Consider the following 72,089-nt stretch of genomic DNA (forward strand, 5'->3'; position numbering starts at 1 on the left):
CGCTGTTGGTGGGAATGAAAATTGGTGAAACCACTTTGGAAACTTTATGGAAGTTCCTTTAAATAATAAAAATAGACCAATCATATGACACAGCAATCCCACACCTGGGCATATAAAACATAAATCCTGAAAGCAAAGAATCCTAGAGTTAAATATAAGAAGTACACTCTGACATTGGACTTAATATGATTCTACATATGTCTCCATGGCAAGGGAAGCAGAAGCTAATCTAATAAAGTATGATTGTATCACTCTAAACAAATTTGCACTGCAGAAGAAATGATCAATAAAATGAAAAGTCAACAAACAGAATGGGAGAATATATTTTCATGTGATATTTTCCAATCTAGTGTTAATATCCAAAATATATGGCAAACACTGACCCCACAACAATAACAAAAAAGACCCAACAATGCAACTAAAAAAAAGTCCATAGGAACTGAATAGATAGATCTGAATCAATTTTCTGTAGAAAACATATTTGGCTAAATGACACATGAAAATATGTTCAGAGTTATAAATTAAATTATAAATATGTTCAGAGTCATAAACCAAAAATGGGGCAAGACCTCACACTTGTCAGAAGGCTCTCATCAGAAAGAAAAGAAATAGATGTGGGTGAGATTGTGGAGAGAAAGTACACCATGGACACTGTTGATAGGAATGCATAGTATTGATTCCATTGCATATATACATGAAATTTTCTTCATCCATTATTCGGTCAAGGCATGCTGTGTTTGTAGGCTCCTGTCTTAAGGCTCTAGAGAATAAGCCCATGGGCTGAACTGATAAACAGTCTGTGAGGAATGTCACATATCCAGGCTGGGTAATATATGGCCTACTCTATGTATCAATTATGGCTGGATAGAATATGCTGGGTAAGATCCTCAATGGAGGACAACCTAAGAAAGGCACAGCCGGCTGGAGAAGAGATGGCCTACTTAATGAAGTTCCATGATGAACTTTTGAACAATCCTTGATCATTTAACATCCTGTGTTTACTGCAGGAGCATGGGTACATATACAGCTTAAGATTATTAACATTGTTATAACTTAGATGATATGTGAGGTATTGTGCATGTCCTATATAAACCCTTCTTCTAAGAATCAATAAACAGAGAACTACTTCGCTTCTGTCCACACAGTGTTTGGGTGTATATGATATCGTGTCAGTGACAGGGTAAATTTAATTTGTTGGGAGTATCTTTAAAGTATGTTGCATTATATCCTCACTTATTGAGATGATTATGTGAGTTTCATTTCTCATTCTATTAGTTTGGCATGTCACCTTTATTGATTTGAATATTTTGAAGAATCTTTAAACCCAGGGATAAATCCCTTTAGTCATGTATGTTTATGATACATTAAATGCGTTGTTGAATTCATTTTGCTTGTGATTTTTGAGAATTTTGGCACATATGTTCATCAGGGATAATATTCTATATTTTGCATATAATGTCCTTTCTACCATTGTTATGCAAATAAATCTGGCATCATAAAACATGTTTGTAATCTTTCACCCCCTTCAAATTCTCGGAAGATTTGGGGAAGAAATGGTGAAAAATTGTCTTGAAATATATGACGGAATTCACCAGTAAAATCGTGTTGTAAGTTTTTCTGGTTTGGGAAGTTTGGATTATTGATTTACTCATACACACTTTTGCTCTATATAAGTTTCTTATTGCTTCTTGATTCAGTATTGGAAGACATATGTTACTGGATATTTGTCTTTTGTTCTAAGTCATTGAAATCGTTGGCTTGTGGTAACTTCTAATGAAGCTTTGCATCTCTACAACATCAGTGTTAAAATATTCTCTTTTATTTATAATTTTATTTGAGTCTTTATTTCCTTAGCCAACCTAAAATTTGTCCACTTTATGTTTAAAAGAAACAGACTTAGGTTTTCTTTTTATCTTTTCAAATGTTTCTCTTGTTAATTTCCTTACTCACATTCATTCAATTTTCTTCTTTATTCTTTCTGTTTTCTCCTAGATTCTTCAAGTGAAAATTTAAGTAGTGTGAATCTTTGTATTTCATTTGCTACTAAATAGTTTTATTTAGATATTATTTATTTAGTTAGCTAGTTAGTTAATTAGTTAGTTATTAATATATTTACATATTTATTCATTTATTTATCATTGAAGTACTGCCATTTACAATGTGTCAATCTGTGATATATAGCACTGTGTTCCTGTACATGCATACATTTGTGGGCCTAATAAATGATTCTTCAAGATATTTAACTTACTGCCCTGTGTCATACAAAAGAAATTTTGAAAAAAAGTCTATTTTTATATATAGTGGATATCATTTATAAATCTACAGCTCCCAAATATATTCTCTCAAAGCCCCTTTCCACAGTAATCATAAAATTGTTTAGTAGATCTGCGAGTGTGCTTCAGTTTTGTAGATGAAATCATTGTGTTCTCATCCAATTTTTTTTAAGGATCCACATGTTTCATGTCATGTATTATTTTTCTTTCTCTTTCTAGCTTACTTCAATTAGAATGACACTTATTGGGGACATACATTTTGCTGCAAATGTCATTGTTTTATCATTTTTTATTGCAGAATATTTTTCCATTGTGTAAATACGGCATAACTTCTGAATACTGTCATCTGTTGTTGGACAATTAGGTTGCTTCCATGTCGTGGCTGTTGTATATAGCACTGCTAAAACATTGGGGTACAGGTGTCTTTTTGAATTAGAGTTCTCTTTGATACACACCCAGAAGTGGGATTGTTGGATTGTAAGTTAAGTCTATTTTTACTCTTTTGAGGAAGCCCCATCCTGGTTTCCACAATGACTGCACCAAACTGCATTCCTTCCATCAGTGTAGGAGGGTTCCCTTTCTCCACAGCTTCCCCAGCATTTATTGCTTGTGGATTTTTGAATGCTGGCCATTGTGACTATTGTGAGGTGATTCTTCATTATAGTTTTAAATTGCCCTTCTGTGATAATGATAGTGAGCAATTTTTTTTCATATATCTGTATGGCATTTGTATATCTCTATTGGAGAATAGCTTGTTTAGGGCTTCTGCCCATTTTAAGATTGGGTTTCTTGTTTTTTTTTATTATTATTAGGTTGTATGAAGTCTTATATTTTGGAAATTAAGTCTTTGTCAGTTGCATCATTTCTAAAATTATTCTTTAATCCTGTAGGTTTTCATTTTGCTTTGTTTATGGTTCCCTTTGCTGTGCAAAAGCTTATAAGTTTAATTAGGTCCCATTAATTAATTTTACAATTACATCCATTACCTGGGTAGGCTGTTCTAGGACATCATTGCTGAGATTTATCTCAGAGTATTTTACCTATGTTTTCTTCTAGGAGATTTTCTGTGTCTTGCCTTACATTTAAGTCTTCAAGCCATTTTGAGTTTATCCTTGTGTATGGAGTGAAGGAGTGTTCTAACTCCATTGCTCTGATGCTGCTATCCAGTTTTCCCAACACCAGTTGGTGAAGAGATTGTCTTTTCTCTGTCATATTCTTGGCTACTCTGTCAAAGATTACTTGAACATAGGCCTTTAGGTTTATTCCTAGGCCTTCTATTCTGTTCCATTGGTCCAAATACCTGTTTCTGTACCAATATCTTGTCACTTTGATTACTGTAGCTCTGCAAGAGTGTAAGGAGACCTGGTGGTTTATTCCTCCATCCTCTTTCTTTTTCTTTAATAGTGCTTTGAAAATTATGGATCTTTTATGAGTCTGTGTTAATCTTAGGATCATTTGTTTCAGTCCTTAAAAAATTTTTTTGCATAATTTCATTGGAAATCACATTAAGTCTGTAGATTTCCTTGGGCAATATGGCCATTTTAACAATATTGTTTCTTCCATTTCATGTCCATTGGGTATCTTTTCAATTCTTGAAATCTTTTGTGATTTCCTCTATGTTTTCTAGTTGTCCATATATAAGTTATTCACCTCCTTGGTCAGATTTATTCTTAAGCATTTAATAGTTTTGGATGCAGATATAAAAGTGGTTCTTTCTATACTTTGTTTTCCTGTTGATTCAATGGTAGTGTAAAGAAATGCAATTTGTTTTTGTACATTACTCTGGGTACGTTGCCCAGTTCCTTTTTTCCCCTAAGTAATTTTTGTGAAACTTTTACAGTTTTCTCTATATAGTGTCATGTCTGCATATCGTGGCAATTTTACCTCTTCTTTTCCAGTCTGAATACTTTAATTTCTTTTTCTTGCCTGATCATTGTGGCTAGGACTTCCAAGACTATATTGAATTGAAATTGTGAGAATTGGTAACCTTGTTGTCTAAGGTATTTGTGGGAAGCATTTTAGTTTTTCACCATTGAGTATTTTGCTGGCTATATATTTGTCATAAACAGCTTTCATTATGTTGAGATATGGTCCCACTATGCCCACTGTGATAAGAACTTTTATTGCAAATTGATGTTAAATTTTATCAAATGATTTTTCTGCATCTACTGAGATGTTCATATCGTTTTTGTCGTCTCTTTTGTTGATATGGTGTATCACAATTGATTGATTGATTTGCATATGTTAAACCATCCTTGTGTTCCTGGTATGCACCTAACTTTACCATGGTATATAATCTTTTTTACATACTGTTGGATTCGGTTTGTTAATAATATCTTAAAGACTTTTACATCTATGTTTATCAAGGATATTGGCCTATAGGTTTCTTTTCTGGGTAGTGTCTTTGTGTAGTTTTGGTATCAGGTTTATGTTGGCCTTATGGTATGAGATTGGGAGTACTCTCTCCATATCAAACTTTGGAAAAGCCTGAGGAGGAGTGGTATGGATTTTTCTTTGTATGTTTTCTCAAATTCCCCAGTGAAGGTATTTGGGTCTGAATTTTGTTTGCAGAGATTTTTTATTTTATTGATAATTCTATTCCATTTTGGGTGATCTGTCTGTTCAAATGGTTAATTTCTTCTTAATGCAAAAATTGTTGGCTGAATGTTTCCAGAAACTTCTGCATTTCTTCCTGGTTATACAGTTTGTTTCCATACTGTTGCTCATGGTATTTCCTTATGATACTTTGCAAATTTGTTGTACTCTTTGAAGTTTCTGCATTGGCATTTCTTATGTTATTTGTGTTCTCTCTCTATTCTTGTCGATGATTCTGTCCAGAGCTTTGTCAATTTTGTTTACTATTTCAAAAAAGAGTTTGATTTTTTCTATTTTTAAACTCTATTTCAATTATTTTTTCTTTGATCTTCATTATTTCCCGCTTTCTGCTGACATTTGGTTGTTTTTGCTCCTCTTTTCATGATTAGTGTACATAGAACGTTAGAATATTTACTTGAAATTTCTCTTCTACTTTGAGGAGGGCCTTCTCACTATGAACTTCCCTCTTAAGCCTGCTTTATCTGTATTCCATAATCTTTGCATTGTGTTTTTAGTATCTTGATTCCCTTACTAATTTTCTGTCTGAAAGACCAGTCTAGTGATGGTAATGGGGAATAATACTCTCCTACTGTGATTGTGTTCCCACCGATTTCTTCCTTTTTATCTATTAGTATTTGCTTTACGTATTTAGGTGCTCCTATTTTGAGTGCATATATCTTAATGAGTATAATACCCTCATTTTATATTTTTCCTTTAATCATTATATCATGTCCTTGTTTATCTTTCTCTTTGGCCTTTGTTCTAATGTCTCTTTAGTGTGACATCAGTACTGCTAGTCCTGCTTTCTTGTAATGTCCATTTGTATGGAAAATATTTTTCCATCTTCTGACTTTCAATTGATATGTGTTCTTCTTACTAAAGTGGGTCTCTTGTATGCTTCATAATGTATGGTCTTGTTATATTATCCCATCTGACAATATATATCTTTTGATTGCAGCTGTTAGTCTATTAACAATTGTGATGATTATTGATAGACTGGTGTCTATTTCCATTTTGAGCTTCATCTCCCAGTTTATTTTATATTCTCTTTTTGTTCATTTCATTTTCTTTTTGTGGCTTGATAAGTTTTCTTTTATTATCTTGGTTTCTTTTTGGCTTTGTGACTTCATTGTAAGCTTTTGATGTATGGTTACACTGTTTTGTATGTATATTTAACCGTTACTATATCTGTTTATTTTCACTGATAAGAATACAAATTCTAACCCCTCCTACAGAGAACAGAAACAAGAAGGAAATAATCTGTATTGTCCTGTTTCACTCTCTGACCCTTAAAAATTTTGATGTACTGTTTTACAATATCATGTATATTCTATTGTATGTCATTGCAGCTATTGCATTTCTAATTATGCCTTTCTCCTTTCTATAGCATCCTGCTTCTTTTCTTTAGAGTAGATCTTTCATTATTTCTTTATCACTTGTTAAATTCTTTTAGTATTTGCTTTTATGGAAGTTACTTACCTCTCCTTCTATTCTAAAGGATAGCCTTGCTTGATAAATTATCTTAGATTACAGTTTCTTTCATTCAGGATTTTGAATATGTCTTGCCACTGCCTTCTGCCTGTTGTATTTGTGTAGGAAATGTGTTTACAAATATAATGTAAATAATTATATATATATATGTATAGAATACCTAGAAATCAAGTTGACAAATAAGAAGAAAAGTTATACGTGAAAAAATAGAAAACATAGATGAAGGAAATTAAATCTGACCCAAAGAAATTAAGAGATCTCTTATGTTAATGATGTGAAACTATGTGGTTGAGACAAACATACTACCCAAAGCAATCTACATTTAGTGTGATTCATGTCAAAATACCCATGAGATTTTTCCATTAAATAGAACAAATAATTTCAAAATTTGTATGGAACAACAAAGATCATGAGTTGCTAACATAATCTTGAAAAAGAGAATTAATTCTGATAATGTAAAGTACTCTGATGTTAAACAGTCCTACAAAATTTTAGTAATTAAAAAACATGATACTGGCTCAAAACAAGACACCAATCAATAGAAGAGAATAGAGTAACCAGATATAATCCCTCACACCTATAATCAATTAACCCATGAAAAAGGAAACAAGAGTATAAAATTAAGAAAAGACATTCTCCTCAAATAGTAATGCTGGGGAGATTGAACATGTGAAAGATGGAATATAGTATTTCCTCACATTGCATACAATCTATGAGCACAGAATGTCTTTTATTTATTTTGTTTACTTATATTTCTTGCACCTTAAATTTATAGATTTATGTTTAGATATTTTATTTCACTTATCAAATTTATTCCTATTTTAATATTTTTGGTATAAATCTACACACAATTGTTTTCCTAATTTCTATTTTTGATAATGTGTTGTTAGTATATAAAAATGCAAGAGATATTTGTATATTGATTTTGTTTTCTGCAAGTTTACTAATTTTGTTGACTATTTCTTGCAGTCACTGGAGTAGAATATGGAGTTTTCCATCTATGTATAATTATGTCATCTGTAAAAATTTTAGTGCTTGTTTACAAGTTGGATGCCTTTTATATTTTTTACTGACTAGTTGTTATGGCTAGGACTTCTAGTAGTGTAATTTAGGACTTGTGAAAATGAGCTAATTTTTCATATTACTGGACCAGAGGAAAACCTTCCTGTATTTTAACATTGAACTTGATGTTAGTCATGGGTTTTTCATATATGGCTTTTATTATCTTTAGATATATTCTTTCTAGGGCGAATTTATTAACAATTTTTTGTATACAAAAGTTAAGATCAGTTCTGTCAATACTTTTCCTACATTTTGGAGATTGTTACTTTTGCATTCTCTGTTTTTCAAGCGATGGTATCACATTTATTGATTTGCATATGTTATATAATATTTATGAATCAGGAATTAATCATACTTAACTATATTTTATAATACATATAATACGCTATGAATTCAGGTTGCTAATATTTATTTAGAATGGAATATACACATACTGAAGGAAAAATTTACATTGTAGCTTGAGTGTACATTTATTTATTTAAAAATTTTATCAATCATTTTGAAATTGGCTTATGTTTAATGGAATTTATTTCTAAATAAAGAATATAAATTTTGGTAGAAATGGATTTACTACAGTTTACTGATACAGAACATAGCTGTTATTTACAATAGGTGCACAAAGCACTTGCATTAAAATGCCATAATATACTAACAATGCCAACTGTTTCAGTACTGGGAAACATATTGCTTCCTAAAATGATTACCTGGTCTTTTCCACCCCAACCCACATATAATTATATTATTTGCTTTTTGTTTGTTTGTTTATTTCATCCTTAATGAAGTCACTGCTTATTGAATCCAGGATTTTGTGTATAAGTGTATTTATCAACATCATTTTGGAACACTTAACAGAAACCATAAGAGTATGGATTATATAGATGACAAGAAAATTTATTCCTTCTTGGGACTGAAAAACCTCTGAATGAAAGAATGGCAAAAATAAACATTTGTAAGTGTACAATAAAATTTTCTCTTTTGTAATTTTAAAGTAGTATATTAAATTACATTTGTTTTACTTATAGCACTGAATTACAATTTAAAACAAAATTTCCCTCCTTTGGAATTTCTTAAATTTGATTGATAATTTTAATCTAATTTTAATTCATAAATATTTACCATTTATTTATAAACATACCAAATAAACATATTTATTCTTCTCATATTTTGAATATAGAGCTACTTAATGTAAAGTACACAGATAAATAACTACTTCCGTTTCCAAATCAAATTATGTTTCAATTTAATTGCAAATGATCAAGAAATTGTTTTACGTTTTCTGTAATGTTTTACACGAATTTCACTTTATTTCCAAAACTCTAACTTTTTTTTTATTTTGTGCATTATTTATACTCTGTTCACAAATCTGGTATAAATTTTTGTACAAAAGGAAGTAGATTGGTTTCATTTCAAAACCCCAAAATTATATTATTTAAAAAGATTTTGAGGGGAAAATATTTGCATATCACACTATAAAAATATTCATCCTATATGTTTCATTTTAACTGGATGTATGAGAAGGAAACACTGGCTGAATTTTACACTTGGTTTGCTAGGAGACCAGTCGTTTTGTGATGTCACAGCTACTCAGGTTAAGAACCATTTTAATGGCCTAGCAGTTAAACTGTTCATGCCTGCCTAAGCAGCATTGGAAGCTGCAGTGCTCAAAATCATGATAACTTGAAAAGTAGCTGTAGAAAAAGTTATTTGAGATGGCACATATTTCTTCAGAAATTCAAGATTTGTCTCCTTCAGATGGATGAAATGGTTCAGGAAACTCCAGTAGATCTCTATTGTGTGATCAAACATTCTCTGGGGACTTGGACTTAAGGTGTATGATTGAAGAAAATGATTTTCAGACTTAGTCTGAAGAATCCTTGATAAAAAAAACACGTTACACACATTGTGTCTAGGAACCAGATGAAGATAATTATTTTCGTTCTCTGACATTTCCAAGAAAACTGTGGAAAATGGCTGGGAGTGGACAATTTAAATCCCTCTGGTGTGATGATAATGGAACTTCCATAGTGATTGATGAAGATGTCTTTAATAAGAAAGTTTTGTAAAGAAAGGCCCCTTTCACAATATTTGAAGCTGGGAGTATGAAAAGTTTAGTTAGACAGCTTAACCTTTATGGGTTTAGTAAAGTGCGGCAGAATTTTCAGTGATCTGATTGTCTAGCTGACTTTCTGGCAGAAGAAAAAGAAGTCTATGTTTTAAGCAAGGAATTCAAAAATTTTAGTTATGACTTGGTAACTTATATATAAAATTTTATTTTCTACATGAATATATGGTAATATAAATGTAAAGCTAGATTTTGAAAATTGTATAAATCTACTAAGGCTAAAATTCTTTATTTTTTCTAAAAATGAGGACAGTGCCTTAAGTATTCAAGATTATGAGAAACTTTGCTAGCAAATATAAATCTTATCTGAAACCTAAATAAAGGTATTAAAGCTGCTTTTCAAAAGTGGCACTCACCGTTACTGCATATGCTAACTTCTTAAATTTGATGACTATACTATTTAAATGTGTATTTTCCAAATAAGGAACTTCAAAATATCATCAGCTATGTTCATATTTTGATGATATTATCTTTGCATAGTAAACGTGAAATCTGAGGTTTTATAGGTTAGGCTTATTTTAGTCTTGTATTTTGATTTAAATATTACTAAAATCTTTATCATTTTGTTGTAGCTGCCGATCTACCATAATCCAAATTTTAAACGAGGCTTTCCCCTGCTTTTAGAGAGAATAAATAGAAGAGTTGGGATTAAAAATGCCTCTTTGGTATCTTTATTGGCTAAAGAATTTAACAAGAAGCAATTTAAAGGAGGGGGAAATGTGGTTAAAAATAATTGTGATTTTGTGCTGACACTAGTGGAGAAAGTGCATTTTTACCTTCTGCAAATTTAAACATGCCTCTAATAAGAAAGCCCTCTACTAGCCACAATATTTGTGATACAAATACCACGATCAGTGGTGATTTTTTTCCTCTATCATCAGTGTCAGTTAGACCACCAGAAAACCTGCAGTGGATCAACGTGCTGTTTTAAATCAGTGGACCACTTTTCACGAGCAATCTGAAAGCAGCTACACTGAAGCAAATGGCTGTGTTGTGAACTTCATTTCAACTACAACTTCTACTTCTCAGTACAGCATCTTGTCTCCCATACAGAGGAATTAATTTGGACTGATGGTTGAGCCTTCTACTTTTCCAAATAGATATCACAAAATATCTGCCAATGATGGTCGTTTTTCTAAACTTCAACCATGGAGCCACCCACGGTTCCCAGTGCCAGTGATAGCTGATACATCAGCTACCTCTCTTTCAAGGCCAACTCATAAGCCATCTTCAGTTTATGAACGTCAGCCTAATTACAAATTATCTACCAGAGGACTACCAGATTATGCAGGATAACAAAGATTGAAATTGATGTTGGCAAATGTTGACAAATATCTGCAATTTTCTTATTTGAACAATAAACATAAATGTGTACCTGCATTTTCCTTATATTTTTTTAAAACACAGTAAAGTGTTAAATGGGAGACTAAGCTACCATTCAAAGAAGAAAAGAGATATTTGATTGATATGATCATTTGATGGAACAATATGGGTGAAAATTTAAATAATTTCTCTAAGGAATAGGACAAAATGGAAGAATTTGGAAAAAGACTAAAACATGGAGAGAGGGAAAATTACTAAGTGTTTTCTGGTTCAACCTGGAAAGTATTAAATGTGTAAGTTACGATAGGTTGGAACGGGAAATAAATATGGAACAGGCCCAAGGATCATGGTCTCTAATTTGTCATACCTGGTATGATAAAGGTCACATGATGTAGTCTCAGATGGCACATTCAGCATGTGGTAGAATTTAAGAAGTAATTTTATCTATGGTCTTCTTTGTGCTGTTTTCAAAGCATTCCAACTGGAGCTTTCTTTTCCTCCCCTCAAGACTCTACACTATATTTTCAAGTGAATATTTTATGTTACATTTATGTTCCAGCCAAAGACAAGCTTAATTCCTCAGGGTGGCACTTAATGCCTTTCCAAATCTAAGCCCACAAATTCAACATAGTTTAGTAATTTCTTTATAGATCTGGCATCTGACAACCTTGGCATATCTTTATGTTTCTATGCTTCTGGAGATACATCCAGGCAAATGTTTGTTAACCGTATTAAATCCAACCTCACTTTTTTTGCTCCAGCTCAGCCTTGGACTTAGGATATCCTCCTTTTACCTATTTAGACATTCCCAGTCTCAGCACAGAAATCACCTCCTCCAGATAGTTTCTGTCTATCCCCCTTTCTTTGTCTTACTTGGATACCATCACAGTAAGCACATCACATGCCACAGAATGCATTTTAGTATTTAGTGAATGAAAAATACATGTTGACTTTAAGCAAAATCTACTTTCCTGAAACAACAAAACTCTCATGGTTTTCAAACTATTTCATTATTGTCTTTACTCTTCACCACAAACTAGCTCTTTTCATAGCCCAAGTCCTTGTCAATCAAGACAGTAATTGGAGGTAGGTACTGGAGACAAAGTATTATTTTCTTCTTAATTCGTGCCTCCAGAGCCCTAAAGCTTTCCATTATCATTTGCTGGATTTTTTCCTGTCTCTTTATCACCCACCCACCCCAAAATAGCTGATTCTCTTCCCCATGCCAATAACTATACTGCCTTCTAATTAATTAACTTCTTAGAATCAGAGGTTTATCCAGAAGAGAGAGTGATGTTGCAATCATTTTATGTAGGTTTATGTACCCCACAAAACTAGTGCCCCTTCTAACCTTCACACAGTAAGTATCAAAGAGGTACTAACCCCTTGGTTGCGGTGGTCATATTCAGTAACCAAATTGCAATCCAAACTGTGTGGACTACAAAGTGGTGAGGGTGGTAGAATTAAAAATTTGTCCAACTGCAAGAATACCAAATTTCTGCAGATATTAAGAAATATAAAATATTCATGGAAGACTTTGACTATTTCCCATTAATTTAAAATATATGGTGAAGCATTTTCAGAATGTGATATGCCCTGAAATGCTGGAAAAATTGTAGGCTAGGTCAGGGAGCCTAAGGCTTCTGCTCACAATCATGCAGCCAGTGTCAGCCGATAAGACTGGAATGGAAACATTGAGTCCTGAAAATGTGTCACCAGTTGTGATGAAAGCTTTTGATAATCTGGAGAATGGGCAAATGGGCCAGGGTAAACTCTAGCACCATCATATCAATATGACTTTACCAAGAGAAGAAAAGAGCCCACTTGCAGCAGGAGATCTGTGTCTGTACATCAGTGGTTGTTCCTACAACAGAAACATCAAGCTTTAAATTTGTCAGCTTAACTCTGATGATGGCTATGTTGTTGCTTACATTAGCAGTCTGGGGTTCAGATGGGCTGGTTCAGCAGCTAGTTTCCAGCTCTCTTATCAGACAGTGGGTCTTACCGTGATTATCATAACATGGTTCTACACTGATAAGTCAAAAGCTACAGTTTACTTTCAAAATTAGAAATCCTAAAGAAGAATATTGTTTGTCCATGTGTAGACTTCTACCTGGGAAAACTAGACTATTGGCAAAAGTACAAAAGTTGGCTGTTGCTTTGAACACTAGTCTCTGATTTCTGCCCACTGAATTCTTCCCACTAAATACTACAAGTCGGTCTACCACTGTGTGTGTGTGAAGATGATTTGTTAAGCAGTAACTAAGTTTGTCTTATTTGAGTCATCAGTGAATTAGTCCTCTGCATCTGGCAGAATCTCTGTGAATTAAGAGTTTCAATGAGCCACCAGATTTTATTACGATCATGGGGAGGTAGATTATATTTCTCCCTGTGTACTAATTGTTGCCTGTTCATTGAATCCCGAGCTGATGCTAGGGTCATTACACTGAAACCTTGAATTGGACTGCGGCATATACATACTCCTGTCACCAGGGCCCAGCACAGGACTATGTCTCCTTTTTAATTTAAGCTTATGTGCAAGTATTTTCTTGTTTTAATTCTCATTGTTGACACAACTTATTTTGGCTTTGAACACCCATTGACTAATTTATAGAGACTGAACCATGATGTATTCCCGTTCAACTACACATTGCAATAACCTTTCTTTCGTTGGACTACCTGGATTAGAGTGACCAAAGTCATCATTTTGAAAGCAGTCCTCAGTCCTAATAATGCAGAATATTTACATTACTTTGCCAGCACTAGAGCGAGAATGTTTCTTGTGGATCTCAGGGATTATCCTCACATCCCCTAATGCAACCATGAGAAAAAACTATATTGTTATCCAAAATCAAGTCTTTGTCAGTATTGCATTCCCATTGCAAAACAGTTAAGAATTGAAGGAGTTCTGAGATTTTACCATGCTGAGATTTTTAGCAACCTAGCATGTTCCTTTCTTACTGTTTCTATTGGGGAAATGAGAACTTTGGTCAGAGACAGTGAACTTTATCACTCACAGCATAAGCAGCCATTGTTGCTTTTGTAACCATTCCCTAATCTCAGATGAATACACAGAGTAAAATTTTGATGCCTATAGATTTAGTGGGCTGTTATCATGAAGAAAGTTTAAGACATGGTAAAACACTAATTATATTAATATCTTTATGCATTATTTATTAGAATCATTTATTTATTAGTATCTTTACCTAGGATAAGTCTATCATGACTCAAGATTACTTGCTGCAAAAACAATCATGAGAAATGGCATGGGAAACCATGATCATTGTCTTTCCATTTTTCCTTCTGCTTTTATTGAGATGTAATTGACATAAAACATTGTGTAAGTTTAGGTGCACAGGGTAGATATTTTAGTTACATGTATCATGAAATAAATATTATAGCAACTTTAGGGAGAATTCATTTTCTCTTTCAGATAAAATATTAAGGAAATCCAATTTTTCTTTTGGTTGTGATGAGAAATCTTATGGTCTACTCCCTTAACAGCATCCATATATAACATAAAGCTGTATTAATTTTATTTATCATGTTAATGGGTACCATCCCTTGGACACGTTTATTTAACAGCTGGAAGTTGTATCTTTCTAGTACATTAATCTAAATTTCCTTTTCCATCTCCTTCCTCTGTTAACTACAAATCTGTTTTTTTTCCTATAAGTATGTTTGTTTGTTTTTGAAGTGTAATTTAATGTATAACACTGTGTTAGTTTCTCTTACATAACATACTGTTTGCAAATTTTAATACATTTCAAACTGATCACAAGAATAAATCTTGTTATGATATGTTGCTATTTAAATATATTTCATAGTTATTGACTATTCCCCATACAGTACATTTCTTGTCCCTGACTCATTTAATTTGCAACTTGGAAATTTTCTCTCTTAGTTTTCTTCAACTATTCCTTTTTCTTCACCACATTTCCCTAATTCTTGTGAGCAACCTGTTTCTTTCTTTATCTATAACTACTTTTCTGTTTTGTTATATTCATTTGTTTTAAATTCCAAATATGAATTAAATCATTTAGCATTTGTCATTGTCTGAATTATTCACTTTGAAAATTACCCTCTTTGTCTACCCATTTGTTGTAACTGACAAGTACTTATAATTTTTAGAGCTGAGTAAAAACCCATTGAAATTTTATGTGTGTGTGTGCATATATATATATAGTGTGCATATATATTTATTAGTGTGTGTATATATATATATATACAAATATAGATAAATCTGTAGTTAATAGATGAGTAGATATATATACTATAAACACACATTTTCTTTATTCATCATTTATTTATGAGCAATAAATTTGCTTCTATATCCTGGCTATTTTAAGTAATGCCACAGTGAATATAGGGTTGAATTTATCTTTTCTGATTAGTGTTTTTATTATCTTGGAATAAGAATCCAGTTATAGAAATGTTGGATCATATTTCATTTTTAATTTTTAGATAAAACTCCAGAGTGTTTTCCACAGTGGCAGTACAAATTTACATTCACTCAAGCATTGCATCAGGATTCTTTTACTTACATCCTCACCAATATTTATATTTGTTATCTTTTTGATCATAGTCATTCTGACAGGAGTGACATAAAATCTCGTGTTATTGACTTGCATTTTTCTGAAGGTTAGTCATCTTGACCATTTTCATGTGCCTGTTTATTATCTATCTCCAACTGTATATTCATTTTTTGGTAATGGGCTAAATGACCATAACTGTCTGATTTCATTTTTAGGCATTCTTTGTGTTCCATTATTCTGTTTGTTCCGTGCCACTACCATATTCATTACTGCAGCCTTGTAATATAGTTTAAAATCAGGGACAGTGATACTTTCTCTTTGTTCTTTGTCAAAGAAATTGTGTTTTTAGTTTGTTTGTTTTCTTTTCTTTTCTTTTTTAGTGATTTCAACACTTTTGTGTTTACATGTAAATTTAAGAACTATTTTTTGTGTCTGAAAATGCCTTTTGTATTTTGATAGGCCCTGAATTTAATTTGTGTATTTTCTTGGCTAGTACTGTCATTTAAACAATATTCAATTCCTAATATATGAACAGATTATTTCCTTTCATCTGTTTGCATTATCTTCAATTTCTGTTTAAAATATTTAATAGTTTTCTGAGTACAGGTCTTTTACCTCCTTGGTTGGATAGATTTCTTGATTTTTTTTTTGGAATGCAACTCTAAATGAGACAGTTCACTCTCTTTCTCTATCTGTTAGCTTGCTGTTAGTGTGTAGAAATGCAAGATTTCTGTATGTTAATTTTACATTCTGAAATTTTACCAAATGCATTGATAAGCCCTAGTAGTTTTGTGGCGTCTTCTTTGGGATTTCTGATTAATGTATTTCATCTGCAAACAGATTCTTTTACTCCCTTTCTGAAACAGCTATATTTTATTTACTTTTATTTTGGAAATCTATGGCTTGAATTTCCAATACTACACTGAATAACAGTGGTAAGAGTGAGCATTCTTGTCTTCTTCCTGCTCTTACAGTAGATGAGTTCTGCTTTTAATCATTGAGTGTCATGTTAGCTGAGTTTTTGTCATTTATGAACTTAACTGTGTTGAGGTATGTTTCCTCATGCCTACTTTGAGTAGAAATGTAATCATAAATAGATACTGAATTAGTCAAAACATTTTATGACCCTTTTGAGGTGACCATATAATTTTTATTTTTCAATTTGCTAGTTTGGTGTATCATATTGATTAATTTGTGGGTAATGAATCAGTTTTGCATACCTGGAATAAAATGGACTTAATCATATTGTATAATCCTTTTAATGTTTTGTTGACTTTGCTAACAATTTAGTGATGATTTTTGCATCTATGCTTATCAGTAGTATTTAACCTGTAATTTTATGGTTATTTGTTCCTGTTTTAGTAGTAGTGTGATACAGAAATGTGGGCTAGGAAGCCTTCTTCCCTCTGCTAATATTTGGAATTCTCTGAAAAGTATAGGTAATAGCTCTTCTCTAAATGTTTGGCAGAAGTCACCTGTGAAGCTGTCTAGGCCTGGAATTATGTTTCTTGGGAGATTTTGTTTAATTACTTATTCTATTTGATTAGTGAAAATCTGTTAAAATTATCTATTTCTCATTCCATCCTGGAGATTAGTCTTTCTAAGAAATTGTCCATTTCTTCTAGGGATTCCATTTTAATTGGCATATAATTTTTTGTATTATTTATGAGGCTTTCTGTTACTTTGATATAAGCTGTAACTTCTCATTTATTTTGGAGATTTTTAATCTGTTCTCTCTTTTTTGCTCATGAGTCTCATTAAAGTTGATCAGTTATATTTACCTTTCAAAAGGCATTATTTAGTTTGTTTAGATGTTTCTATTTTTAATCTTTATTTTATTAATTCATGTTGTGACCTTTCAGCTGTCTTTCATTCTACTAACAAGTTTGTTTATTATTTTTCTACATCTTTTGTTTGTAAGATTATGTTTTAAGAGAGAGATGTTTCTAATTTGTATAAGTGGGATTATTTTCCTATAAGCATCCCTATTAATACTGCTTTTGCTATACCCCATGGACTTTGTTTTTGTTGTCATATTTCTTTATATATTTTTCTTTGATTTATGCAGCAATCCATTGGTTGCTTAATGTTAAATGATTTATCCTCCACACTTTAAAACTTTTCTCAGGTTTTTCCTTTTAGTAAATTTCTATTCTCACAGAATCCATATGTTTTTTCACAAAACAAGGAGAAAAATAATAAAATTTATACAAAATTGTGAAAGACCCAAATTTTCTAAAATTATCTTCGAAAAATGAACAAAGCTGTGGGTATTATCCTCCCTGAGTTTAGAACATACTACAAAGCTGCAGTAATCAAAACATCAAAATATATCACTAAAAGTGTCACATAGATCAATGGAACAAAATAAATAGTTGTAAAATAAACCCACATTCATATGGTCAGTTAGTCTACAATGAAGGAGACAAGAGTATACAATGGAAAAAGGGCATTCTCTTCAACAAGTTGTTCTGGGAAAACTGAACAGTACATGTAAAAGAAATATGTAAGAGCACTTCCTACCATAGTATACAAAATAAGATAAAAATGGATTAATTTCCTAAATGTAAAACTTGAAACTATACAATTACTGACCAAGAACAGGAGCAGAACTGCCTTTGTGATAAATCATAGCAATATTTATTTCTGATCTATCTCCTAATTAAAAAAAAGGAAAATCAACAATAACAGACTTTAATTATACTAGGAAAAAATAGATGAACTTTGTGATACATGGATTCCACTTCTTGAATACGTGTGAAGTGCAAAACCTTATGCAGAGCAAAGGACACCTTCAGCAAGACTTATGACAACACACAGAATAAAAGGGAGAATTTCAGACAATTAAATCAACATTTTGTTAATATCCATAATATATATATATAGTATATTAGAATCAATATTTAAAAAAAAGACCCCAACTTAAAATCAGTTGAAATATGTTTATTCAAACTTTTCAAAAACAGACATGTGGATGATTTTCATGCACATAAAAAGAAACATAACTTTGCTATTCATTAGGAATTCATAAATCAAAACCAGAATGAAATATAATCTCACAGAAACCAAAATGGCTAATAACAAAAGTCTTCAAATGACAAACATTAATAAGAATGTCAATAAAAGGGAACCCAGGTACACTGTTGGTGGAAATATAAATTAATGCATCCACTATTATAAAATTGTGGACAGTGCTCAGAAAACTAGAAATAGAAGCATTATATGTTGCAGCAATTCCAGTTTTTGGTATAAATCTCAGAAAAAATGAAAACATTAACTTAAAGGATATATTACCACCAATATTCTTAACATCATCATTTATATTATCCAAGGATAGATGCACAAATCAACTGCCCATCAACAGATGATTCACTGAAGTAGATGTGAGATATAGATAACATAATAAATATTTAGTCATTGCCATATTAAAAAATAATATTCTGCCATTTGGAACAATGTGAATGGACTCAGAGAGTGTTGCACATAGGAAAATAAGTCATAAGTCATGCAGAGAAAAACACTCTATGTTGTCACTTAAATGAGGAAAATAAAGATATTAGAGAAATAATCATAAAAAACAGGAACAGAATCACATATATATGTGTAGTGTACTAAGTAGTGGTTTCCTGTGTGGACAGGGTAGTAGGATGGAGAAGACAGAAATGTGCAAGCTACTAGTAATACATTAGAGAACCAACAGGGCTATATTTACAGCACAGAGAAATATTTTAATAATTTAATTGATTTTAAAGAGATTATAGGGATATATTACAGTAAAATGTGCATGTAGGTGGGAAAAACTTTGACGAAAAGAACCCAGGAAATCAAAGTATTTTGTAGTACTATGGTATTAGGGGAGGTGATTTGTTCACTTTCTTCAGCTTTCTTATAATGTCCTTAGTAGAATTTAAACTTTTAATTGAAAAAGGATTTACTTTTATATGTAACATAAGTTTAAACAATTTTTGTCTCTCCCCTTACATCTACAGTCAGTAAAAGTTCAGATCTCAACAAAAGTAACTACAACATAAAGCAATACTCCAGAACACATGTGAACAGGTGAAGTTTGGTGGACTAAAACAGACAAAGGTTGCTAAAGTGAGGTAAGAGCAGATTTGGTGTCTGCAACCAAGGCCCCCTGACTAGGATATCTGAGTACACAAGTTCAGAGAACCCAGCAGAAACAGGATCTCAGTGGTTCATACAGCTTCAACCCCCAACTGCAACAGTACTCATGGTCATATGTATCTTGAGGGAGCCACAATGGAGACAGAAATTCCATCCTTCAGACACTCAGACATTCATGAAACTGTCCCTACTCCCCATTCACAGTGGTGGAGACAAGTTACCTTGCAACACTGGACATAGCAAAGGCACTTGCCTAATTCCAAATACCCATCTGTCTTTACAAATTTTCTCAACGTGTGCACTCTCAGGGGATATCAGATAAAATGTAGGGTTCAACGTCCCAGTGACAACAGTGGCATTAACTAACAGAGAAGTCTAAGAAATGACAATGAAAGGACATATTTTATCCAGACTGTATTTACTGGAAAGTGCCATTTTGAAATATTATCAGAGGTAGCTCAGGTAAGTAAAACCAAAAATTGCACAATATTGCAAACTACCAGAAAATAAAAGCAATGACTCCAACTCCCAATCTGTTATTTAGTGTCATCAGAGCAATAATTTATCAAAACCATGACCAATCACAGTAAAATTATAGGGCACGTACACACAAAGATACACAGACAAAAATACCTACACAGACAAAGACACACATGCACACACACCTGAACACACACACACAATGTCAACCCTGCAGCTAACAAATTTAAAGTCATGGTATATTACCATATAACAAATAAAGAATCCAAATATGTGTCATACAGAAACACAATACAAAAAACATTACTAAGAAAGCAGGTTAGTGAGCCCAGGAATAAATGAAAAGATGATAAGGTATACATTACCAAAGAGACTGAAACTATAATAAAACCAAACATTGTTGGAGGACCAGGAGAACTTAATAAATGAGATGAAGAATGCAACAGGAAGCATGGAAGTAGACTGTCTTTGTGGAAGAGAGATTAGCAAACTCAGCAATACAAAACTAAAAATGATAGGAGAAGGCAGAGATACAAGATATTAAAAAGTGGGGAAATTAAACATTAGCCATCAGACTTCCACAGGAAGTGCACATTAGAGTGGAATCCTGGAGGGAGAAGAAAGTTAGAAGGCAGCTGATGGTTTTTTAAAGAATTAATAGTTGATAACTTCCTGAACCTGTGTAAGGAACAGATATACAAGTCTGTGAGCCAACAAAACACCAATAAATTTAAGAATGGGACCTCCTTCAAGATTCGTCATATGCAAATTGGCAAGTCAATGACAGAGAAAATATTTTAAAGGCAGCCAAAAAAAGTTATGATAATCTCCAAAGGAACCCCCATTAGGCCATCAGCACATGTCTGAGCAGAAAATATAGGCCAAGGGTAAATAAAATTACATTTTTAAACTACTGTAATAAGAAATATCTCACCCAATAATACTTACACTGTTATCACTTAGATATAAAGTGAAAGTAAAGACTTTACCAGACAAAAAACCCCTGAGAATGAAAAAAACAAAACCGAGATATCTTATAAGAGGTGTAGAAAACAAATCTTCTAAGAAATATAAAATGGCAAAAATATGCAAAACATTGACCAAAATCCTAAGGAGAAACCACGAGAAATTTGCAACTGTTTCTTTGGTTATGTTTTTAAATGCTACTATACTCTATGGATTAAAGATTGAAAAATAGGGAACCAGGGGCAATAAATATACATACTTCACACTGGTAACATGTTAACAACAGTAAAAGAAATAATTTCAGTCAGTAATCATAAAAGGTTAAGAGTAAAAATAAAACAATATTAAAGGAAGCTTCTATCAGCGGAAAAATGACTAAATTATACATGAGACATTTTATTTTTAATTGAAGTACACTAGATGTACTATATTGTGTAGTTTCAGATGTACAGCATAGTTATTCTTACCACTTTGTAGATAATATTGCATTATGAATTATTACAATGATTGTAACATGCAATTGTTTTAAGCTAATATGTATAATTCCATGATCTATACAGATTATCCATGTTGCTTCCGTCCTTTATGTATACTAATTTTTATCTTTCAATTTTTTACCATTAAATTCTCTTTCCCTTCCCCTTTGGTAAACATAAACTTTTTCCCATATCTTTGAGTCTGCTTAAGTCTGGTCTATCTAATCTCTTTACCTCTCCATCATGTCTCAATCTATATACCTATCTATTTATCATGTATATATCTATCTATCTGTCTATCTATTTCTCTATCTATCATGTATTATACTTCTATCTATTTATCTGTCATCTATCAATAGATAGCTATAGATAGATGTACACAGATATTTGTTATTCTTTATATACCACATATAAACTATATTATAAACTTTGTCTTTGTCTAAGTTACTTCACCTAGCACAATATTTAGTAGGTCCATTCATGATGCTGAAAGAGCAATTTGTTATACTTTTTCATGACTGAGTAATATTCCACTGCAATTTATAGAAACATCATATCTTCTTAAGTCCATAGTCTACTGAGGACACTTGGATTGCTTCCCTGTCTTGCATATTATAAACAGTGCTGTTGTGAACATTGGTTCTTCTGAACTTAGGGTGTTTTCCCCAGATTTTTCCTAGCAAAGTTATTACTGGGTCTTATGGTAGTTAAATTTTAGTTTTTAAACAAATCTGAATAATGTTTCCTTAGAAGTTGTACCAATTTACATTCCTATCAAGAGTATATAAGACATTTCTTACCTCCACATCGTCTCCAACACTTAGTATTTATAGGTTTTTTGATAATAGCCGTTAGACAAGTGTGAAGTGACACCTCATTGTGGATTTGATTTGCAATTATGTAATAATTAGTAATGTTGAGCAATTTTATCACTTGCCTGTTACTCATCTGTATGTTTTCTTTGGAAAAATATTAACTCAGGTACTCTGCTCTTGTTTTTGATTGGGTTTTTGTTTATCACCTTGAGTTGCGTAACCTAAATCCATGTTACATCTATTAACTTACATCTATTAACCCCTGGTCACTTGCATTGTTTGCAAATATGTTTTCCAATTACACAGGCAGTATTTTCATTTCACTGATAGTGTCCTTAGCTGTGTAGAAATTTTCAAGTTTGTTTAGGTCCCACTTGTTTATTTTTGCTTTTATTTCTTTTGCCTTAGGAGACTGATATAAGAAAATATTCCTATGATATATAACAAATAGGGTATCATCTATATTACTTTCTTGCAGTTTAATAGAATCAGGTCTTACATTAAGGTCCTTAATACACTTGGAGTTTATTTTTGTATATGATGTCAGGGAATGCTCTCATTTCATTCTTTTACATGTAGATGTCCAGCTATCCAAACACCATCCATTGACGAGACTGTCTTTTCTCCATTGTGTACTTTTGCATCTTTTATCACAGATTCATTGCTCATAGGTGTGTGGAATTATTTCTAGGCTCTCTATCTGTTTTTATTGTTTATATCTCTGTGCCAATGCCATGCTGTTTTTATTACTGTAGGTTTGCAGTATAGTAAGGTATCTGGGAGGGTTATACCTCCAGATTTGTTGTTTTTTCCCAATATAATTTTGGCAATTTGTAATGGTTTCATGTAAAACTTAGAGTTATTTATTTTCTGGTTCTGTGGAAAATACTACATCTTCGTAACAGGAATTTCACTAAGTCTGTAGGTTTCTTTTTGTAGTACGGCCATGTTGACAATGTTAACTCTTTCAATCCAAGAGAACAAGGGATCTTTCCATTTCTTTGAATCATTTTTAAATTTCTTTGTCAATGTTTTATAATTTACAGTGTTTAGATCTTTCACATAAGTGGTTACATTTATTCCAAGATATTCGGGGGGATGGGGTTTTAAATACTTTTGCTTTCAACGTCCATTTTATGGTATCTCATGATTAATGTGTAGAAATGCAAGAGACTTCTTTACATTAATCTTGTACCCTGTTCCCTTGATGAAATTATTTATTGTTCATAATAGTGTGGAGCCCTTAGTACGCTCTATGTAGAATGTTATGCCAGCCGTACTGGTGACAGTTTTGCCTCTTTCTTTCCATTTTGCATTTTTTTTACTTCTTTTTCTTTCCTTTTCCTTTCTTCTATTAATATTGAACACAAGTGTTGAGAGTAGGAATCCTTGTGTTGTTCCCGAATTTACCCAGAAGGCTTTCAGGCTTTCCCATGTGTATTATAAATTGTAATAAATGGCCTTTAGTATGTTGAGGGGTGTTCCCATTGTTCTCAATTTTATGAGAGTTTTGATGATGAATGTATGTTGAATTTTGTCAAATGCTTTTTCTTTGTGTGTTGACATGGTCTTGTGAATTTTGTCCTTCCTTTATTAGATATGTGTTATGCTGATTGACTTGTGTATGTTGAACCATCCTTGTGACTCTGGAAGGAATCCAACTGATCATCATGTATAATCCTTTCTATATATTGGTGGATTCATTTGATGATGTTTTTCGAGGATTGTTGAATGTATATTCATCAAGGATATTGGATTTTCATTTTCATTTTTTTTTAAGTAGTGTCTTTGACTAGTATTTTTATCAGGGTAAATGTGGCCTCATAGAATAAATTTGGGAATTGTCCTTCCTCCTTCATTTTTTAAAATGGTTTTGGGGAAAGAGGTTTTAGTGAAGGCAACCAGGCATTATGTTCAAGGGGTGTTTTTAAAATTATAGATTTTATCTAACTTATACTGATTGCTCTTTTCAAGTTCTCAGTTTTCTTTTTATTCAGGGTTGGCAGTCTGTATATTTCTAGAAATGTGGCTTTTTCTTTTAGGTCGTCCATTTGGTTGTCATGTAACAGCTCATAATGCTTTCATAATCTTTTTGTATTTCTGTAATATCAGATGTTATTTCTACCGTTTCATTTCTTATATTGTTTGGGTCCAGGCTCTGTATTTCTTAATAAGCCTGGCTAAATGCTTACCTGTTCGTTAATATTTTTAAGAAAATTTAAAGCTGTTGATTTTTCGATTTGTAATTTATTTTTCAACTTTTAATTTATTTATTTTCAACATAATCATTAAAGATTTCTCATTCTACTCTCTTTGGGTTTTGCTCTTATTTCTTGTTGTTTTGTGTGGTATGCTAGGTCCTTTCTATGAGGTTTTTCTTGTTCCTTCTAGAAGTCCTGATTTGTTCTCATCTTCCCTCTTAGATTTGTCTTTGCTGCATTTCATACGTTTTATGAAGCTGTGTTTTCATAGTAATGTATCTCCAGGTATGATTTTATTACCTCTTTGATTTCATCTCGTCTTTGATTTTATCATTGACCTTGTTTTATTTTATTTTATTAAAGGATGTTATTTGACTTCATGTTTGTGCATTTCCTATTCTTCTTTCTAGAGTTGATGCATAGCATCCTACTTTTGTATATGGAAAAATACTTGCTGTAATCTATATTTGCTTAAAGTCAATAAGGCTCATTTCATGACATAATATGTGGTTAATTCCTTAGATAACATCCTGTGCACACTTGAAAAGTTTGTGTTTTCTGCTTTTCTGATGCAGTGTCTAATAGCTCAGTTAGGTTCAAATGATCTAATATGCTATTAAGACCTCTGTTTCCTTACAGATATTCTTTCTGGATGATCTGGCTATCAGAAAAGTGAGGTGCAAAACTCATCTACTATTATTGTTTTATAATGAATTAATTCTTTCATGTCTACTAAAATTTCTTTTTACACTTATGATCTATGGTGTTGGGTCCATATATTATTTAATGAGTGTAATACCCTATTTTTTTATTGATTTCTTTTTCTTTATATAATCTCATATTTTTTTCATTTCGGTCTTATTTTAAAACGTATTTTGTATGAGTTGAGCATTGCAATCTGCACTTATTTGTCATTTCCATGGAATATCTTTTACATTTTTTCCATACTATAATCCACTTCCATAAAGTGAGACTTTCTGGGGGGGTGGCAAAGATGGTGGAGTAGAAAGATGCTCGTAGCTCACACTTACCATAAAAGCACCAAGACTCACATCCACAGACCCACTCAGCAAACCAGAGAACCTACAGAAGTCTGACAGAACATTGTCCTCTTCAATAGATAAAGATGTGAAAAATATGGTAGGAGAAAAGGAAGAAAGAAAGAAGAAAAGGCAAAACAGAGTGGGACAGGTCCCATGGGGAGGGAGCTGTGAAGAAGGACTGGTGCTCATTCATTGCATCTCCTCTCTCCAACTGAGTGTTATGCAGGACGGAGGGGGAGCCTACAAGGGTTGGACTTGTACATAGTACAAGTTGACTGACAGAACTAAGTTAAACAGGTAAAGAGGATCCCTGTGACACCCAGCCGAAGATGCAGCCATGAAGCTGGGTGCAGGACCATGCTGCCCGAGCTCGGTGGTAGATGGGGATGGCTAAACTGTGGCAGCCCAGGGAAGTGGAGTAGGCTTTGTGCCATGGCTGTGGGTGCACAGGGCAGGACAACCTGGGCCCTCCATTAAACAAGAGGGCAGATGTGCCCTGTGGGGGAAGGGTGCAATCCCCATCTCTGAAAATCCACAAAGGTTTCTAGGTGAAGAGAGCTGGGGCTCAGACACAGCCACCATAGCCTCTGGAGCTTTGCACCCAAGTGGCAGTGGGGGCAAAACCTGCATCTACACCTAAGGACTTAGCAGCCTCAAGGTCCAGTCAGAGATTTGTCTACAGCCTGAGGCAAATAGTATCCTACTGTCCTGGTTCCTCAGAGAACTTGTCTGCCAAGACACACAAGGAGCTGGGTTTTAGCCCAGACCAGGGACACAGCTGTTCCTCATTCTTCCATAAGCCCACTTCTGGTGGGCAAATCTGAGGCAGAGCATACAGTGGCACAGAGGAGCAGAGTGATCGGCAACCTGAGGGGGCGGGTGGCCCCTCAAATTTTGAGCTGTTAATGCAGTCCCTGACCATGGTGCTGGGAGAGGGCATGATGCACACTCCTGCCTGGTCAGTCTGCAACATCTCACTGCAACATCGGGCAGGGCAGTGACAAACAGCCCACAAAAAGAGAGCTGCTCCAGGTGCAGTGATGTGTGCAGGAGTGATCTGCTTGCAGATAGGCACTGGGAGCATCACAAATGAAGGCTCCAATGGAGGGCCTCTGAAAACAGAAAGATGAGCTTCCAAAACAGAATGAATACAGAAAAACTTCACATTAAATGTGCACAGTGTCTAGGAGGACACAGACGACCCCTTGTTTTAATCTGTTTTTACCTGTTCCATTTTCTATTACCCTCTTAAATTTTACTTCTTATTCAATTATAAATAACCCCATTTTAATCCCTTTGAAATTTTGATAAATATTTTTATTATTATTATTATTTTTCAAATCTCTGCTTCAACTTGCTGTCTAATATTCATTATACAATGTCTTCAAAGCTTTATTTCTCCCTTTTTTAAAATTCTTTATCTCTCTCTCTCTTTTTTCTCTTTCCCAAGTTGTATTACTACATAGGCATTAGGTAGATATGCTACTTTAGGACAAGAGTAGATAACTGATACTCCATAAACTACAGTCCCAGAGAGACAGCAGAAAGATGAAGAAGTAGAGAAACCATTCCCAATTAAAAGAACAAGAGAAATCCCCTGAAAGAATAAGTGAAATAGACATTGATATCCAACTAGATCAAGGTTTCAAAAATGGAGTGATCAAAATACTGAATGAAATAAAACAGATAAAGTTTAGAGATACAAAATATGTCAAAAATGAAATGGAATCTATAAATAAAAGCCAAATAGAACAGGTAAACTCATTGACTGAGATGAGGAAAGATTTAAAGGGGTAGCAAAGCTGAATATATAACACAGAATAAAGAATTAGTGACTTAGAATACAGGACAATACAAAGCACCCAATCAGAAGAGCTACAAGAGAAACAACAAGAAACAAATGAAAAAAGCATAAGGGACCCATGGGTAATAGAAAGCATGCCAAACTTGGCATGCTAGAAGTCCCAGAAGGGGAAGAAAGATCAAAGGGGATTGCAAAGTTTTTTGTAGAAATCATGACTGAGAACGTCCCAAACTTAAAGAAGAAATCAGATATCCAATACAGGAAGCTCAGTGTGTCTGAAAAAGGAAGAACACATATACACCCATACCAAGACATATAATTAAGATGGCCAGAGTCAAGGAGAAAGAAATGATTCTAAAGACAGCAAGAGAATAGCAAAGAGTGAGTTACAAGGGAATCCCCCTAAGGCTCCCAGCAGATTTCACTATAGAAATACTACAGGCCAGAAGGGAGTGCAAGATATATTCAAAATCCTGAATGAAAAAAAAAAAAAAGATAAACCCTAGGATACTTTAACCAGCAACGCTATTCTTTTTGGTAGAAGGAGACATAAAGAATTTCGCAGACAAGAAAAATCTTCAAGAGATCAGTAACACTAGACCCATGCTAAAAGTATTAATGAAATTTCTTCTCTAAAAAGAAAAGTAGCAGGATGCTACAGAAATGTGAAACTCAAAGCTTTAAAGGTGATAACTCATGAATTACAAATAAAATAAACTCAAAATTTTAAAACAAGACATACAAATCATTGAGAATGGGAGAGGGAGACAGGAAATAAGAATTTTTTTTTGGTCTTTAATTTTAAATTTTTTCTTCTCGGTAGGATGGCTTTGAGATCATGTTACTATCCATTTAATAAAAGCAGTTATAGTAATGGTCTAATGGGCTTATAAAAAAGGGAAACAAGAAGACAAATACTTATCAGGGAGTCACTAAAAATTAATAAAATTCATGATAATACAAAATAAACTTACCAAAACTTAAAAGGAAGATGAAAGGAACAAAGAGGAAATAGCAAATCATCTGCAAATATAATGTCAAATTGGCAATAAACCAAAGCGTATCATCAATTATTGTAAATGTTAATGGCCTAAATTCTCCAGTTGAAAGTCATAGAGTGGCAGGCTGGATAAAAAAGCAAGATCCTTCAATATGTTGCATACAAGAGACCCACTTCAGTGAGAAGGACACACATAGATTGAGAGTGAAAGGACAGAAAAGGTTATTACATACAATTTGAAAAGCCAAAAAGCAGGTGTTGCAGAACAGATTTCAGACAAAGTAGCCTTTAAAACAAAGGCCATAAAGAAAGATAAAGAAGGACATTTTATTATGATTGAAGGAGTGATACATTATGAGGATAGCACACTCATTAATACATATGCAACAAATAGATGAGCACCTAAGTACATAAAATAATTACTAACAGATATAAAGGGGGATTCATATTTGGAGATTTCAACACTGCATTTACATCACTGCACAGATCATTGAGACAGAAAATAAAATAGGCAACAGAGAAGTTAAATAATAGAATATGTGTAATAGTAATATTACACTTGGTGGATATTTTCAGAGCTTTGCACCCCCCACAAAATAGGATATACATTCTTTTCCAGTGCACGTGGAACATTTTCCAGGATTCATGATGTACTTGGGCACAAAAGAAACCTCAGCAATTTTAAGAAGATAGAAATTACCCCAAGCATCTTTACTGATCACAATGCCATGAAGCTAGAAATCAACAACAGAGAAATAAAGGAGAATAAAAGGTAAACATGGAGATTAAACAATATGTTATTCAAAAACCAGTAGGTCAATGAAGAAATCAAAGCTGAAATGATAATGTACCTTGAGACAAATGAAAATGCAAGCAAAACCAAATTTATGGGACACAGTAAATCAGTGCTGAGAGAGGGGTTTATAGTGATAAAGGCAATCCTCATAAAAGAAGAACAACCCCCCAAAAAAACTTAAACCAGCAGCAGAATGAACTAGAAAAAGAAGAAGAAAAACCCCAAAGGCAGCGGAAGGAAGACAAACATAAATATTGGGGAGGAAATAAATAAAATAGAGATTAAAAAATCCATACTAAAAAATGAACCAATCCCAAAGCTGGTTTTTCCAAAAGGTAAGTATAATCGGAAAACCTCTGGCCAAACAAAAAGAAGTAAAGAGAGTTAGCACAAATTACCAAAATAAGAAAAGAGAATGGAGAATTTACAACAAATAAAATAGAAATATAGAATATCATATGAGATTATTATGAAAAGAATATGGAGCCAAACTGTATAACCTAGAAGAGATGGACAAGTTTCTGGAAACATAATGTCCACCTAGACTAAATCAAGAAGAAACTGACCCCTTGAACAAGAAGAGCACTAGAAATGAAATCAAAATAGCAATATAAAACCTCCCTACAAATAACAGTCCAGGACCAGAAGGATTCACAGAAGAATTCTACCAAACATAGAAGAAGAACTCATACCAGTCCTTCTCAAAATCTTCCAGATGATTGAAAAGAAGAAATACCCCCAAAGTGATTCTATGAAGCCAAAATCACCCTGATACCACAACCAGGCAAATACACTACCATAAAAGAGGATTATAGGTCAATATCACTGATGAAAAGAGACGCCAAAATCCTCACCAAAATAGTTGCAAAAAGAATCCAACAACACAGAAAAAAGGTAATACATCATGACCAAGTGGGGATCATGCCAGGGACACAGGGGTGGTGCAACATATGCAAATCAATCACTGTAATACAGCACATCAACAAGAGAAAGGACCAAAACCACATGATAATCTCAATAGATGCTGGAAAAGCATTTCATAAAATTCAACACCCACGTATGATAAAAATTTTCACCAAAGAGGGCATAGATGGAATATATCTCAACATCATGAATGCTATAGATAACAAACCTACAGCAAACATACTACTCAATGGTGAGTAAGTCAAATACTTTCCACTAAAATCTGGGACAGTAAAAGAATTCACACTATCACTACTCCCACTCAAGATAGACTTGGAAGTCCTAGCCACAGCAATCAAACAAGAGAGAGAAGTAAAAGGGATGCAAATTGGAAAGGAAGAGGTAAAAGTCTCACTATATGCAGATCATATGTTATTATATATAGAAAACCCTACATGATCCAGACAAAATTTACTACACATGATCAAAGAATTCATCATGTAGAAGGTTACAAGATTAAGGTTCAAAAATCAGTGGCATTTATTTACGCTAATGATTCAGATAATACTATGGAGCTATAGTCAATATGACAGCACTGTATTGGCAGAAAAACATACATATAGGTCAATGGAACAGAACAGAGAGCTCAGAAATGGACCCACAAATGTTTGGTCAATTAATCTTAGACAAAGAGGCAAGAAATTACAATGGAATAGAGATAGTCTCTTCAGCAACTGGTGTTGGGAAAACTGGACAGCAGCATGTAATTCAATGAAGCTAGAACACTCCCAATGGAGCTAGAACACCATACACAAAAATAAACTCAAAATAGATAAAACACTTAAACATAAGACTAGATACAATAAACCTCCAAGAAGAAAATATAGGCAAAACAGTATCTGACATATTTGTCGAAAATTTTCTCATAGAAGAAATAAAAGCAAGAATAAACAAATAAGACCTAATGAAACTTACAATCTTCTGCAAGGTAAAGAAACCAGAAATAAAACAAAAAGATAAACTACAGAATGGGAAAAAATTTACATATGAAACCGTCAAAGGCTTGATCACAAGAGTATATAATCAGCTCATCCAACTGAATAAGAAAAAATAAACAACCCAATCCAAAATTGGGCAAAAGACCTAAACAAGCAATTCTCCAAGGAAGACATACAGATGATCAAAAGGCACATCAGAAAATGCTCAATATCACTGATTATCAGAGAAATGCAAATCAAAACTGCAATGAAGTATCACCTCACACCAGTCAGAATGGCCATCATTCAAAAATCCACAAATGACAAATGCTGGAGAGGCTGTAGAATTAAGGGAAATGTCCTTCACTGCTGGTTGCAATGCAGTTTGGTGCAACCAGTGTGGAAAACAAGATGGAGATTCCTCAAAACCCTAGGAATAGACATACCATATATCCCAGAAATCCCGCTCTAGGGAATAAATCCTTAAGGAACCCTACTTCAGGATGACACCTGCAACCCAATGTTTATATCCAACATTATTTACAATAGCCAAGACATTGAAACAGCCTAAATGTCCATCGACAGTTGACTGGATAAAGAGAGGTGGTATATTTATACAATGGAATAGTAGTCAGTCTTATAAATTGACAACATAATGCAATTTTCAGCAACATGGACGGTCCTCAAGAAAATCAGTCTAAGTGAACTAAGCCAGAAAGAGAAAGGAAAGTACCAAATGAGAAGGCTCATGTGTGGAATCTAAAAACAAAACCAATCCAAACAAAGAACACATAAATAAAGAAAAGAAATAGACTCGCAGGCAGAGAATAGAAAGTTTAGGTTGCCAAGGGGTGGGGTGTGGGAAGAGATAGGCTGGGAGGTCAAAACTGTAGAATAGATAAACAGGATTGTACTATATAGCACAGGGAAATATATAAAATATATTAATATTTTAATAATTTTAATTAATAAAATATATAAAATATATAAAAGTTCTTACGGCAGCTCAAAGGGGATAAAATGGGACAACAAATGTATATATGTTCATTGTACCTAAAAAGTTGTGCTCTACAATGGAATTTGAGATGCCATTGTAAAATGATTAAAAAATATTTAAAAAAAGAAAAAAATATGATCCTAAATATTACAGGTGTAAATATAAATTAGAGAGAAAAATGCAAAGAGTAGTAAAACCAAAGATTTTGTTTTTGTTTCCTTTTAATATAAGCAAAATCAAAAAACCTCTACCCAGGTGCATCATGAAGAAAAGAGAGATGCTCCAAAGAAATAAAGTAAGAAATAAAAAAATAGAAATAACAATTGTTACATCAGATATACGAAAAAGTGATCATTTTGTCAACACTTACATGCCAATAAACTGGACAACTTAGAAGAAATAGACAAATATCTACAAATAGGGACAAGGAGAAACAATTAATTTGAACAAACTGTTTACTAGAAGAAAGTTAGAATCTGCATTCAACAAAAGTTTAAAAATAGTGCAGATTTAAACAGCTTCTGTGGAGAACTGTACAAAAATAAAAAGCAGAACTTATACTCTTTAACCTATTCAAAAATAGTGAAGATGTGGGAATCTCCCAAATTAATTCTATGAAGCTTTCATCACCCTGATAGCAAAGCAAAGAAACACAGTACAAGCAAAGGGAATTTCAAGCCAATATCTTTGTTATAGATGCAAAAATTTAAAAAAAATTATTAGAAAACTAAATCCAGTAGTACCTAAAATGAATCATACAACATGATCAACTTTAATTCATTGCAGGGTCATAAGAGAGGTTGAAATTACAAGAAATCAATCAGTTTGATACACCACATTAACCCAAGGATAAGGGAAAATGATGTGGTCATCCCAATAAATCGATAAAAAGCATTTCATAAACTTTAAATTTTATTCATTAAAAAGCTGCAACAACAATAACAACAACAAGAAAAACAGAATCAATAAAACAGAAAACTCTTACCAAAGGAGGATTCAGGAAATATATCTCAACATAACTAAAGTGTTTAATTACAGACACACAGACAACATAATATGCAAAAATGAATAAATGAAAGCCAAATTAAGGAATAAATCAAGGATGCCCACTCTAACCATTTCTATTAAACACAGTATGGGAAGTCCTAGCAACAGCAATCGGACAAGATAAACGTTATTCAAGTTGGATTGAAAGAAGTAAATGTGTTATTAATTTAGATGACATGATAATCTATATAAAGAACCCTAAAGATTCTCCATACCAAAACAACTAAAACTAATAAAGATATTTAGCAAAGTGGCATGATTGATGATTAATATACAAGAACTGTCACATTAATTTACACTAACAATGAAATACTCCATTATTTTAAAAAATCCATATGAAATCAGATCAAAAAATTAATAACCTATGAAAAAACCAAGATAAAAAATCAATACGACACTGATGAAGAAATTTGAAGATGATGCAAATAAATGGAAAGAAATCTCATGGTCTTAGTTTAGAGGAATTAATATTGTTAAAATATACATACTACAAATGATGTCTACAGATATAAAATGATTCAGATCGAACTACATGATATTTTCCACAGAACTAAAAACAGTCATATGATTTGTACAGAACTGCAAATGAACCAGAACTGCAAAAGAAACAATAAGGATAAAGAACAAAGTTGGAGGAAAAACCCACATCCCTCCCAGATCTCAGACAATATGACAAAAACAGTAATCAAAACAGCATAATGCTGGAAAACAAACAACTATATCACTGGAACAGAACACAGAGGCAGAAATAAAACATCACACCTATGGTCATCTAAACTATGACAAAGGAAACAAAAATATACAATGCCTAAAGACAGTCTTCAGCAAGTTATGTTGAGAAAGCTAGACAGCTACATGTAAATTAATGAAATTAGAACACTCCCTCACACTGTACAAAAATAAACTCAAAATGCTTTAAATATCTGAATCTAACACATGACACAATAAAAATCCTGGAAAGTAACATAGGCAAAAGAAGACATAAATTGTAGCCAAATTTTCTTATGTCACTCTCCCAAGCTGAAAACAATAAAAGCAAAATAATCAAATAGGTTCTAATAAAACTTAAAGATTCTATACAGCAAAATAAACAGAATGAAAAGATGAATTTCCAATTGGGAGAAAACATTAGGAAACAATGGAATCAACAAGAGGCTAATTTCTAAAATACACAAATCGTTCATACAACTCCATTTCAAAAATCTACAAACAACTCAGACGGAAAATGAGCAGAAGACAATTCTCTAAAGAAGACACACAGACGACAAACAGGAAAATAAAAATGTGCTCACATTCCTAATCATTACACAAATGCATGACAAAAATAAAATAATGCTTTACCTCACACTACTGAGAAGGGCTGTCATTCAAATGTCTACAAATAACAAAGACTGGGGAGGTTGTGGAGAAAAAGGGACTCTCCAATGCTGTTGGTGGGAATGAAAATTGGTGCAACCACTTTGGAAACTGTATCGAAGTTCCTTTAAATATTAAAAATAGATCTATCACATGACAGAGCATTCCCACTCCTGGGCATATAAAACATAAAACCTGAAAACAAAGAATCCTATGGTAAAACATAAGAAGTACACTCTGATATTGGACTTAATTTGATTCTACATATGTCTCCTCTGGCAAGGGAAGTAGAAGCAAAACTAACAAAATATGATTGTATCACTCTAAAGAGATTTACGCTGCAGAAGAAATGAACAATAAAATGAAAAGTCAACCAACACAATGGGAGAATATATTTGCAAGTGATATTTTCCAATCAAGTGTTAATATGCAACTACATGGCAAACATATACACCACCACAACAACAAAAAAGACCAAACAATCCAATTAAATAAAGTGTCCGTACAAACTGAATAGTTAGATCTGAATCAATTTTCTGTAGAAAACATAGAGTTGGCTCTATGACACATGAAAATATGTTCAGAGTTATAAATTATTAGGAAAGTCATAAACCAAAAATGAGACAAGACCTCACAATTTTCAGAAGGCTCCCATCAAAAAGAAAAGAAATATATGTTGGTTAGATTGTGGAGAAAAAGGAACACTGTGGACACTTTTGATAGAAATGAAAAGTACTGATTCCATTGCATATATACATCAAATTTTCTTCATCCATTTTTCAGTCAAGGGATGTTGGGTTTGTAGGCCCCTGTCTGAAGGCTCTAGAGAGTAAGCCCATGGGGTGAACTGATAATCAAGCTGTGAGGAATGTCACATATCCAGGCTGGAGAAGAAATGGCCTACTCTATGAAACCACTATGGATGCCTGGATAGTATATGATGGGTAAGATCCTCAGAGGAGGACAACCTAAGACAAGCATGGCCAGCTGGATAAAGATGACCTACTTAATGAATTTCTGTGATGAACTTTAAAAGAATCCTTTATCATATAACATCCTGTGCTTACTGCAAGAGCAACGGGACATAAATAGTTAAAGTTTATTAACATTGTTATAACTTAGATGATATGTGAGGCATTGTGCATGTCTAGATAAACCCTTCTTCTAAGAATAAATAAACAGTGAACTGCTGCGCTTCTCTCCACAAAGTGTTTGTGTGTATATGATATCGTGCAAGTGACAGGGTTAATTTAAATTTTTGGGAGTATCTTAAAAGGATGTTGCATTATATATAATGCTCTCTTAGCACCTATTGAGATGATTATGTGAGTTTTATTTCTCATTCTATTAGTGTGGCATGTCACCTTTATTGATTTGAATATTTTGAAGTATCCTTAAACCCAGGGATAAATCCCTTTACTCATGTATGTGTATGATACGTTAAATGTGTTGTTGAATTCATTTTGCTAGGGTTTTATTGAGAATTTTGGCACATATGTTCATCAGGGATAATATTCCATAGTTTGCATCTAATGCCCTTTTTAGCTTTGTTATGCAAATAAAGCTGGCATCATAAAACAAGTTTGGAATCTTTCACCCCCTTCAAATTCTTGAAAGATTTGTGGAAGAATTGGTGAAAAATTGTCTTCAAATGCATGACAGAATTCACCAGTAAAGTCATCTTGTAAATTTTTTCTGTTTGGGAGGTTTGGATTACTGATTTACTCATACAAACTTTTGCACTATTTAACTTTCTAATTTCTTCTTTATTCATTATTGGAAGACAGATCTTTCTGGGAATTTGTCTTTTATTCTAGGTCTTGCAAATCGTTGCCTAGTCATTTCTTATGATGCTATGCACCTCTACAACATCAGTGGTAAGATCAGCTCTTTTATTTATAATTTTATTTGAGTTTTTATTTTCTTAGACAACCTAAACGTTTGTCCACTTATGTTCAAAAGAAACAGACTTAGGTATTTTTTTTTTATCTTTTCAATTGTTTCTCTTGTTATTTGCCTTACTCTCATTGAATCAATATTCTTCATTTTCTTTCTGTTTTCTCCTACATTATTGATGTTTAACGTTAAGCAGTGTGAATCTTTGTATTTCTTTTATTATTAAGTATTATTTATTTATTTATTTATTTACATATTTATTAATTTATTTATCATTGAATTACAGTCATTTACAATGTGTCAATCTGTGGTGTATAGCACAGTGTCCCTGTACATGCATATATTTATGTGCCTATTAATGGTTACTTCACGATATTTAACTTACTGTCCTGTGTCATACAAAAGAAATTTTGAAAACATCTATTTTTATATATAGTGGATAACATTTATAAATCTACAGCTCCAAAATATGTCCCCTACCAGTCCCTTTCTGCAGTAACCATAAGATTATTAACTAGATCTGAAAGTGTGTTTCAGTTTTGTAGATGAAATCATAGTGTTCTCATACAAATTATTTTTTTAAGTTTCTATATGTCATGTCATGTTTTATTTTTCTTTCTCTTTTGTCATACTTCAATTAGAATGACATACTTTTGGGACATCAATTTTGCTGCAAATGTCATTGTGTTATCACTTTTTATTGCAGAATATTATTCCATTGTTTAAATACAGCATAAGTTCTGTATACTGTCATCTGTTGTTGGACAATTAGGTTGCTTCCATGTCGTGGCTGTTGTATATAGCACTGCTAAGAACATTGGGATGCAGGTGTCTTTTCGAATTAGGGTTCCCTTTGATATATACCCAGAAGTGGGATTGCTGGATCATATGTTAATTCTACTTTTATACTTTAGAGGAATCCCCATCCTGATTTCCACAATGACTGCACCAAACTACATTCCTACCAACAGTGTAGGAGGGTTCCCTTTCTCCACAGCTTCGCCAGCATTTATTGTTTGTGGACTTTTGAATGATGGCCATTGTGAATATTGTGAAGTGATACTTCATTATAGTTTTGAATTGCCCTTCTCTGATTATGTCAGTGAGTAATTTTTTTTTCATATATATGCGTGGCATTTGTATGTCTCTATTGGAGAATTGCTTGTTTAGGGCTTCTGACTATTTTCAGATTGGGTTTTTTTTTTTTTTTAGTATTATTAGCTGGTATGAAGTCTTTATATTTTTGAAATTTAGCCTTTGTCAGTTGCATCATTACTAAATATTTTCTTTAAACCTGTAGGTTGTCATTTTTCTTTGTTTATGGTTGCCTTAGATGTGTAAAAGCTTATAAGTTTAATTAGGTCCCATGTAGTAATTTTGCTCTTACATCCATTACCTAGATAGGCTGTTCTAGGAGATCATTGCTGAGATTTATCTCAGAGTGTGTTGCCTATGTTTTCTTCTGGGAGATTTATTATGTCTTGACTTACATTTAAGTCTTTAAGTCATTTTGTGTTTATTCTTGTGTATGGAGTGAAGGATTTTTCTAACTCCATTGCTCTGATGCTGCTATCCAGTTTTCCCAACACCAGTTGGTGAAGAGATGGTCTTTTCAGTGTCATATTCTTGGCTGCTCTGTAAAATATTAATTGAACATACGACTGTAGATTTATTCCCAAGCTCTCTATACTGTTCCATTGTTCCATATGCCTGTTTCTGTACCAATATCATGTCGTTTTGATTATTGTATCTCTGCAATACTGTATGGAGACCAGGCGGGTTATTGCTCCAGCCTCTTTCTTTGTCTTCAATATAATTTTGGAAGTTATGGATCTTTTTTGATTCTATATTAATCTTATGATCTTTTGTTTCAGTCATAAAAGGAAATGTTTTGCATAATTTGATTAGAACTCAGATTAAGTCTGTGGATATCCTTGGGCAGTATGGCCATTTTAACAATATTCTTTCTTCCATTACTAGACCATTGGGTATCTTTTCAATTCTTCAAATCTTTCTTGATTTCCTCAATCAATGTTTTCTTGTTCTCAATGTATAAGTAATTGAACACCTTGGTCAGAGTTATTTTTATGAATTTTATAGTTTTGGGTGCAGTTATAAAAGGGGTTGTTTCTATACTTTGTTTTCCTGTTGCTTCAATGGTAGTGTAAAGAAATGTAATTGGTTTTTGTACATTACTCTTGCTACCTTGCCCAGTTCCTTTATACATTAAGTATTTTTTGTGAAGCTTTTACAGTTTTCTATATATACTGTCATGTCTACATATCATGGTAATTTTACCTCTTCTTTTACAGTCTGAATCCTTTTATTTCTTTTTCTTGCCTGATCGTTGTGGCTAGGACTTCCAAATTGTAAGAATGGGCATCCTTGTCTTGTCTCCGGTTTTTGTGGGAAGGATTTCAGTTTTTCACCATTGATTATTTTGCTGGCTATATGGTTGTCATAAAAAGCTTTAGTTATGTTGAGATATATTCCCTCTATGCCCATTGTGATAAGAACTTTTATTGCAAATAGATGTTAAATTTTATCAAATGATTTTTCTGCATCTACTGAGATGATCATATCGTTTTTGTCGTCTCTTTTGTTGATATGGTGTATCACAATTGATTGATTGATTTGCATATGTTAAACCATCCTTGTGTTCCTGGGATGAACCTAACATGACCATGGTGCGTGTTCTTTTTTTTAAATGATGTTGAATTCTGTCTGTTAATAATTTCCTAAGGACTTTTACATCTATGTTTATCAATGATATTGGCCTATAGTTTTCTTTTTGGGGTAGTTGCTTTGTCTGGTTTTGGTATCAGTTTGATATTGGCCTTATGGTTTGAGTTTGGGAGTACTCTCTCCATATCAAAATTTGGAAGAGTTTGAGGAGGACTGTTATGGATTTTTCTTTCTATGTTTGTTCAAATTCCCCAGTGAAGGTATTAGGGTCTGAATTTTGATTACAGAGATTTTTTATTTTATTGATAATTCTATTCTATTTCTGGTGATCTGTCTGTTCAAACGGTTAATTTCTTCTTGATGCAATATTGGTGGTCTGAATGTTTCCATAAACTTCTCCATTTCTTCCTGGTTTTCCAATTTGTTTCCATAGTGTTGCTCATGGTGTTATCTTATGATATTTTGTAAATATGTTGAAATCTTTCTAGTTTCTCCATTTTCATTTCTTATATTATTTGTGTTCTCTCTCTTTTCTTGTTGGTGATCCTGTCCAGAGATTTGTCAATTTTGTTTAAAATTTCAAAAAATGTTTGATAATTTTTTTCTATTTTTTAATCTCTATTTTAATTCTTCCCTCCTTGATCTTTATTTTTCCCCCTTTCTGCTTACTTTTGGTTTTGTGTGCTCTTCTTTTCATGATTAGTTTACAGAGAACGTTAGATTATTTATTTGAAATTGCACTTCTAATTTGAGGAGTGCTTTGTCACTATGAACTTCCCTCTTAAGCCTGCTTTAACTGTATTCCATAGAATTTGTGTAGTGTTTTGTCATATTTTTCAAGATATTTCTTAATTAGTTATTTTACTTCATCAATTCCCCCCTTGTTATAGTACCATATTTTGTAATCTGAATGCTGTCATTTTTTCCCCTGTTTTTCTTGGATTGATTTTGAGTTTCATGATATTATACTCAGAAAAAATGCTTGAAATAACTTTTGTCTTCTTAAATTTGTTAAGGCTTCTTCTGTGCCTGATTACATGATCTTTCGTTCAAAATGTTCCATGTGCACTGGAAAAGAAGGTATATTCTGTTTTTGGGAGAAGTACTGTTTTGAAAGTATCAACCATCTCCAAATATTTTATCATGTCTTTTAGTAACTTTGTTCCCTTATTAATTTCCTGTGTGAAAGGCCAGTCCAGTGATGGTAATGAGGTGTTATAATCTCCTACTTTGATTGTTTTTCCAGTGATTAATCTCTTTTTATCTATTAGTATTTGCTTTATGAATTTAGGTGCTCCTATATTGAGTGCACATATCTTAATGGGTATAAAACCCTTATTTTGTATTGCTCCTTTTATCATTATAACATGTCCTTGTTTATCTTCCTCTATGGCCTTTCTTATAAAGTCTATTTTGTGTAAAGTCAATACTGCTAGTCCTTCTTTCTTGTCATGTGCATTTACATGGAATATAATCTTACATCTTCTGAGTTTGAATTGATGTGTTCTCCTGTTACTAAAGTGGGTCTCTTGTATGCTTCATAATGTAGGGTCTTGTTATATTATCCCATCTGACAATATATATCTTTTGATTGAACCACAATGTCTGTTAACATTTCTGATAATTATTGATAGGCCAGTGTTTATTTCCATTTTAAACTTCATTTTCCAGTTGATTTGGTATTTCTTTTTTGTTCATTTCTTTTTCTTTTTGTGGCTTGATAAGTTTTCTTTTATTATCTTGGTTTCTTTTTGTCTTTGTGACTTCATTGTAAGCTTTTGAATTATGGTTACCTTGTTTTGTATTTATATTGACCAGTACTGTATCTGTTAATTTTACCGATTAGAATACAAACTCAAATCCATCCTACAGAGAAGACAAACAAGAAGAAAACACTCTGTATTGTCCTGTTTCACTTTCTGACACCTAAAAATTTTTATGTCCTGTTTTACAACATCATATTAATTCTGTTGTAAGTCATTGTAGCTATTGCCTTTCTAATTATGCCTTTCTCGTTTCTATAGCATCCTACTTCTTTTTTATTTAGAGAAGAACTTTCATTATTCCTATTTCTCTGGCTAAATTCTTTTAGTATTTGCTTGTGTGAAAGTTATTTATCTCTCCTTGTATTCTAAAGGATAGACTTGCTTGATAATTTATCTTAGATTATGGCTTTCTTTAATTCAGGGCTTTGAATAGATCTTGCCACTGCCTTCTGACTGCTGTATTTGTGTAGGAGTTTACAAATATTATGTATATAATTATATATATGTAAAGAACACCTGGAAATGAAGTTAACAAATAAGTTGTAAACCTATACATTAAAAACAGAAAATATTGGTGAAGGAAATTAAAACTGATCCAAAGAAATGAAAAGACCTCTTATGTTAATGATGTGAAACTATGTGGTCGAAACAACCATTCTACTAAAGGGAATCTACATTTAGTGTGATTAATATCAAAATACCTATGAGATTTTTCCTTCAAATAGAACAAATTATTTCAAAATTTATATATAACCACAAAGATCATGAGTTACCAAAATTATCTTGAAAAAGGATATTAAATCTAATGGTGTAAAGTTCTGTGATGTTAAATAGTCCTAGAACTCTTTAGTAATTAAAACAACATGATACTGGCTCAGAAACAGACACAATTCAATATAAGAGAATAGAGCAGCCAGATATATTCCCTCACACCTATGATCAATTAACCCATGAAAAAGAAAACAAGAGTATAAAATGAAGAAAAGACATTCTGCTCAATAATTAGTGCTGGGGAGACTGAACATTGAAAAGATACATTAGAATATTTCCTCACATTTTATACAATCCATGAGCACAGAATATCTTTCTATTTAAATTTTTTACTTATATATCTTACATCTGTAATTTATAAATCTATGTTTAGTTCTTTTATTTCACTCACCAAATGTATTCCTATTTTATACTTTTTGGTATAAATTTACACACAATTGTTTTCCTAATTTATATTTATGATAATTTGTTGTTACTATACAAAAATGCAACGGATATTTGTATATTGATTTTCTATTCTGCAAATGTATTGTTTGTTCATTATTTCTAACAGTCACTGGAGGAGTCTATGGAGTTTTCTATCTATGTATAATTATGTCATCTGTAAATACTTTACTGCTTTTTTACAAGTTGTATACCTTTATATTTTTTCTTGAATAGTTGTTCTGGCTAGGAATTCTAGGACTTGTGAATATGAGCTACTTTTTCTTATTACTATACCAGAGGAAAACGTTCCTGTATGTTAACATTGAACTTGAAGTTACTCATGGTTTTTTCATATATGGCTTTTATTATGTTTTGTTACATTCTATGTAGAGCGAATTTGTTAAGAATACATTTATATAAAAGTTAAGATCACATCTCTCAATAATTTTCCTACATTTTTTGAGATTTTTTTTAAAATCTTTGTATTTTAAGGGATGTCATCACATATATTAATTTGCATATTTTAAATAATATTTATGAATCAGGTCTAAATCCTACTTAAATATAGTTTATAATACTTATAATATCCCATGAATTCAGGTTGCTAAAATTTATTTAGAATGAAATTTACAGATAGTGAAGGAAAAATTTACATTGTAGCTTGATTTTACATTTTTTATTTAAAAATTTTATCTCTCATTTTGAATTTTGCTTATGTTTACTGGAATTTATGTCTAAATAAAGAATATAATTTTGGTTGAACTGGACTTACTACAGTTTACTGATACAGAACATAGTTATCATTTACAAATAGTGAACAAATCACTTGCCTTAAAATGCCATATTGTTCTAACAATGGCAACTGTTTCAAGACTGAGAAACATATTGCTTCCTAAAATGCATTACCTGGTCTTTTCAACCCCAACACATATATACTGTTGTTTCTTTGTTTTCTGATTACTTGTTTGTTTGCACCTTAATGGAGGCACTGCTTATTGAACACAGGATATTGTGCATATGTGTATTTATCAACCTCATTTTGGAACACTTAGCAGAAGCCACAAGAGTATAGATTATAAAGATGACAAGAAAATTTATTACTTCTAGGGACGGAAAAACCTCTGAGTGAAAGAATGGCAAAAATAAACATTTGTAAATATACAATAAGATTGTCTCTTTTGTAATTTTAATGTAGAATATTTTCTTACATTAGTTTTACTTATAGAACTGAATTACAATTTTAATCAAAAATTCCCAACTTTGGGATTTCTAAAAGTTGATTATTTTAATATCATTTTATTTCATAAATATTTACCATTTATTTATAAACATACCAGATAAACTGATATTTATTCTGCTCATGTTATGAATATAGAGCTACTTATTTTAAGGTACACAGATAAATACCTACTTCCATTTCCAAATCAAATTATGTTTCACATTAATTACAAATCATCATGAAATAGTTATACTATTTATGTACAGGTTTTACACAAATTTCACTTTAAATTACAAAACTTTGAATTTATTTTATATATATTGTGCATTATTTATACTCTGTTCACAAATCTGGTATAAATTTGTGTTCAAAAGCATGGAGATTGGTTTTATTTCTTAGACCCCAAAATTAAATTATTTAAAAAGATTTTGTGGGGATAATATTTGCAGAGCATACTATAAATATCAGCTTCCTATATGTTTCAATTTAACTGGATGAATGAGAAGTAAACTCTGGCTGAATGTTAGACTGGAGTTGCTAGGAGAAGAGTTTTTTGTGATGTCATAGCTACTCAGGTTGAGAAACATTGTGATGGCCTAGCAGTTTATCTGTGCAGGCCTGCCAGAGCAGCATTTGAAGTTACAGTGCACAAAATCATGCAGATTAGAAAAGTAGCCATAGAAAAAGTTATTTGAGATGGCACAAGTTTCTTCAGAAATTCAACTTGTGTCTCGTAAAGATGGACCAACAGGTTCAGGAAACTCTGGTAGATGTCTATTGTGTGATCAAATAATTTGTGGGGACTTGGACTTGAAGTCTATGACTGAAGAAAATGCTTTTCAGACTATGTCTGAAGAATCCTTGATAAAAAAAAACCATGTTACACACATTGTGTCTATGAACCAGATGAACATACTGATTTTTGTTCTCTGACATATCCAAGAAAACTCCAGAAAATGGCTGGGAATGACGAATATAATTCAATCTGTTGGGATGATAGTGGAACTTTCATAGTGATTGATGAAGATGTCTTTAAGAAGGAAAATGTGGAAAGAAAGGCCCATTTCAGAATATTTGAACCTGGAAGTCTGAAAAGTTTAGTTAGACAGCTTAACCTTTATGAGTTTAGTAAAGTGCGGTAGAATTTTCAAAGATCTGATTGTCTAGCTGACTTTCTGGCAGAAGAAACAGAAGTCTCCACTTTAACCAAGGTATTCAGAAATTTTAGTTTCCACTTGGTAACTTATATATAAAGTTTTATTTTGTACATCAATCTATGGTAATATATATGTAAAGCTAGATTTTGAAATTTGTATAAAATTACTAAGGCTAAATTTCTTCATTTTTCCAAAAATGAGGACAGTAACTTTAGTATTCAAGATAATGAGAAACTTTGCTTGCAATCATCAATCTTATCAGAAATCTAAATAAATGTATTAAAGCTGCTTTTGAAAAGTGACATTCACCATTAATGCAAATACTAAATTTTAAATTTGATGACTATACTATTTAAATGTGTATTTTCCAAATAAGGAATTTCAAAATATAGTCAGCAATGTTCATCTTTTGATGATATTATCTTTCCATTGTAAACGTGAAATCTGAGGTTTTATAGGTTAGGCTTATTGTAGTCTTGTATTTCGGTTTAAAATATTACTAAAATATTTCTCCTTTGGTTGTAGCTGCAGTTCTACCATAATTCAAATTTTAAATGATGCTTTCCCCAGCTTTTAATGAGAATAAAAAGAAGAGTTGTGATTAAAAATGTCTGTCTGGTATCTCCATTGACTGAAGATTTCAATAAGAAGCACATTAAAGCAGGAGTTAATGTGGATAATCATAATTCTGGTTTTGTGTCTGACGCTAGTAGAGAAAGAGCATTTTTACCTTTTGCAAATTTAAACATGCTTCTAATAAGAAAGCCCTCTCTAGCCACATAATTGGTGATACAACTACCCCAATCAGTGATGATTTTTCTCCTCCATCATCAGTGTCAGTTAGACCACCAGAACAAATTGCAGTGGATCAACGTGCTATTTTAAATCAGTTGAATATTGTCCACAGGCACTCTCAAAGCAGCTACACTGAATCAAATGGCCGTGTGTGAACTTCATTACAAATACAACTTCTGCTTCTCAGTACAGCATCTTGTCTCATATACAGAGCAAATACTTTGGACTGATGGTGGAGCCTTCTACTTTTCCAAATAGATATCACAACATATCTGCCAATGAAGGCCGACTTTCTAAACTTCAACCAGGGAGCAACGCACTGTTTCCAGTGCCAGTGACAGCTGATACATCAGCTACCTCTCTTTCAAGGTCAACTCATCAGCAATCTTCAGTTTATGAACGTCAACCTAATTACAACTGATCTACCAGAGGACTACCAGATTATGCAGGATAACAAAGATTAAAATTGATGTTGGCATATGTCCACAAATATCTGCAAATTACTTACTTGAACAATAATCATTGATGTGTACCTGTATTTTCCTTATACTTTTTAAATAGGGTTAAGAGTTAAATGGGAGACTAAGTTACCATTTAAAGAAAAAAAGAGATATTTGATTGATATGATCATTTGATGGAACAATATGGGAGTAAATTTAAATAATTTCTTGTATGGAGGAAGAGTAAATGGAAGAATTTGGAAAAAGGCTAAAATATGTAGGGAGGGAAAATTACTAAGTGGTTTCTGTTTCATTCTGGAAAGTATGAAACGTGTTAAGTTAGGATAGGTTGGAACAGGAGATAAATGCAGGAACCAGCCCAGGGATCATGGTCTCTCTTATGTCATCCCTGGAATCATAAAGGTCACAAGATGTAGTCTCAGATTGCACATTCAGCATGTGGTAGAATTAATGAACTAATTTTATCTATGGTCTTTTTTGTGCTGTTCTGAATGCATTCCAATTGGTGCTTTCAATTCCTGCCCTCAAGTGTCTACACTATATTTTCTAGTCAATACTTCATGTTGCTTTTATGTTCCAGACAAAAACAAGCTTACATCATCAGGGTGGCACTTAATGCCTTTCCAAATCTAAGCCCACAAACTTAACTTAGTTTATTCATTTTCTTCTAAATCTGGCATCTACTACCTTGGCATATCTTTATGTTTCACTGTATCTGGAGATACATCCAGGCAAATGCTTGTCATCTATGTTAGCTGCAACCTCACCACTTTTACTCCAGCTCATCCTTGGACTTTGGGTGTCCTCCTTTTACCTACTTAGATTTTCCCAGTCTCAGAACAGAAACCACCTCCTCCAGATGTTTTCTGTCTATCCACCTTTCCTTGTCTAACTTGCATACCAGCACAGTAAGCACAGCACATGCCAAAGGATGCATTTTACTATTTATTGAATGAAAAATATATGTTGACTTTAAGCAAAATATACTTTCCTGAAACAACAAAACTCTCATGGTTTTCAAACTATTTCGTTATGGTCTTTACTCTTCACCACAAACTAGCTCTTTTCATAGCCCAATGTCTAGTCACACAAGACAGTAAGGGGAGGTATGTACAGGAGACAAAATATTATTTTCTTCTTAATTCATGCTTCCAGTGGCCTAAAGCATTCCATTCTCATTTGCTGGATTTTTTCCTGTCTATTCAACACCCACCAACCCCAAAATAGATGATTCTCTTCCCCATACCAATAACTATACTGCCTTCTAATTAATTTACTTCTTAGAATCAGAGCTTTGTCCAGAAGAGTCAGTGCCATTGCAAATATTTAATGTATGTTTATACACCCCACATAATTTGTGACCCTTCTAAACTTCACAAAGTAAGTACCTAATTGAAACTAGACCCTTTGTAGTGGTGGTCATATTCAGGAACCAAATTGCAATCTAAATTGTGTGGACTAGAAGGAGGTGAGGGTGGTGAAATTAAAAATTTGTCCAACTGTAGGAATACCAAATTTCTGCAGATATTAGGAAATATAAAATATTCATGGAAGACTTTGACTATTTCCCTTTAATTTAAAATAAAAGTGAAGCATTTTCAGAATGTGAAATGCCCTGATATGCTGGAAAAATTGTAGGCAATGTCAGGTAGCCTAAGGCTTCTGCTCACAATAGTGCAGCCATTGTCAGCTGAAAAGAGTGGAATGGCAACACTGAGTCCTGAAAATTTGTCACCAGTTGTGAAGAAAACCTTTGATTATCTGGAAGATGGGCAAATGGGCCAGGGTAAGCTCTAGCAACATCCCACCAGTATGGCCCTTACCAAGAGAAGAAAAGAACCCGCTTGCAGCAGGAGATCTGTGTCTGGACAGCAGTGGTTGTTCCTACAACAGAAACATCAATCTTTTAATTTTATCAGCTCAACACTGATAGTGGCTATGTTGTTGCCTACATTAGCAGTCTGGGGTTCATATGGGCTGGTTCAGCAGCTAGTTTTCAGCTCTCTTATCAGACAGTGGGTCTTAACATGATCATCTTAACAAGGTTCTATACTGATAAGTCAAAAGCTACAGTATAATTTCAAAATTAGAAATTCTAAGGAAGAATATTATTTGTCCATGTGTAATTTTCTAACTGGGAAAACTAGACCATTGGCAAAAGTACAAATGTTGGCCTGTGCTTTGAAAACTTTTGTCCGAGCTATGCCCACTGAATTCTTCCTACTAAATATTACAAATCTGTCTACCAGTGTGTGTGTGAGTGAAGGTGGATTGTTAAGCTGTAACTAAGTTTGTCTTAGTTGAGTCATCAGTCAATTATTCCTCTGCATCTGGCAGAATCTCTGTGAATTAAGAGTTTTATTGAGCCACCAGATTTTCTTCCGACCAGGTAGAGGTAGTTTATATTTCTCCCAGTATACTAATTGTTAACTCTTCATTGAATCCCGAGCTGATGCTAGGGCCAACAAATGAACCCTTGAATTGGACTGAAGCATATACATTCTCCAGTCCCCAGAACGCAGCACTGGACTGTGTCTCCTTTTTAATTTAAGCTTATGTCTATGTTTTCATTTTTTTAAATTCTCATTGTTGACACAACTCATTTTGGCTTTGAACACCCTTTGAATAATTTATAGAGACTGAACAACTGACTTATTTCTGTTCACCTAGTAATTGCAATAAACTTTTTTCCTTGGACTACCTGGAATAGAGTGGGCGTGGTCATCATTTTGAATGCGGTCCTCAGTCCTAATAATGGGGAACCTTTACACTTCTTTGCCCAGCACTTGAGCAAGTATGTTTGTTCTGGATATCAGGGTTTGTCCTCACATCTCCTAATGCAACCATGAGTAAAAAACACATTGTTATCCAAAATCAAGTCTTTGTCAGTATTGCATTCCCATTGAAAAAGTTAAAAATTGTAGGAGTTCTGAGATTTTACCAAACTGAGATTTTTAGCAACCTAGCATGTTCCTTTCTAACAGATGCTGTCGGGAGATGAGACCATCGGTCAGAGACATTGAACATTATCAATCACAGCAAGAACAGCCAGTTTTAAATTTGTATTCCATTCTCTAAACTCAGATGAATTCACAGAATGAAATTTTGATGCCTACAGAAGCAGTGGGCTTTTAACATGAAGAAAGTTTAAGGCATGGTAAAACACTAATTTTATTAGTATCTTTATGTATAATTTATTAGAATCACTTATTTATTTGTATCTTTACCTAGGATAAGTATATCATGAATGAAGTTTAATTGTTGCAAAAACAATCATGAAAAATTACATGGAAAAAATAATCATTGAATTTCCATTTTTCCTTCTGCTTTTATTGAGATATAATTGGCATAAAACATTGTGTAAGTTTAGGTGCACAGAATAGTGATTTGTTTTATAAGTATCATGAAATAAATATCATAGCAAGTTTAGGGAGAATTCGTTATCTCATGTAGATACAATTTTAAAGAAATACAATTTGTGTTTTGGTTGTGATGAGAAAACTTATGGTCAACTCTCTTAACAACATTCATATAGAACATAAAGCAGTATTAATTTTAATTTTCATGTTACTATGGGGCATCCCTAGAAGACGTTTATTTTACGGCTGTTGGTTTGTAACTTTTGAGTGCATTAATCAAATTCTCCTTTCACAAACCCTGCCTGTGTTAACTACAAATCTAATTTTTTTTTCTATAAGTGTGTGTGTTTGTTTTTGAAGCATACTTTAGTCTATAACTCTGTGGCATTTTCTCTTACATAACATACTATTTGCCATTTTTGATACATTTCAAACTGATCACAAGAATAGATATATTTATGATATGTTGCTATTTAAGCATATTTCACAGTTATTGACTATTCCCCATACAGTACATTTCTTGTCCCTGACTCATTTAATTTTGCAACTGGAAAATTTTGTCTCTTAAATTTCCTCAAATATTTCTTTTTCTTCACCACAATTCCTTCCTTCTTGTGAGCAACCTGTTTCTTGCTATATCTATAACTCCTCTGTTTTGTTGTATCCATTAGTTTTAAATTCCAAATATGAGTAAAACCATTCTGCCTTTGTCATTCCCTGTCTGACTTATTTCACTTAGCATATTATCCTCTTGGTCTTCCCATTTGTTGCAAATGACACGAACTTATTCTTTTTAGAGCTGAGCAAAAACCCATTGTATTTTTATGTGTGTGTGTGCATATATATAAATATACATATATATATATATATTTATTTTATTTGTATATATAAATAAATATAGATAAGTCTGTAGTTAATAGATGGGTTGATATATATGCTATAAACACACATCTTCATTATCCATCATCTATTGATGAGCAATTAATTTGCTTCTATTGCCTGGGTATTGTAAATAATGCCACAGTGAATACAGGATAGAATTTATCTTTTCTGATTATGTTTTTACATTCCTGGAATAAGTATCCAGATATGGAAATGTTGAATCATATTTCATTTTTAATTTTTAGATAAATCTCCATACTGTTTTCCACAGTGGCATCACAAATTTACATTCACTCAAGCAGTGCATCAGGGTGCTTTTTCTTACATCCTCTCCAATAATTATATTTGTTATCTTTTTGATCATCGTGATTCTGACAGGAGTGACATAATATCTCATTGGGTTTTGGACTTGCTTTATTCTGATCGTTAGTTCTGTTGACCATTTTCATGTGCCTGTTGATTACCTTTCCCCCACTGTATATTCATTATTTGGTAATGGGCTAAATGACTATAACTTTCTGATTTCATTTTTAGGCATTCTGTTTTGTTCCATTATTCTGTTTGTTCTGTGCCACTACCATATGCACTACTGTAGCTTTGTATTATAATTTAAAATCAAGGACAGTGTTACATCCTCTTTGTTCTTTGTCAAAGTTGTTTGTGCTTTAAGTTTGTTTTCTTTTCTTTTTTTTTAAGTGATTTCAACTCTTTTGTGTTTACATGCAAATTTAATAATTATTTTTTGTAAGTGTCTGAAAATGCCATTTGTATTTTGAAAGGCACTGAATTTAATTTGTGTATTTTCTTGGCTAGTTCTGTCATTTAAAAGATATTTTTTTCCTAATCTATGAACACAGTATATCCTTTCATCTGTTTGCATTATCTTCAATTTCTATTATAAATATTTTATAGGTTTCTGAGTATAGGTCTTTTACCTCCTTGGTTGGATACATTTCTTGATTTTTTTTTATAATGCAACTGTAAATGAAACAGTTCCCTCACTTTCTCTATCTGTTAGCTTGTTGTTAGTGTGTAAAAATGCAAGATTTCTGTATGTTAATTTTATATTCTGAAATTTTACCAATGTATTGATAATCCCTCGTAGTATTGTGGCATCTTCTTATGATTTCTGTTTAAAGTATTTCATCTGCTTACAGATTCTTTTACTCCTTTTCTGAAATAGCTATATTGTATTTACTTTTATTTTGGAAATCTATGGCTAGAATTTCCAATAAAATACTGAATAATAGTGGTAAACGTGAACATTCTTGGTCTTCTTCCTGCTCTTACAGGGGATGCTTTCAGCTTTTAATCAGTGAGTGTCATGTTAGCTGAGTACTTGTCTTATATGACCTTAACAGTAATGAGGTACGTTTCCTCATACCCATTTTGAGGAGAAATTTAATCATAAATAGATACTGAATTTGTCAAAAGATTTTAAGACACTTTTGAGGTGACCATACAATTTTTATTTTTTAATTTGTTAGTTTCGTGTATCATATTGATTAATTTGTGGGTAATGAATCAATTTTACATCACTGGGATAAAAGGGAGTTAATCATACTATATCATCCTTTTAATGTTTTGTTTGCTTTGCTAATATTTATTGATGATTTTTGCATGTATGCTTATCAGTAGTATTTAAACTGAAATTTTATGAGGTATTTGTTCCTGTTTTAGTGCTAGTGTGATACAGAAATGCGGGGTAGGAAGCCTTCCTTCCTCCGCAAATTTTTGGAATTCTCTGAGAAGTATTTGTGATAGCTCTTCTCTAAATGATTGGCAGAAGTCACCTGTGAAGCTGTCTAGGCCTGGAATTTTGTTTCTTGGGAGATTTTGTTTAATTACTAATTCAATTTCATTAAGGATAATCTGTTAATATTTTCTACTTCTCATTCCATTCTGAGATTTGGTCTTTCTAAGAAATTTTCCGTTTCTTCTAGGGATTCCATTTCAGTTGGCATATAATTTGTTGTATCATCTTATGGTGCTTTGTGTTACTTTGATATAAGCTGTAACTTCTCATTTATTTTGGAGCTTATTAAACTGTACTCTATTTTTTCTCATGAGTCTCATTAATGTTTATCAGTTATATTTATCTTTCAAAGGCCATTATGTAGTTTGTTTTGATGTTCCTTTTTTTAATCGTTATTTTATTTATTTATATTCTGACCTTTCAGCTGTCTTTCTTTCTACTAACAAGTTTGTTTATTATTTTGCAACATCTTTTGTTTGTAAGATTATGTTATAAGTGGGAGATGTTTCTTACTTGTATAAATGGGATTGTTTTGCTATAAGCTTCACTATTAATACTGATTTTGCTATATCACATGGACTTTGTTTTTGTTGTCATATTTCTTCATGTATTTTTTCTTTGAATTATGCAGGAATACATTGGTTGCTTAATATTGTATGATTTATCATCCACACTTTACAATTTTTCTCAGGTTTTCTTCTTTTAGTAAATTACTATTCTCACATAATCCATATGTTTCTTTACAAAACAAGGAGAAAAATAATAAAATTTATACAAAATTGTGAAAGACCCAAATTTTCTAAAATTACTTTTGAAAAATGAACAAAGCTGTAGGTATTATCCTCCCTGAATTTAGAACATACTGCAAAGCTACAGTAAACAAAACATCAAACTATATCAGTAAAAGAGTCACATAGATCAATGGAACAAAATAAAGAGTCCTAAAATAAACACACACATATATTGTCAATTAGTCTACAATGAAGGAGGCAAGCGTATACAATGGAAAAAAGACAGTTTCTTCAACAAGTAGTTCTGAGAAAACTGGACAGTACATGTAAAAGGTAGATGTAAGAGCACTTTCATCCATACTATACAAAATAAAACTGAAATGGATTAATTTCCTAAATGTAAAACCTGAAACTATACAATTTCTGACCAAGAAAAGGAGCAGAATTGCCTTTGTGATAAATCATAGGAATATTTATTTTTGATCTATCTCCTAAGTAAAAAAAAAGAAAATTAACAATAACAGTTTTTAATTATACTGAGGAAAATATAGATGTACTATGTGATACAGTGATTCCACTTCTTGTATAAGTGTGAAATGAAAACCTTTTGCAGAGCAAAGGAAACCTTCAGCAAGACTTATGACAACACACAGAATAGAAGGAAGAGTTTCAGACTATGAAACCAATGAGATGTTAATATCCATAATGTATATATAGCATATTAGACTCAATATTTAAAAAACAAATACACCAACTTATAAACAATTGAAGGATCTTCATGGAAACTTTTCAAAAACAGACATGTGGATGATTTTCATGCACAAAGAAACATAACGTTGCTATTCATTAGGAAATCATAAATCAAAACCAGAATGAAATATAATCTCACAGCAGCCAAAATGACTATTAAAAAAATTCTTCAAATGACAAACATTAATAAGAATGTCGATAAAATGGAACCCAAGTAGACTGTTGTTAGAAATATAAATTGATGCATCCACTATTATAAAAGTGGGGACAGTGCTAAGAAAGCTAGAAATAGAAGTTACAGCAATTCCAGTTTTTGATATAAATCTGAAAAAAATGAAAACATTAACTTTAAAGGATATATTACCCACAATGTTCTTAACAACATCATTTATAATAGCCAAGGATAGAAGCACGACTCAACTGCCCATCAACAGATGATTGGCTGAGTTGATGTGAGATATAGATAACATAATAAATACGTAGTCATTCTCATATCAAAAAATAAAATTCTACCATTTGAAACAATGTGACTGGACCCAGAGAGTGTTGCACATAGGAAAATAAGACATACAGTGAAAAACACTCTATGTTACCAGTTACATGAGGAAACTAAATATATAAGAGAAAGAATCATAAAAAGAAGAAACAGAATCACATATATATGTGTAGTGTACCAAGTAGTGGTTTACACTGGGGACAGGGAAGAAGGATGGGGAAGACAGAATTATGCAAGATTCTAGTTAAAAAATAGAGAAGCAACAGGGCTATATTTACAGCACAGAGAAATATTTTAATAATTTAAATGATTTTAAAGAGATTATAGGCATATATTATACTAAAATGTGCATGCATGTGGGAAAAACATTGAAGAAATAAACCCAGGAAAAACAAAATATTTTGTAGCACTCTGTTATTAAGGGAGGTGATTTGTTCACTTTCTTTACTGTTCTTATAATGTCCTTATTAGAATTTAAGCTTTTAAATGAAAAATTATAGACTTTGAATAAAGTGACATAAGTTTAAACTATTTCTGTCTTTACCCTTAAATCTACAGTCAGTGAAACAATCACATCTCAACAAAAATAACTACAACACAAAACAATACTAGAGAACACATGTGTACAGCTAAAGTTTGGTGGGCTAAAACACATAAAGTTGGCTTAAATGAGGGAAAAGCAGTGTTGGTGCCTGCAACCAAGGCCCACTTACTAGGGTATCTGAGCCCACAGTTTCAGAGTACCCAGTAGAAACAGGGTCTCAGTGGTTCACAAATCTTCAGCCTCCAACTGCATCAGTACTCACGGTCACAGGTAACTAGGAGGGAGCCACAATGCAGACAGAATTTCCATCCTTTTGACACTCACACATTCATGACACTCTCCCTACTCCACATTCATAGTGGTAGAGACATTGTACCTTGCAACATTGGACATGGCAAAGGCACTTGCCTGATTCCAATGACCCACCTGTCTTTACACTATTCCTCAGTGTGTGCACAGAGTCTTTAGGGATATCAGATAAAAGAAAGGATTCAACGGCCCAGTGACAACAGTGGCATTAACTACCAGAGTTGTGTAAGGAGTGACAATGTAAGAAATCTTTTATCCAGACAGTAGCCACTGGAAAGTGCCATTTTGAAATATTATCAGAGGTAGCTCAGATAGGTAAAACCAAAAATTGTGCAATATTGCAAACTACCAGAAAACAAAAGCAAGGACTCCAAATCCCAATCTGTGTTTTAGTGTCATCAGAGTAATAATTTACCAAGATCATGACCAATCACAGTAATATTATAGGGCACGCACACACAGAGATACAGGCACAGACACCGACACAGACACAGACACAGACACACACGCACAGGCAAACGCACACACACACACACACACACACACACAATATCAACCCTGAAGGAAACAAACTTAAAGTCATGGAATATTGCCGTATAACAAATAGAGAATCCAAACAGATGTCATACAGATACTCAATACAAAAAACAAAACTCAGAAAGCAGTTTAGCTAGCTCATGAATAAAATAAATGATGATACGGATTACATTACCTAAGAGACTAAAACTATGAAACAAACAAACATTATTGGAGGACAAGACGAACTTAATAAATGATATGAATAATGCAACAGAAAGCATTGGAAGAAGACTGTCTTTTGGAAGAGAGATTAGCAAACTCACCAATACAAAACAAGAAATGATAGGGGAGGGCAGAGATATAAGATATTAAAAAGTGGTTTTGAAATGCTATTAACTAATAATTAGTAATGTTGAGCATTTTTATCACTTGCATGTTACCCTTCTCTATGTTTCCTTTGGAAAAATATTAACTCAGGTACTCTGCTCTTTTTTTGATTGGGTTTTTGTTTTTCACATTGAGTTGGGTAACCTAAATCCATGTTACATCTTCTAATCTGCATCTATTTACCCCTGGTCACTTGCACTATTTGCAGATAAGTTTTCCAATTACACAGGCAGTGTTTCCATTTCATTCAAGTGTCCTTAGCTGTGAAGAAGTTTTCAAGTTTATTTAGGTCCCATTTGCTTATATTTGCTTTTATTATTTCAGCCATAGGAGACTGATACAAGAAAATATTCTTATGATATATTTCCAATAGTGTATCACCTATATCCCCTTCTAGAAGTTTTATAGTATCAGGTCTTACATTTAGGTCCTTAATACTCTTGGAGTTTATTTTTTTACATGATGTCAGGGAATGCTCTCATTTCACTGTTTTACATGTAGATGTCCAACTTTCCAAACAGCATCCATTGACAAGACTGTCTTTTCTCCATTGTGTAATCTAGCCTCTTTTAACATTGATTCATTGCTCATAGGTGTGTGGAATTATTTCTAGGCTCTCTATCTGATTTTATTGATTATATCTCTGTGCCAATGCCATGCTGTTTTTATTACTGTAGCTTTGTAGTATAGTAAGGAATCAGGGAGGTTTATATCTCCAGATTTGTTGTTTTTTCTCAAGATCATTTTGACAATTTTTAATGTTTTTATGTAAAACAGATTTATTTATTTTCTGGTTCTGTGGGAAATACTACATCTTTGTAACAGGAATTGTACTAAATCTGTAGGTTTCTTTGTGTAGTTCGGCCATGTTAACAATATTAACTCCTTCAATCCAAGAGCACAAGACATCTTTCCATTTTATTGAATCATTTTTAATTTCTTTGTCAATTTTTTTTTATTTTAAGTATATAGAGCTTTCATATATTTGTTGCATTTATTCCAATGTATTCGGGGGGTGGGATTTTAAATAGCATTGCTTCCAATGTCCATTTTATGGTGTCTCATGTTTAACGTGTAGAAATGCAACAGACAATTTTACATTAATCTTGTACCCTGCTCCCTTGTTGAAATTACTTATTGTTGATATTAGTCTCTGTGGAGGCTTTAGGACTCTATGTAGATTGTTATGTCATCAGTACTGGTGAAAATTTTGCCTCTTTCTTTCTATTTTGCATTTCTTTTACTTCTTTTTCTTTCCTTTCCTTTCTTCTTTTACTATGGAACAGAAGTGCTGAGAGTAGGAATCCTTGTCTTGTTTCCAAATTTACCCAGAAGGCTTTCAGCTTTTCCCCTAAGTATTATAAGTTGTTATAAATGAATTTTTGTGTGTTGAGAGATGTTCCCATTGTACTCTCTTTCATGAGAGTTCTGATCACGAATGTATGTTGAATTACGTCCAATGCTTTTTCATTCTGTATTGACATAATCCTCTGAATTTTGCCCTTCCTTTATTAAATATGTGTCATGCTGATGGAATTGTGTATGTCGAACCATCCCTGTGACTCTGGAAGGAATCCAAATGATCCTCATTTATAATCCTTTCTATGTATTTGATGATGTTTTTGGGGGATTTTTGAATATATATTCATCAAGGATATTGTGTTTACATTTTTTGGGGTTTTTTTGGTAGTGTTTTGACTGGCTTTGTTATCATAGTATTAGTGGCCTCATAGAATAACCTTGGGAATTTTCCTTCCTCCTACAATTTTTGAAATAGTTGAGAGGAAAGAGTTTGTATTGAAGGCATCTAGGCATTTTATTCAAGGCATGTATTTAAAATTATAGATTTTATTTAACTTAACTGATTGCTCTTTTCAAGTTTTCAGTTTTCTTTTTATTCAGTGTTGGCAGGCAGTACGTTTCAAGAAATTTGTCCATTTCTTTAAGGTAGTCCAGTTGGTTGTCACGTAACTGCTCAGAGTGCTTCCATAATCTTTGTTTGCATTTCTGTACTATCAGAAATCATTTCTACTGTATCATTTCTTATTTTGTTTGGGTCCACTCTGTATTTCTTGATAAGCCTTGCTAAATGCTTATCAATATGTAAAAATATTTATAAAAAATAGCTGTTGATTTTATGAATTTTAATTTCTTTTTTAATTTTTATTTTATTTATTTTCAAACTAATCATCAAAGATTTCTCATTCTACTGCCTTTGGGTTTTGTTTCTTCTTATTTCTAGTTATTTTTGGTGGTAAGCTTTATCCTTTTTGTGAGGTTTTTCTTTTTCCTTGTAGAAACTGTTCTAAACTTCCCTCTTAGATTTGTTCTAAACTTTCCTCTTAGATTTGCCTTTGCTGCATCCCATACATTTGATGAAGCTGTGTTTTCATTGCAATTTTTCCCCAGGTATGATTTTATGACCTCTTTGATTTCATCATTGACCTTGTTTTATTTTATTTTTTTAAAGGATGAGGTTTAATCTCATGTTTGTGTTTTTCCTGTTCTTTTTTGAGTTGTTGCATAGTTTCATAATTTTGTGTATGGAAAATATTTGCTGTAATCTGTAATAGGTTAAAGTTCCTGAGGCTCATTTCATGACATAATATGTGGTTTATACCTTAGATAACATCCTGTGCACACTTGAGAAATTATTGTGTTCTCCTTTTCTGATGCAGTGTCCAATAGCTCAGTTAGACTCAAATGATCTAATATGCCATTAAGAACTCTGTTTCCTTACAGATATTCTTTCTGGATGATATGGCCATCAGAATAGTGAGGTGTTCAAGCCATCTACTATTACTGATTTATAATGAATTAATTCCTTCATGTCTACTAATATTTCTTTTTATACTTAGGATCTACAGTGCTGGGTCCATATATAATTTAATGAGTGTAATACTCTATATTTATATTGATCTCTTTTTCTTTATATAATTTCATATTTATCTTTCATTGTGGCCCTTATTTTAAAACGTATTTTGTATGAGCTGAACATTGCAAACTGCACTTTCTTATCATTCCCAAGAAATATCTTTTCCATGTATTTCCTGGCGTGTTTATCTTCCACCATATAGTGAGACTTATTGTGGGGGAGGCCAAGATGATGGATCAGAAGGATGCTCGTAGCTCAACCTTTCCCACAAGTGCACCAAGACTCACATCCACAGACCCACTCAGCTAACCAGAGAACCTACAAAACTCTGATAGAACAATGTCCTCTTCAAAAGATTAAGATGCATAAAATCTGGTAGAAGAAAATGAAGAATGAAAGAAGAAAAGGCAAAACAGATTGGGACAGTTCCCACAGGGATGGAGCAGCAAAGAAAGACTGGCACTCATTCACTGGGTTTCCCCTCTCCAACTGAGAGGTCGGCAGGATGGGGGGGCACCTCCAAGGATTGGACCTCTACAGAGTATAAGTTGACTGACAATACTAAGTTAAACAGGCACAGAAGATCCCTGTGACCCCGAATGCAAGATGCATCCTGGCAGCTGGGGGCAGGGCCATGCTGCCTGATCTGGGTGAAAGATGAGGATGGATGCACTGAGGCAGCCTAGGGGAATGGAGGGAGCTGTGTGCCATTGCTGTCGATGCACAGGGGGGAATAACCTGGGCCCTCCATTTAACAACAGGGCAGACGTGTACTGGGAGGGGAAAGGTGCATTCCCCATCTCTGAAAAGCCACAAAACTATCTATGACAAGAAACCTGGGGCTCAGACACAGCCACCATAGCCTCTGGTGTTTTGCACCCTGGCAGCAGCGAGAGCAAAACCTGCATTCACTCCTAAGGACTTAGCAGCCTCAAGCACCAGATGGGGACTTGTCTACAGCCTGAGGCAGATAAGATCTTTCTGTCCTATTTCCTCAGAGAACTTGCTCTGCCAAGGCAAACAAGGCACTGGGTTTTGGTCCAGATGAGTGACAGGGTACATAACAGTGGTGAGACTGGCACCCTGAGAGGGCTGTTGGCCACTGAACACTTGGGCTGGAAGGCAGCCCCTGACCATGTGGCTGGGAGAGGGATTGATGCACACTCCTGCCTGGTCAGTCTGAAACTTCTGAATGAGGCATCGGTCACGGCAGTGACAAGACAGCCAACAATAAAGAGAGCTGCTCCAGAACCACTGTTTGGAGTAGGAGTGATCTGCTTGCCGACAGGCCCTGGGAGCTGCACAGATAAGGGCCCCAATGGAGGGCGACTGGAATAAGCAAGCTGAGCTTCCAAACCAAGATGAATACAGAAAGAGTTCACATTAAAATTACACAGTCTCCAGGAGGACACTGACCACCCCCTTGTTTTAATCTGATTTCTCCTGTTCCATTTTCTATTACCCTCTTAATGTTTACTTCTTAGGCAATTGTAAATACCCCCTTTCAAATCCCATTGAAATTTCAAAAATATTTTTATTATTATTACTTTTCAAAACTCTGCTTCAACTTGCTCTTCTATTATGTATTTTACAATGTCTTCAAACATTTATTTCCTGTTCTTTAAAATTCTTTGTCTCCCTCTCTCTTTTAACTCTTTTTTAGTTGTATTACTAAATAGACATTAGGTAGATAACCTCCTTTAGGACCACAGTAGATAACTGATACTCCATAAACCACAGTGCCAGAGAGGTAGGTGCAAGATGAAGAAGCAGACAAACCATTCCCAATTAAAAGAGCAAGAGAAATCCCCTGAAAGAACGATCAGTGAAATAGACATCAATATCCTACTAGATCAAGATTTCAAAAAAGAAGTGATCAAATTACTGTAGGAAATAAAACATAGTGTTCAGACATATAAAATATGTTAAAAATGAAATGGAAGCTATAAAGAAGAACTGAGTAGAAAAGGTAAAACCGTTGACTGAGATGAGGAATGATCTAAAGATGTCACAAAACTGACTAAACAATGCAGAGGAATGAATTAGTGACTTAGAAGACAGGACAATACAAAGCAGACAATGAGAAGAGCTACAAGTGAAACAATGAGAAACAAATGAAAAAAGCATAAGAGACCTATTGGATAATAGAAAGCATGCCAATATTGGCATGATAAATTTCCCAGAAGGGGAGGAAAGATCAAAGTGGATTGCAAAGGTGTTTGAAAAAATCATGACTGAGAACTTCCCAAACTTAAAGAAGAAATCAGATATCCAAGTACAGGAAGCTCAGAGTGTCCCAAACAGGAACAACTCAAATAAACCCTCAACAAGACATGTAATTAAGATGGCCAGAGACAAGGAGAAAGAAATGATCCTAAAGGCAGAAAGAGAATAGCAAAGAGTGAGTTACAAGGGAATCCCTATAAGGCACACAGTTGATTTCACAACAAAAATACTGCAGAACAGAATGGAGTGGCAAGATATATTCAAAGTCCTGAATGAAAACAATTATATACATTAGGATACTTTAACCAGCTAGGCTATCATTTATGGTAAAAGGAGACATAAAGAATTTCACAGAAAAGAAAAGCTACTAGAGTTTAGCAACACTAGACCCATGCTAAAAGATATTTTGAAAATTGTACTCTACAAAGAAAAGCAGCAGGATGCTACAGAAATATAAAACTCACGGCTGGAAGCATGATAACTCAAGAATTACAAATAAAATAAACACAAAACTTGAAAGCAAGAGATACAAATCATTGAGAGTGGGAAAAGGAAGAAGGAAAATAGAGAATTTTTTGGGGGGGTTTTCCTTTTAAAATATTTTGTTCTCAGTAGGATGGTTTTTAGATCATGATACTATCAGTTTAATAAGATCAGTTATACCAATGGTCTAATAGACATAAAAAAGGGTAAAAACAAGACAAAAACTTATTCAGGGAGTCACTAATACTGAATAAATTTCATGACAATACAAAGGAAAATGACCAAACCAAAAAAGGCAGATGAAACAAACAAAGAGGAAATACCAAATCAACTGAAAAGTTAAGGTCAAAACGGCAATAAACACAAACATATCATCGATTATTGTAAGTGTTAATGGACTAAATGCTCCAGTCAGAGTCATTGAGTGGTAGGCTGGATAATAAAGCAAGAACCTTCAATATGCTGCATACAAGAGACCCACTTCAGAGAGAAGGACACATATAGATTGAGAGTGAAAGGATGGAAAAGCGTATTTCATACAAATGGAAAAGCCAGAAAAGCAGGTGTTGCAGTACTGATTTCAGACAAAATAATCTTTAAATCAAACGCCATAAAGAAAGATAAAGAAGGACATTTTATAATGATTGAAGGTGTGATACAAGATGAAGATAGCACACTCATAAATACATATGCAACAAATAGAGGAGTACCTAAGTACATGAAATAATTACTAACAGATATAAAAGGGGATAGTGTTGGGAATCTAATCATAGTTGGAGATTTCAACACTGCATTAACATAACTGGACTTGTCATAGTTACAGAAAATAAATTAGGCAACATAGAAGTTAAATAATACAATAGAAATATTACACTTGGTGGATAATTTCAGAGCATTGCACCCCCACAAAATAGTATATACATTCTTTTCAAGTGCACATGGGACATTTTCCAGTATTCATGATATACATGGGCACAAAAGAAAGCTCAGCAATTTTAAGAAGATAGAAATTACCTCAAGCATCTTTACTGACCACAATGCCATGAAGCTAGAAATCAACAACAGAGAAACAAAGGAGAACAAAAGCAAAACATGGGGATTAAACAATATGATATTAAGAAACCAAAGGGTCAATGAAGAAATCAAAGCTGAAATGAAAATATACCTTGAGAAAAAAGAAAATGAAAGCAAAACCACACTAAATTTATGGGACACAGCAAAAGCAGTGTTGAGAGGGGAGTTTAAAGCGATAAAGGCCTTCCTCAGAAAAGAAGAACAATCACAAATTAACAATTTTACCCATGAAGAGAATGAACTAGAAAAAGAAGAACAAAAAACCACAAAGGCTGCTGAAGGAAGGAAATCATAAATAATGGGGAGGAAATAAAAAATATAGTGTTTAAAAAGACCATAGGAAAAGAATCAACCAATCCAAAGGCTGCTTTTTCGAAAAAGCTAGTAAAATCGAGAAACCACTGGCCAAACTCAAAAATAAGAAAAGAGAGAGAGCACAAATATGGAAAATAAGAAAGGAGAATGGAGAATTTACAAACTAATATAATATAAAAACAGAATATCATACAAGAATATTATGAAAAGTTTATGGAAACAAACTGGATAACCTAGAGGAAATGGACATATTTGTGGAAACATACTGTCCACCAAAACCTAATCAAGAAGAAACTGACCACTTGAACAATCAGAGCACTAGAAATGAAATCAAAATAGCAATATAAAACCTCCCTCCAAATAACAATCCAGGACCGGACGGCTTCACTGAGGAATTCTACCAAACGTACAAAGAAGAACTCATACCATTTCTTCTCAAATTCTTCCAGAAGTTTGAAAAGGAAGGAATCCTCCCAAAGTCATTCTATGAATCCACAATCACCCTGATACCACAACCAGGCAAAGACACTTCCAAGAAAAAGGATTATAGACCAATATCACAGATGAACACAGACACAAAGTCCTCACCAAAATAGTAGCAAATAGAATCCAACAGCACAGAAAAATGAATATACTTCATGACCAAGTTGGGATCATGCCAGGGACACAGGGGTGGTTCAACATATGCAAGTCAATCAGTGTAATACAGCACATCAACAAGAGAAAGGACCAAAACCACATGATCATCTCAATAGATGCAGGAAATGCGTTTGATGAATTTCAACACCCATGTATGATAAGAAAACTCACCAAAGTGGGCATAGAGGGATTATATCACAGCGTCATGAAAGCTATAAATAACAAACCTATTTCCAGCATAGTACTCAACAGTTAGAAAGTCAAATTCTTCCTACTAAAATCTGGGAAAGTAAAAGGATGCACACTATCATGACTCTTACACAAGATAGACTTGGAGGTCCTAGCCACAGCAATCAAACAAGAGAGAGAAGTAAAAGGTATGCATCTTGGAAAGGAAGAGATAAAAGTCTCACTATATGCAGATAATACGTTATTATTTATAGAAATCCCAACAAGATAAAGAATGAATTTACTACAGCTGATCAAAGAATTCAGTTAGGAAGCAGGTTACAAGTTTAATGTTCAAATATCAGTGGCATTTCATTACGCTAATGATTCAGATAATACTATACAGCTACGTTCAACATGACAGCACTGTATTGGTAGATAAACATACATATAGGCCAATGGCACAGAATAGAGAGCCCAGAAATGAACCCACAAACTTTTGGTCAATTAATCTTAGACAAAGGAGGCAAGAAATTACAATAGAATAGAGATAGTCCATTCAGCAACTGGTGTTGGGATAACTGGACAGCAGCATGTAATTCAATGAACCTAGAACACTCCCAATGAAGCTAGAACACCATACACAAAAATAAACTCAGAAAGGATCAAAACTTAAACATAAGAAAAGATACAATAAACTTACAAAAGGAAAATATAGGTAAAACATTATCTGACATACATCTCAAAAATTTTCTCGTAGAAGAAATAAATGCAAGAATAAACAAATGAGACCTAATGAAACTTACAATCTTCTGCACAGTAAAGAAACCAGAACTAAAACAAAAAGACAACCCACGGAATGGGAAAAAATTTGCATATGAAACCGTCAAAGGCTTGATCACAAGAGTATATAAGTAGCACATCCAACTGAATAAAAAAAAAATAAACAACCCAATCCAAAATTGGGCAGAAAACCTAAACAAGCAATTCTCCAAGGAAGACATACAAATGATCAAAAGGCACATCAGAAAATGCTCAATATCACTGATTATCAGAGAAATGCAAATCAAAACTGCAATGAGGTTTCACCTCACACCAGTCAGAATGGCCATCATTCAAAAATCCACAAATGACAAATGCTGGAGAGGCTGTGGAGTAAAAGGAACCGTCCTTCACTGCTGGTGGCAATGCAGATTGGTGCAGCCACTGTGGAAAACAGGATGGAGATTCCTCAAAACGCTAGGAATAGACTTATCATATAACCCAGGAATCCCGCTCCAGGGTATAAATCCAGAAGGAACCCCACTTCAGAATGACACCTGCACCCCAATGTTCATAGCCAGCACTACTTACAATAGCCAAGACATTGAAAAAGCCTAAATGTCCATCGACAGTTGACTAGCTAAAGAAGAGGTGGTATATTTATACAATGGACTAGTAGTCAGCCTTATAAACTGACAACATAATGCCATTTTCAGCAACATGGATGGTCCTGGAGAAAATCAGTCTAAGAGAAGTAAGCCAGAAAGAGAAAGGAAAATACCATATGAGATGGCACATGTGTGGAATCTAAAAACAAAACAAAGCCAAATAAATAACGCATAAATACAAAAAAAAAATAGACTCGCAGGCAGACAATACAAAGTTTTGGTTGCCAAGCGGCTGGGGTGTGGGAAGAGATAGGCTGGGAGGTCAAAATTGTAGAATAGATAAACAGGATTTTACTTTATAGCACAGGGAAATATATAAAAGATCTTACAGCAGCTCACAGGGGAAAAAATGGGACAACTGTTTATATGTTCATTGTAACTACAAAATTGTGCTCTACAATGGAATTTGAGACAAATATTTAAAATGATTAAAAATCAATTAAAAAAAGTTTAAAAATAAAAAACATGATCCTAAATATGACAGGTGCAAATATATATTAGAGGGAAAAAACAACCATGCAAAGAGTAGTAAAACCAAAATTTTTTTTTTCTTTTTAACATAAACAAAATCAGAAAACCTCTAGCCAGGTGTATGATGAAGAAAATATAGATGCTCCAAAGAAATAAAGTAAGAAATAAAAGAAGAGAAATAACAATTGTTTCCTCAGATATACAAAAAGGATCATTTTGTGAACACTTACATTCCAATAAACTAGACAAATTAGAAGAAATAGACAAATGTCTAGAAAGAGACATGGATAAGGAGAAACAAATAATTTGAACAAACTGATTATTAGAAAAAAGGTAGAATCTGCATTTAAAAAATCGTTAAACGTTAGTGCAGATTTAAACAGCTCCCATGCAAAACTTCACAGAAATACAAAGCAGAAATTATACTTTTCAAACTATTCAAAAATAGTGAAGATGTGAGAAACTCACAAATTAATTCTATGAAGCTATCATCACCCTGATAGCAAAGCCAACAAACAAAATACAGGCGAAGAGAATTTCAAGTCAATATCTTTAATTGATATAGATGCAAACATTTTAAAAAATATCATTAGCAAACTAAATCCAGCAAAATCTAAAATGAATTATACACCATGTAAATTTTAATTCATTGCAGGGTCATAAGAGAGGATGAAATTACATGAAATCAATCAGATTTATACACCACATTAACCAAACCAAAAGGGAAAATGATGTGGTCATCCCAATAAATCCATAAAAAGCATTTCACAAACTTCAACTTTTATTCATTAAATAGCAGCAACAACAGCAACAACAACAAGAACAACAGAAACAACAACAGAAAACTCTTACCAAAGTAGGATTCAGGAAATATATCTCAACATAACTAAAGTCATTAATTACAGACCCACAGACAACATAATATGCAAAAGTGAATAACTGAAAGGCAAATTAAGGAATAATAAAAGGATGTCCACTCTCACCATTTCTATTAAACACAGTATGGGAAGTCCTAGCAACAGCAATCAGACAAGAAAATAAGTTATTCAAGTTGGACTGAATGAAGTAAAACTGTTATTATTTTAGGTGACATGATAATCTATACAGAGAACCCTAAAGATTCTCCACACCAAAATAACTAAATCTAATAAACACATTTAGCAAAGTAGCATGATTCATGATTAATATACAAAAACAGTCAATTTCTTTACACTAACAATGAAATATTCCATAATTTTAAAAAATCCATGTTATATCAGATCAAAAATGAAAAGCCTAAGAAAAAAAACAAGATAATAAAATCTATAGGACACTGATAAATAAATTTGAAGATGATGCAAAGAAATGGAAAATAATCTCAAGGTCTTAGTACAGAGGAATTAATATTGTTAAAATATACATACTACAAAAGATCGTCAACAGATATAAAGTGATTCAGATCGAACTACATGATATTTTTCACAGAAATTTAAACAGTCCTAAGATTTGTATGGAACTGCAAATGAACCAGAAAGGCAAAAGGAACTATGAGGATAAAGAACAAAGTTTGAGGCATAAACCATAATCCTCCCAGATCTCAGACTATATTATATAAACAGTAATCAAAACAGCACATTACTGGAAAATGAACAAACATCTATATCACTAGAACAGAACACAGAGGCAGAAATAAAACATCACACCTATGGTCAACTAAACTATGACAAAGGAAACAAAAACATACAATGCCTAAAACACAGTCTTCAGCAAGTTATGTTGAGAAAGCAAAAGAGCTACATGTAAATCAGTGAAATTAGAACACTACATCACACTGTATAAAAATAAACTCAAAATGTTTTTAATATCTCAGTCTAATACTTGACACAATAAAATTCCTGGAAACTAACAGATGCAAAACAAAACATAAATTGCAGGGAATTTTTCAAATGTCCAGCTCCCAAGCTGAAAAGAGTAAAAGCGAAATAAACAAATAGGTCCTAATAAAAATTAAAACCTTCTAAACAGCAAAATAATCAATATGAAAAGATGAATTTCCAAATGGGAGAAAACATTAGGAAACAATGCATTCAATAAGAGGCTAATTTCTATAATACACAAATCGTTCATACAACACCATTTCAAAAATCTACAAGCAACTAAGCCTGTAAATGAGCAGAAGACAAGTCTCCAAAGAAGACACACAGATAACAAACAGAAATATAAAAACATGCTAACATTCCTAATCATTATACAAAGGCAAGACAAAAATAAAATAATGTTTTACCTCACACAAGTGAGAAGGGCTGTCATCCAAATCTCTACAAATAATAAAGACTGGGAAAGTTGTGGAGAAAAAGGGACACTCCAACGCTGTTTGTGGGAATGAAAATTGGTGAAAGCACTTTGGAAACATTTTGGAAGTTCCTTTAAATAATAAAGATAGAACTATCATATGATCCAGCAATCCCACTCCTGCGCATGTAAAGCATAAAACCTGAAAACAAAGAATCCTAAGGTAAAACTTAAGAAGTACACTCTGAAAATGGACTTACCTTGATTCTACAAATGTCTCCTCTGGCAAGGGAAGCAGAAGCAAATCTAACAAAATACGATTGTATCACTCTAAACAGATTTACACTGCAGAAGAAATGATCAATAAAATTAAAAGTCAACCAACTCACTGGGAGAATATATTTTCAAGTGATATTTTCCAATCAAGTGTTAATATCCAAATATATGGCAAACTCTTACCCGACAACAACAACAAAAAAGAACAAACAATCCAATTAAAAAACATCCAAAGGAACTGAATAGATAGATCGGAATCAATTATCTGTAGAAAACATACAGTTGGCTAAATGACACATGAAAATATATTCAGAGTTATAAACTATAAGGTAAGTCATAAACCAAAAATGAGACAAGACCTCACACTTGTCAGAAGGTTCTCATCAAAAAGAAAAGAAATAGATGTGGGTGAGATTGTGGAGATAAAGTAACACCATGGACACTGTTGATAGGAATGCAAAGTATTGATTCCATTGCATATATACATCAAATTTTCTTCATCCATTTTTCTCTCTAGGGATGTTGGGTTTGTAGGCCCCTGTCTGAAGGCTCTAGAGAATAAGCCCATGGGCTGAACTGATAAACAAGCTGTGAGGAATGTCACATATCCAGGCTGGATAAGAAATGGCCTGCTCATTGTATCCAGTATGGATGGCTGGATAGCCTATGCTGGGTAAGATCCTCAGAGGAGGACAACCTAAGACAGGCACAGCCGGCTTGTTAAGAGATGGCCTACTTAATGAATTTCCGTGATGAACTTTAAAGCAATCCTTGATAATTTAACATCCTGTGCTTACTGCAGGAGCATGGGGACATAAATAGCTTAAGATTATTAACATTGTTATAACTTAGATGATATGTGAGTTATTGTGCATGTCCTGTATAAATGCTTCTTCTAAGAATAAATAAACAGGGAACTTCTTTGCTTCTCTCCACACAGTGTTTGTGTGTATATGATATCTTGCCACTGACAGGGTTAGTTTAATTTGTTGGGAGTATCTTAAAAGAATTTTGCATTATATACAATGCTCTTTTTCCACCTATTGAGAAGATTATGTGAGTTTTATTTCACATTCTATTAGTGTGGAATGTCACCTTTATTGATTTGAATATTTTGAAGTATCCTTAAACCCAGGGATAAATCCCTTTACTTATGCATGTGTATGATACATTAAATGTGTTGTTGAATTCATTTTCCTTCTGTTTTGTAGAGAATTTTGTGTCATGTGTTCATCAGGGTTAATATTCCATATTTTGCATCTAATGTTCTTTCTACCATTGTTATGCAAATAAAGTTGGCATCATAAAACAAGTTTGGAATCTTTCACCCCCTTCAAATTCTTGGAAGATTTGGGGAAGAATTGGTGAAAAATTGTCTTCAAATGTATGACAGAATTCAACAGTAATGTCATCTTGTAAATATTTTCTGGTTTGGGAGGTATGGATTACTAAATTACTCATGCACACTTTTGCTCTATTTAACTTTCTAATTACTTCTTGATTCAGTATGGGAAGACATATGTTTCTGGGAATTTGTCTTTTGTTCTTGGTCATTCAAATTTTTGGCGAGTGGTAATTTCTTATAATGCTATGCATCTCTACAACATGAGAGCTAATATATTATCTATTATTTCTAATATTATTTGAGTCTTTATTTTCTTAGCCAACCTAAATGTTTGTCCACTTTATGTTTAAAAAAAACAGAGACTGGTATTTATTTTATCTTTTCAATTGTTTCTCTTGTTATTTGCCTTACTCTCATTGAATCAATTTTCTTCTTTATTCTTTCTGTTTTCTCCTAGATTCTTGATGTGTAAAGTTAAGTATTGTGAATCTTTGTTTTTCTTTTATTATTAAATGTCATTTATTTATTTATTTACATATTTATTCGTTTATTTATCATTGAAGTATGCCATCAACAATGTGTCAATCTGTGGTGTACATCATAGTGTCCCCGTACATGTGTATAATTCTGTGCCTATTAAACGTTACTTCATGATATTTAACTTACTGTGCTGTGTCATACAAAAGAAATTTTGAAAAAATCTTTTATTATATATAGTGGATAACATTTATAAATCTACAGCTCCCAAATATATCCTCTGGCAGCCCCTTTCCGCAGTAATCATAAAATTTCTAGCAGATCTGCGAGTGTGTTTCAGTTTTGTAGATGAAATCATAGTGTTTTCATCCAAATATTTTTTTAAGCTTCTTCATATGTAATGTCATGTATTATATTTCTTTCTCTTTCTGGCTTACTTCAATTAGAATGGCACTTTTGGGGGACATCCATTTTGCTGCAAATATCATTGTTTTATCATTTCTTATTCCAGAATATTATTCCAATTTGTAAATATGGCATAACTTCTTTATACTGTCATCTGTTGTTGGGCAATTACGTTGCTTGCATGTTGTGACTCTTGTACATAGCACTTCTAAGGACATTGGGGTGCAGGTGTCTTTTTGGAATAGGGCTCCCTTTGATATATACCCAAAAGTGGGATGGCTGGATCGTATATTTTGCTTATTTTTATTCTTTATAGGAATCCCCATCCTTGTTTCCAAAATGACTGCACCAATCTACATTCCTACCAACAGTGTAGGAGGGTTCCCTTTCTCCACAGCTTCCACAGCATTTATTGTTTGTGGACTTTTGAATGATGACCATTGTGACTATTGTGAAGTGATACTTCATTATAGTTTTGAATTGCCCTTCTCTGATAATGATAGTGAGTAATTTTTTTCATATATCTGTGTGGCATTTGAATGTCTCTATTGTAGATTTCTTTATTTAGGGCTTCTGCACATTTAGAGATCGGGTTTCTTGTTTATTTTTAATTCTTATTAGGTTGTATGAAGACTTTATATTTTGGAAATTAAGACTTTATCAGTTGCATCGATTCTTAATATTTTCTTTAATCTTGTAGGTTGTCATTTTGCTTCTTTTATGATTCCCTTTGCTGTGCAAAAGTTTATAAGTTTAATTAGGTCCCATTTATTAATTTTGCTCTTACAGCCCTTACCTGGGTTGTCTATTCTAGGACATCATTGCTGAGATTTATCTCAGAGTGTTTTGCCTGTTTTCTTCTTGGAGATTTACTGTGTCTTGCTTATATTTAAGTCTTCAAGCCATTCTGAGTTTATTCTTGTTTATGGAGTGAAGGATTGTTCTAACTCCATTGCTCTGCATGCTTCTATCCTGTTTTCCCAACACCAGCTGGTGAAGAGATGGTCTTTTCTCTCTCATATTCCTGGCTACTCTGTCAAAGATTAATTGAACATAGACCTGTAGATTTATTCCTATGCTCTCTATTCTGTTCCATTGGTCCATATGCCTGTTTCTTTACCAATATGATGTCATTTTCATTATTGTAGCTCTGCAATAGTGTATGGAGACCTGATGGGTTATGCCTCCAGCCTCTTTCTTTTACTTCAATATTGCTTTGGAAACTATGGATCTTTTATGAATCTATTTAAAACTTAAGATCATTTGTTTCAGTCCTAAAAAGAAATGTTTTGCATAATTTGATAGGAAATCAAATTTTCTTGCCTCATCATTGTGGCTAGGATTTCCAAGACTATATTGAATTGAAATTGTGAGAATGGGCAACCTTGTCTTGTCTCAGGTTTTTGTGAGAAGGGTTTCAGTTTTTCCACCATTGAGTAGCTTGCTGGCTACATATTTGTCATAAATACCTTTTATTATGTTGAGATATGGTGCCTCTGTTCCCTCTGGGATAAGAAATTTTTTTGCAGATAGGTGTTAAATGTTATCAAATGCTTTTTCTGCATCTACTGAGATGATCATGTGCTTTTTTGTCCTCTCTTTAGTTGATATGGTGTATCACAATTGATTGATTGATTTGCATATGTTACACCATCCTTGCATTCCTGGGATGAACCTAACTTGATAATGGTGCATGATCTTTTACATGCTGTTGGATTCTGTTAATAATTTCTTAAGGACTTTTACATATATGTTTATCAAAGATATTGGCCTATAGTTTTCTTTTTAGGTAGTGTCTTTGTCTGGTTTAGTTATCAGGTTAATGTTGGCCTTATGGTGTGAGTTTGGGAGTTCTAGCTCCATATCAATCTTTTGGAAGTATTTGAGGAGGACTGTTATGTATTTTTCTTTGTATGTTTGGTCAAATTCCCCTGTGAAGCTATTTGGGTCTGAAATTTTGTTTGCAGAGATTTTTTATTTTATTGATAACTCTATTCCATTTCTGGTGATCTGTCAGTTCAAATGGTCAATTTCTTCTTGATGCAATAAAGGTGGGCTGAATATTTCCAGAAACTTCTCCATTTCTTCTAGGTTATCCAGTTTGTTTCCATGCAGTTGCTCATGGTAATCCCTTAAGATATTATGCAAATTTGTTTTACTCTTAGTAGTTTCTCCATTTTCATTTCTTATGTTATTTGTGTGCTCTCTCTTTTCTTGTTGGTGAGCTGTCCTGAGTTTTTTCAGTTTTGTTGATTATTTCAAAAAAACAATAAGATTGATTTTTTCTATTTTTTAATTTTTATTTCTATTCTTTCTCCCTTGATCTTTATTTTCC

Source organism: Vicugna pacos, unplaced genomic scaffold (genome assembly GCF_048564905.1).
Source record: "Vicugna pacos unplaced genomic scaffold, VicPac4 scaffold_20, whole genome shotgun sequence".
NCBI lineage: Eukaryota > Metazoa > Chordata > Mammalia > Artiodactyla > Camelidae > Vicugna > Vicugna pacos.